Here is a 70,858-nt window from a genome sequence, read left to right as displayed (position 1 = left end):
ACTCCCTCTTACAATGTTAGGCTAGAGACTTACCTCGTTCCAAAGCTCATTTTCCGGTCATAAATTCACTCTAAAGCCTCGAGTTGGTGTCGAAAAATCCGAAGCTAGCCAAATATTATATAAATTAATCAATATACACTCAAAAGTTCATAATTTAGCTATTAGAGTAATTACCCAACCCAAATTAGAAGATTCCTAAAATTCACCCCCGGGTCTACGTGCCCGAATTCCGGAAATTTTTGAAGATAAATATTACCCATAGCCTCCCGAACCCAAATATATATTTTCTACTCAATTCCATAACTATTTTCGTGGTCAAATCTCATTTTTACCTAAACCCTAGTTTCTTCACAAAACTCCATTAATTTCACAATTTTTCCATGTTAAATCTACCTATGATTCGCGTATTTAGCTAAAGGATTGAAAGGGGTCCCTTACCTCTTGATGTTGATGAAATCCCCCACAAAATGCTCTCGAAATCGCCTAAGACCAAGTGGGAAATAAAGCTAAGTCCCGTAATAAAAAGCCCTTGCACCAGTCGCATATGTCACATTTGCGACATCTTGTTCGCAAATGCGATGGTCGCAAATGCGACAAACGCATCGCAAATGCAATGACTGGCCATCTCTACCAGGGTCACAAATGCGACCAAAAACTTCGCAAATGCGAAGATGAGCAGCTCACAAAAGCGGCAAAACTCTTCGCAAATGCGAACCCCCTAGTGTTTTTCCCAACCTCGCAAATGCAAATCCTTCCTCGCAAATGTGAACAAAACTTCGCATTTGCGAGACCTGTAGCACCAACCCAGAAAACCAAAAAAACTGAAGTTCTTTCACCACTCCGAACGCGCTCGAAACTCACTCGAGCCCCCGGGGCTCCATGCCAAACATTCACACAAGTCTAAGAATATCATACGAACTCGCTCACACGATTAAAACACTAAAATAACATCTAGAATCATGAATCGGATGCAAAAATGCATGAATTAAATCATGAAACTCAAGAACTTCTGAAAACACTTCCGCGCGTTCGATTCCTATCAAATCAACTCGGAATGACGCCAGAGGAGCCGGTGGCTATTCTTGCCCAGCAGGTCCGAAAGTTGAGGTATAAGAGTTATCCTTTCTATGAGAGTGCAGTGGATAGGTTAGCTGATCAAGGCAGCTATGTGGGAGTCCGAGTCCGATATGCAGAGTAGATAGCCATACCTTTTCACCAGTCCAGGTACTTTTCTATGTACGTTCGAGGACGAACGTTTCTTTTGGAGGTGGAGAATGTGACGACCCGATAGGTCATTTTGCATACTAGCCCTTATTTCCGAATTCCAAGACCTCCATTAGCTTCATTTGGTAATTCTTGGTTTTTGTGCATGGTCCATGTCACTTTTCGAAAAGTTTTTATATGAAAATTTGATAAAAATGGAAATTTTGACTTAAAATAAGGCTAGTTAACTGCCACTGGAATGAAATGTGCTGACTTGGTCAACCTGTCCACAATGACCCAAACTACGCCAAATTTTCTCTAAGTTCGTGGGAGCCCAACAACAAAATCCATAGTGATACGCTCCCACTTCCACTCAGGAATTTCTAACTTCTGAAGCAAACCACCAGGTCTCTGATGCTCGTACTTAACTTGCTGACAATTCAGACACCGAGCTACATATGCAACTATATCTTTTTTCATTCTCCTCCACCAATAATGTTGCCGCAAATCTTGATACATTTTGGCGATACCTGGATGAATAGAATACCTGGAACTGTGTGCTTCTTCAAGAATTAATTCACGAAGCCCATTCACATTAGGCACACAAATACGACCCTGCATTCGCAGAATTTCATCTTCCCTCACAGCAACCCGTTTGGCATCACCATGCCGCAACGTGTTCTTTAAGGACAAGTAAATGAGGATCATCATACCGCCTCTCTCTGATGCGCTCATATAAAGAAGACCGAGCGACTGTGCAAGCTAGAACTCGACTTGGTTCTGAAATATCTAACCTCATGAACTAATTAGCCAAAGTCTAAACATCTGCCGCTAATGGCCTCTCACAAACCGGAATATATGCAAGACTGCCCATACTCACAGCCTTTCTACTCAAAGCATTGGCCACCAAATTGGCCTTTCCAGGGTGATACAAAATGGTGATATCATAGTCTTTTAATAACTCCAACCATCTTCTCTGCCTCAAATTAAGATCCTTTTGTTTTAACAGATACTGAAGGCTACGATGATCAGTAAATACCTCACACGAGACACTGTAGAGGTAATGCCTCCAAATCTTCAGCGCATGAACAATAGCTTCCAATTCCAAGTCATGAACAAGATAACTCTTCTCGTGAACTTTCAACTGTTGCGATGCATATGCAATTACCTTGCCATCTTGCATTAATACTACACCAAGCCCAATGTGAGATGCGTCACAATATAGCGTATACGATCCTGAACCTGTGGTAATACCAACACTAGCGCCATAGTCAAAGCGGTCTTGAGCTTCTGAAAGCTCAACTCACACTCGTCTGACCATCTAAATGGGACACCTTTCCAAATCAAACTTAAAGAACTTGAAAACCTTCAATGCACCAACTTTCAACATTAAGCACCGAAACGCTCCCGGGTCGTCCGAAACCCGATCCGAACACACGCCCAAGTCCAAAATTATTATACGAACCTATTGGTCTCGTCAAATCCCGATTCTGAGGTCATTTACTCAAAACATTGATTCAAGTCAAACTTGGCCATTATAGGCCATTATTAAGGAACTAAGTGTTCCTTTTTCAACCCGAACCTTTCCAAACCCGAACCACCCATCCCCGCAAGCCATAAAATAGTAAAGGCACGTATGGGAAGTCTTAATTAAGGGAACAGGGATTTAAAAAGAAAAACGACGGGTTGGGTCATTACATTCTCCACCTCTTAAACAAATATCCATCCTCGAACGGGTCTAGAATCATACTTGGAGTGCCAAATAGGTGTGGATATCTTATCTGCATGTCTTCCTCGGTCTCCCAAGTCGCCTCCTCGACTAGTTGACCCCTCCACTGAACCTTCACCGCAAAAATCTTCTTAGACCTAAATTTGTGAACCTGCCTGTCAACAATGGTAACTGGCTCATCCTCGTAACCCAGGCTCTCATCTAGTTGAACCGTGATGTAGTCTAACACATGTGACCTTTCGGCATGATACTTCCGGAGCATAGACATGTGGAAAATCGGATGAACTGCCGATAGACTGGAAGGAAAAGCAAGCTCATAAGCAACCTACCTAACTCGCCTCAATACCTCAAATGGACCTATAAACCTTGGGCTCAACTTGACCTTCTTCCCGAACCTCATGATTCCCTTCATCAGCGAAACTTTCAGGAGAACCTTCTCACCACCATAAATGATAAATCACACGCCTTCTGATCTGCATAACGCTTCTATTTGGACCATGATGTGCGAAGTCGTTCCTGAATCAACTTCACCTTCTCCACGACATCCTTCAGTAAATCAGTGCCATATAACCTAGCCTCATCGGGCTCACATGATCTGATGGGTGAACGACATCGCCGACCATACAAAGCCTCAAATGGATTCATCTAAATGCCGGACAGATAATTGTTGTTATAAGAAAACTTGGCCAAAGGCAAGAATCGATCCCTACTGCCCTCCGAAGTCAATCACGCATGCTCTGAGCATATCCTTCAAGATCTGAACCGTCCACTCTGATTTTCCGTCGGTCTACGGATGAAAGGTTATGCTTAACTCTACTCGGGTACCCAACTCACTCTGTACTTCTCTCCAAAAGTGCGAAGTGAACTGAGGGCCTCTATCTGAAATGATGGAAATAGGCACACCATGCAACCAAACAATATCCTGAATGTAAATCTGGGCCAATCTCTTTGAAGAATATGTAGTCAAAATCGGAATAATGTGTGCCGACTTGGTCAATCTATCGACAATGAACCAAACTGCATCGAACTTCCTCAAAGTCCACGATAACCCAACTACGAAGTCCATAGTGATGCGCTCCCATTTCCACTCCGGTATAACCATCTGCTGAAGTAGGCCACATGGCCTCTGGTTCTCATACTTAACCTGCTAACAATTTAGGCACCTTGCTACATACTCAACTATGTCTTTCTTCATCCGCCGCCATCAATAATGTTGCCTCAGGTCACGATACATCTTCGTAGCACCTGGATTAATAGAATACCGAGAACTGTATGCCTTCTCTAGAATCTTCTCCCTCAATCCATCCAATAGGAATACATAGACGACCCTAGAGTCGCAGAACACCATCCTCACCAATAGTAACCTCCTTGACACCACCCTATAGTACTATCTCCCTAAGAACCAGCAAGTGTGGATCATCATACTGACGAGCCTTGATCCGCTCCAATAATAAAGACTGAGCAATGACACATGCAAGAACTCGGCTGGGCTCTGAAATATCCAACCTCACAAGTCTGTTAGCCAAGGACTGAATGTCCAAAGCCAATGGCCTCTCCTCTGCTGAAATGAATGCCAAACTCCACATACTCTCAGCCTTTCTGCTTAAGGTATCCGCAACCATATTCGCCTTGCTCTGATGATAAAGAATGGTAATATCATAGTCCATTAGTAACTCAAACCATCTACGCTGCCTCAAATTGAGATCCCTCTACTTGAACAAATGCTGTAAGCCGCAATGATCGGTGTAAACCTCACAAGACACCCCATAAAGATAATTCCTCCAGATCTTGAGAGCATGGGCTATCGCGGCCAGCTCCAAATCATGTACGAGGTAATTCTTCTCGTGGGGCTTCAGCTGACGTGAAACATATGCAATAATTTGCCCCTCCTACATCAATAAACAAACCAGGCCAATGTGTGAAGCATCGCAGTACACAGTATACATCTCTAAATCGGAAGGCAACACTAACATCGGTGTTGTAGTCAATGTGGTCTTGAGCTTCGATAAGTAGGGATTTTGATCGATTATTTGCTCTCTTTTAACTGCGATTTAGCTCAAAAATGCTTAAAGGCATTCCCGAAAACTAACAAAATGTGCTTACTTGCAGAAATATTGGGATATGAGCCAAAGAAGTCAAAATCAACTCATAAAGGAGTCAAAAGTGAACAAGAACCAAAACAGGGCAAAAAGGCCAGCAGTGCGGCCGCAGAGAGGAGATTCAAAGAATGGTATTTGGGCAAGCTAAAGGAGTGCGGACCTCACTAAAATTGTGCGGGCGTAGAATATCAAGTGCGGCCGCACTCACTATTATGCGGTCCGTAGGAGTGAAGAATCAGAGAGTTGGATTCAAGTTCAAAATCAAGGAGTGCGGAACACATCATTTTTATGCAATCCCACAATTAGAAGTGCGGCCGCACTCGTTTTTATGCGGACCGCAGAAGCCCCGAAGTGCCAAGCCCAAAATTCCAAGAATGCGGACCACACAATAATTGTGCGGCCGCAGAAGCTCAATGTGCGCACCGCACTAGAATTATGCGGCCGCACAACCTCCGCAGGTGCAATTTTGTCAGATATTTTTAGCTTAGTATAAATAGAACTTTTTGTCATTTTTAGGAAGAGTGACATTGGAGAAGAGCACCTAAGTCGTTTTCTTTGCAATTTTGATGATTTTTATACTAGATTAACATCTATACATTAGATTTTCTTTCCCTAATCAATTTATATGCATTCTATCTTAATTTCTTCTTCGATTTCTATACTTTTCATGAGTAGCTAAATCTTTAGCTAGGGTTGTGACCCAACCCTAATGTGGGTATTTGATGGGTGTTTAATTTAGGGCTTATTTTTTATTGGGTTAGTGATATTTAGCCTTGTTCATGATAGAACCCTAGAATCAATGATTGCAAACATTGATTCATGCCTATTTGACTTAGCCTCTACTTGATAAAGAGAGACTAAGTCTAGAAAAACTTGGCTAACAAGAAAATGGGATGAACTCAAGAAATCGATAGTCCCAATTAAAGGGTTAAACCTAGAGATAGTAATACCCGACTTGAGCTAATATCACTTATATTGTGCAAATACCCAATTGGACTTGAGAAAGCCAAATTTGGGCAAAATCACTCAAACTACCGAGAGGTATAGAGTGAGTACCCGGATGTGATTGCTACATCATGACCCCAACTAATCAAAATTGCCCTGGAGTTTACAACCCATTAGATAACCACCTAGGTAGAAGTCACGACCCTAGTCCCTTTCAATCATTTGAAAAACTCAAAATCAAAAATATTGCCCTTAGTTTTATACTTGCAAATAATAGAGTAAAGTAGAAGTAGAACACAAATCAAGTTTTTGAAAGTGTAATTGGAGCCAAAACTTGCAATTAACTTAGATATACACCTAATCCCATATTCTAACTCCTTGTGGATTCGATCTCGACCTTCGTTGGGTTTATTATTGCATCGACCGGCTCACTACTTAATTGTGGTGTGGGTTTGGCCGAGATTAATTTTTGGCGCCGTTGCCGGGGAGTTAAACGGATTTAGCTATATATCTAGGTATTTGTGTATTTTGCCTTTCTTTCCTTCCGAGTAACTAATTTTGTTTGTGAATTGCTTTTAGGTACAAAATGGCCCTTAAAAATGAGCCCCTCAGAAATTTACCATTGGGGGAGGAGGTAGATGATGATCAAGTGGATGAGGTTCATCCCGAGCCTCAAGTAAACAGGCGAGGCCGACCACTTCATGATAATGTCCCAAACCCTCCCACATCTCCACCAAGAGCAGCACACCAAGTGTTGCCGAATGAGGGCTATGCATGTGCAATAATCCCGCCCCGGATTAGGGCGGGCAACTTCCAAATAACGAATGTAATGCTTACACTACTTGAGCAGCGGGGTTTCTTCACCGGAGCTCCACACCAAAATGCCTACAAGCATCTCAAGGGTTTCGTCGATACTTGTTGGGGGAGAAAGCAAACAAATGTCTCCGAGGATGCACTGCGGTTAAGGATATTTACCTTTTCTCAATGTGGAAAGGCTTTGGACTGGTCAGAGAGATTGCCCAATCATTCCATCCACACTTGGGATGAGTTGGATGAGAAGTTCATTGCCAAATTCTTCTCTCCAGGGCACATAGCTATGCTAAGGGATGAAATTCTAGCTTTCAAACAAGAGCCCAATGAGCCATTGCACGAGATTTGGAAAAGATATCGTACCATGGTCAAATAATGCCCGAACAATGATATGACCGAGTCCATGATCCAACACACCTTCTACAGGGGGATCAACACAACGAATCAGTGTGTGGTAAATCAACTCGTTAGGGGTAACTTCATGAACACGCCTTATTTTGAAGCTTGTGAAATCTTGGATGAGATGGCGGACACCTCTTCGACGTGGCAAAGTAGAGAGAATGTTCCTCAGGGTGACCCAAATGTTATTCACCTCCACAAGGAGCTACATGATCATGGGCAAGCTATTGTAGAGTTGACGACCACCATGAACCAATTGGCCAAGGCTCAACTTCAACAGGTTCAAGGGCCAAAATAGGTGAATGCTATGGAAGGGGTGAACATGATGGTAAACAAGAGACGACAACGAGGTCAACAAGTACAAAACTATCCGGAACAATTTGAGCAAAGTAATAGTGGGTATAATCAAGATGAGTCATATGATGAGCAAGATGAAGAGGTTCAATATGTCAACAATTATCAAGGTCAAAGAAGTAATGCTCCAAATCAACAACAATGGAGATCACAAAAAACCAAGGAAATTGGAACAACCAAGGCCACCAAGGAAATTGGAGTGGTGGCAACAACAATAATCAAATCAATTGGGGTAATCAAGGTAATCAAGGCAATTGAGGAGGAAATAATCAAGGTAATTGGGGTGGTAACAATCAAAGCAATTGGGGAGGCAACAATAATCAAGGGGGTTGGAACAATAACAATCAAGGAAATCGGGGGTCAGTCTTTCAGAGGCCCCCGATGTATCAACAACCAAACAACCCGCCTCCATATCCATCGCAAGGTCCTAGTTCTTCCAATAGTGAAATGCGAAGAATTGAAAATATGTTTAAGCAAATGATGGAGAAAAACACCGACTCCGATGCCTAATTAACCTCCCACAATACTTCTATCCGCAACTTAGAGGTTCAACTTGGCCAAATTTCTCAAGCTTTAAATACTCGCCCAAAGGGGGTACTACCTAGCGATACAGTGGTGAACCCGAAAGATAGGAATACGGGGCATGCAATGGCCATGACAACAAGAAGTGGGAGAGGTGGAGTTACTAGTACCTCAATCCAAAGAAGACATGTGGGTGATGATGTGTTTGTGCAAGATGATAATAAGCCAAGCAATGATGTTCAAGCTAATGAAGAAGCGAGGATTGATATTGATGAAAATGTGGAGGAGACGCAAGAAGAAGTGAACCCTTCTAGGGAGCACGTGATTGATATGCCAGAGCCGGTAGTGCCAAAGGCTAAGGCACCAATGCCAAGGCCTCTTCCTCCATACCCTCAAATACTTGCAACACAATGAGAATCAATTCAATAAATTCATTGATATGATGAAAAGTTTATCCATAACTGTGCCGTTGGTTGAAGCCTTAGAACAAATGCCGGGATATGCCAAGTTCATGAAGGATTTGGTAACAAAGAAAAGATTAATGAACTGTGAAATGATCAAAATGACACATCAAGTGAGTACTATTGTGCACTCCGTGGATCCAAAGTTAGAAGACCCCGGTGCTTTCACAATCCCGTGCACTATTGGGAGTGCCGATTTCGCCAAAGCTTTATGTGACTTGGGGGCAAGCATTAACTTGATGCCCTATTCTATGTTCAAAATGTTGGGGATTGGTCAACCAAGACCCACATCCATGAGGTTGCAAATGGAGGATCAGAAAATGAAAAGACCATTGGGGATAATTGATGATGTGTTAGTTCGGGTCGACAAGTTCATCCTTCCCGCAGATTTTGTGATACTTGACTGTGAGGTTGACTATGAGGTGCCAATCATTTTGAGGAGATCTTTCCTTAATACAGGGAAGGCCTTAGTTGATGTGGAAGATGTCGAGCTCACCTTCAGGGTGGGCGATGAAAAAGTGGTGTTTCATGTTTGTAAATCAACGATGCAGCCAAATAGCAATGAAGTTTGTTCGTTCGTGGATCTTGTGACTGAAGTAATTATTGATGACACAAGTGCTGTGATAAATGTTGAAGATACCTTGGAAGCTCTGTTGTTGAATCGTGATGAGGATGAGAAAGAAGGCTTTATAGAATATGTCAATGCTTTGCAAGGAATGTGATCATATACTTATGAGCCCCGAAAACTTTCCTTGGATCTCAAAAACCGGAAGACTCCACCAATAATTCCCTCAATCGAGGAGACTCCCACTTTGGAGTTAAAGCCTTTGCCTTCACACCTCAGGTATGAGTTTTTAGGCCCTTGTTCCACTTTACCTGTTATTTTTTCCTCGTGCTTAACTGACGTGCATGTAGATTCCACCCTTGCGGTGCTCCAAAGGAGGAAGAAAACAATAGGTTGGACATTGGCGGATATTCGAGGTATAAGCCCCGCCTTTTGTATGTACAAAATCATGTTGGAGGAGGATTCCAAACCCTCTGTGGAACATCAAAGACGATTGAATGAGGCTATACAAGAGGTAGTAAAGAAAGAGATCATAAAGTGGTTGGATGTCGGGGTTGTTTACCCCATTTCCGATAGTTCGTGGACCTCGCCGGTGCAATGTGTCCCAAAGAAAGGGGGCATGACTGTGATAACAAATGACAAAAATGAATTGATCCCCACAAGAATTGTCATCGGGTGGAGAGTGTGCATGGATTATAGGAATCTCAACAAAGTTACTCGGAAAGACCATTTTCCGCTTCCATTTCTTGATCAAATGTTGGATAGGTTAGCCGGACGTGCTTATTATTGCTTCCTTGATGGATATTCTGGGTATAACCAGATTTTTATTGCTCCTGAAGACCAAGAGAAGACCACTTTCACTTGTCTCTATGGCACTTTCGCATTCTCGTGGATTCCATTCGGGTTATGCAATGCACCGATAATTTTTCAACGATGCATGATGGCCATCTTCACCGATATGGTGGAGGACTTTCTCGAGGTTTTCATGGATGCTTTTTCTGTCGTGGGGAATTCATTTGAAGAGTGCTTGGATAACTTGGATAAGGTATTGGCACGTTGTGAGGAAACTAACTTCGTGTTAAATTGGGAGAAGTGTCACTTTATGGTCGAGGAGGGCATTGTCCTCGGTAACAAGATTTCCAAGAATGGTATTGAGGTTGATAAAGCAAAAATTGAAGTGATATCCAAACTCCCCCTACTTCTGTGAAGGGAGTGAGGAGCTTTCTAGGTCATGCGGGGTTTTACTGCCGATTCATCAAGGACTTTTCTAAGGTGGTAAACCCCTTGTGCAAACTCTTGGAGAAAGATGCCAAGTTCCTTTTCAATGAAGATTATATGAAGGCATTTGAACTACTCAAGTATACCACTCCTATTATCACTGCGCCAAATTGGAGCTTACCATTTGAGCTTATGTGTGATGAAGCGATGTGGCGGTTGGAGCGGTATTGGGGCAACGAATTAACAAGATCTTTCATCCGGTCTACTATGCTAGCAAGACCATGAACGAGGCCCAAGTCAACTATATGGTGACCGAGAAAGAAATCCTAGCCATTGTCTTCGCTATGGAGAAGTCCCGCCCGTATCTAATCGGTACGAAGGTGATTGTTCACACCGACCATGCGACACTTCATTATTTGATTAGCAAAAAAGACTCTAAGGCAAGGTTGATGCGGTGGGTGCTTCTATTGCAAGAGTTTGATCTAGAGATTCAAGACCGCAAGGGTAGTGAGAATTAAGTGGCGGACCACTTGTCCCGATTAGAGGAGGAAGGGAGGCCACATGATGGCCTTGAGATCAATGATTCATTTCCTGACGAACAACTCCTTTCCTTTTCTACAACTGGGATGCCATGGTTTGCCGATGTGGCCAACTATCTTGTGAGTGGCATTGTTCCGAATGAGTTCTCTTCAAACCAAAGGAAGAAGCTCAAACGGGACTGCCTGGACTACTATTGGGATGAGCCATATCTCTTCAAAATTTGTACTGATGGTGTTATCCGAAGATGTGTACCCGAAAAAGAACAATTGGGTATTGTTGAAGCTTGCCACTCTTCGCCATATGGTGGTCACCATGGTGGAGCGAGAACTGCTACAAAGGTGCTAAGTTGTGGATTCTATTGTCCTACACTTTACAAGAACGCTAGCGATCTCGTTAAGCGTTGTGATGAATGCCAAAGGGCCGGTGGGATCTCCAAGAACAATGAGATGCCTCTCACCACCATCCTAGAGATTGATATTTTTGATGTTTAGGGCATTGATTTTATAGGTCCGTTTGTGAGCTCATGTGGGAACACATATATATTGGTAGTTGTGGATTACGTGTCCAAACGGGTTGAAGCTGTGGCTTTGCCCAACAATGAAGCTCGGAGTGTGGTAGCTTTCTTGAAGAAGAACATATTCATAAGGTTTGGTACTCCAAGGGCCATCATTAGTGATGGGGGATCACACTTTTGCAATAAAGCTTTTGATACTTTACTCTCCAAGTATGGTGTCACCCACAAAATGTCGACCCCTTATCATCCTCAAGCAAGCGGACAGGTTGAAGTCTCCAACCGGGAGATCAAGAGTATTCTGTGAAAGACTGTGAATGCCAACTGGACAAATTGGTCGAAGAAACTTGACAATGCTCTTTGGGCTTATAGAACAGCTTACAAAACACCACTTGGTATGTATCTGTATCGGTTAGTGTTCGGGAAAGCTTGTCACCTTCCGGTGGAACTTGAGCATAAGGCTATGTGGGCGTTGAAGAAGCTTAACCTTGAGTGGGATGTAGCTGCAAATCTTAGGGTGGAGCAATTGAATGAACTTGATGAGTTTCGGTTCCATGCATACTCCAGTTCGTCCTTGTATAGGGACAAGATGAAGTACCTCCAAGACAAGTATATCCAGAACAAAGAATTCAAAGAAGGTGATCTTGTGCTTTTGTTCAACTCTCGGTTGCGGATGTTTCTGGGAAAGCTGAAATCAAAGTGGAGCGGCCCATTTGAAGTTGTACATGTGACACCCTTTGGTGCTCTAGATTTGAAAAATAAGAATGATGAGGTGTTTAGAGTCAACGGGTACTGGGTTAAACATTATCTTGGCAAGGTTGATGATGGCCACGTTGTGGCATTGCTCCATTTCAAGTGATTGATGGTAACATGCATCATGTCGCGACGTTAAATCAGACACTTCTTGGGAGGCAACCCATGTGTCTTTTTCTTTTTCTTGTTTTTCTTCTTTAGATTAGATAGGCTTTATTTTGTACTAACTAGTTTTGAAGTGTATGCAGGAATGGGTGTGCATTGCAGGAACTGAGCATGAAAAAATTGGCTAAGTGTCACAAAAGTGCGGACCGCACTAGAATTATGTGGACCGCACTGCTACTCTGCGTCCGCACAATTTTGTGTGTGATCGCACAACTGGGAGATGAAAAATGCACGGTCTCTAAAGTTTGGCCTGACAAAAATTCTTAACAAAATACGGTCGCACCCATTTTTGTGCGGTCTGCACTAATTCTGCGGCCGCACTCATTGTTGTGTGGTCCGCAACAATTCTTCACAAGGGCAGGTAATGAGTGCGGACTACACTCAAAATTATGCGGCTGCACTCCAGGTAAAATTGTGGGCCCGACGGGTAAACATATAAATAGGGCCTCCCTCAGCTTTTTACACTTTACGCTCTTTTGAAATCTGAAGCTAAGCTAGCACAGTGCATATCCTCATTGTTTACAATCTCTCCTCATTTCATCAGTGTTGAATCTCACCTGCATCTTCATTATTGGTATGCTAATTTATTCTTTAGATTTTTCCTTAATTTTATTCTTCCGACTAGGGTTATTTCCATGCCTAAATATGTCAATAGTTAGTTGTTTGTGCTTAGAATCATATGGGTAGCCTTTTTAAACATTAATTGGGGTATGGGTAAGTGACTAATGATGTTTAATTGCAAAAAACTTGAGTAATTTGTGAATAAAATTCCATGAACTCTAAGTCAGTACCACCTGAATTAAAATTGTGCGGCTGCACTCACTTTTGTGCGATCTGCACCATAAGCTTCTGCGGCCGCACACATTTTTGTACGGTTCGCATTTCTCTGAACTAGGATATCAGTATGCATGATTGGTGCGACGACACTCAAAATTGAGCGGTCCACAGTGGACTTGTGCGGCTGCACTCATTTTTGTGCGGTCCGCACTAATGAAACATCAGAGACCCCAGTAGTCTGAACCTGGGGTTGTGCGACCGCACTCAAAATTGTGCGGTCCGCACTTTTGGTTATGCGGCCGCACTCAAAATTATGTGGTCTGCACTGGGCAGTTTGCGGCTGCACTCACTTTTGTGCGATCCACACTGCCCCTTATGAGACTGCTTTGCTGCAGTTGTTATGCATGCACCTGTGGTTTACAAATCTAACTGACTCTTATCCCCATGCATTGCAGACAATGGTTCACGTATATGGTAGAGGAGATACATCGCAAGGGAGGTCAGAACCTTCCCGAGGCCGAGGTCAAGGTAAAGGTAAAAGCAACCTACCTCTAGCACTTCAAAGGGTTATAAGTAAGAAAGCTACAGCCAACAGACCTCCCGAACCCTCGAAAACCAGTGAGTATGACCCATCTGGGGAAGCTTCTGAGGGTAAATCCGTGCAATCACAACCGGAAACCCAATCACAATAGTTTCCTGGTAGATTCCACCTAGTAGATGAGTCGTCTTCTTCTGCCAATTCCTCTGATGGTTCGGAAGAGGGTAGTCAAGCCTCTGAGCCCTCTTCCTCACATGCTCCAGCTGATCCAATTAATATGGATGATGATTATGTCCTAGATGATGAGAGAGTGGGGGATACTACAGTAGGAGGTTTGGAGAGATCAAAGAGACTAGAGTTATGGGAGGACAAATTCGTCAGTGTTGCTGCCTTTGCTAAATTTAGGGAATGGTGGCCGCAACGGTCACTCACTCTTGAGTGGCAATTTTGATGAAAGATCTAGACAAGCACAACTCCAATGTCCTCCGACAATTCAAGGAGCGAAAAGGTTGGAGATGGTTCACCCACAACGTTACGGATGCCAATGAGTATTTGGTCAAGGAATTCTATACCAATGTCGCTCATATCAAAAAGGGTACCAAGGTGACAAAAGTTCGAAATTTAAAAATCAAGTTTGATGCATGCACCTTGAACAAGTATGTGGGGTTTGAGGTAGTGGAAGCAGTCCAATACCTGGAGAAACTGGCTATGGGTGACGCAACTTTCCCATGGCTAGCTGAGATTCTGGATATTCGAGGGTCAGCACCTCCGTGGCTCACAGCAGGAGTTCCAATAGTCTGATCCACCCTAAACTTTGAAGCAAAAAGGTGGAAAACATTTGTATGTAGCCGCATTGATCCATGCCTCAACGAGAACAATCTTCCACTTCCCCGTGCAGTCTTGGTAGCCTCAATTATGGTTGGGTACCCAATTAATGTGGGTGCTATCATGTCCACAAACATCACTCTGGCTGTCCAAAAAGATGAAAGGTCCTACCCGTACCCGAACTTCTTCACAGAGTACTTCAAGGACCAAGGGGTGGAACCAAGGCATTATGACACCGAGGAGAAGGTCAAGAAGCCTTTCTCTTAGTACCAACTTCAGGGAGCTGACAACCCGAAATTCAAGGGTAAAGCTACTACCTCCACTGGCCAGTCTGAGGAGCCAGCGGTAGTGGATACTGATTCAGATGCCGAGCCATCCACCGCAACCGGTACTTCTACCGGGATAGTAGCCATGCCACCTTCATCTTCCGGACCACCTGCTTCTGCTAGACTATCAGTGCCATTATCAGTGCCGGCTTCATCTACATATCCTCAGATTGCGTTGTGAGTCTCCCAGACATTTGCGAGTCTCAACAACTGGATGCAGGCAAATACTACAAACCTGACTGATATATCCTGTGCTGTCGCAGCACAGTCCTCAGCCCCAGCAGAGCCACAGGTACCTCCGTCAGTGGAGGAAATATTGAAGAAGATTCTGGACAACCAGAAGACCATTACTGATACTCTGGCAATACATGGGAAGGTCATTAAAGATTTGGGCAAACAGGTCAAGAAGATGCGTAGATCCCAGGCATCAAAGAAGTCGGTAGAGAAGCTGATCAAAGAGGTTGAAAAGATTATATCTCCCGGAGATCTTCCATTGGACTTGCTTATGGAGCAGACAGTCCCAGCAGCACAGGCAGTAATAGCACAGTCTGAGGAGCCGGTTGCGACTGCACACACTGCTGAGGAGATGATACAGATGCTCAACAATGCAGTTGTCCCTCAGCCAGGAGATGATGACATATAGTTAGAGGAGACAGAAGGTGCTGATGATCCCATGCAGACTGAGACCACATAGGGAGTTCTTTTAACTCTCTACCCCTTCCATGTTCTTATTTTTGTTAAGCATTAGGGACAATGCTTATTTTTCATTTGGGGAGTGGTCTATTTTGATTAATTAACATTTGACATTTGGCATGTAATAACTCTGATACTATTTTTCTTTCATTCTTATTTTCCCTTTGGTATGTATATATTCTCCCCATTTGATGTAGATATTCATTTCCTTTATGTATATATTCATTTGACTTCGGTTTGTATATTCATTTATCTCGCTTCCCGTAGTTTACTTCATAGCTTCTTTAGTTTGCTCTTCCTTAGCAGTATAACTTCTTTTTAATTTGTTAGCTTCTTTTTACGTTTTGAGTGAACAATAAGGCTTTGGTTTTCTTAATGCCACGATTCTTTCCAAAGGTGTATTTTGTGTAAACCGGGTGGCTCTTCCCAACGATGGATGGCGTGACAACCTTCTTAAGGGATTGAGTCCATTTTCTTTTATGTTTTGAAAAAATATAGTAGCAATGAATGAAAGTGTCTTGAGCATGCTTCATTTGGTACCAACACATTTACCTCTGACCTTATGGTTAAAAACAAAGTTGTTGGCATAAAATGGCTCTAGTTGTGACCTTTAGACTCTTGTGTTGACTCAAACAGTCATCGAGTGGTTCAGTCGAGCCATTTGTGATTCTCAATCTTATCTAGGGTTGTTGTGGGCCCTCGACTCCGTTCTCTTTAGCAATCCAATAGTGTGAGAGGTGAGGTATTGAATTGCAAGTCCAAGTTCCCGTGCCAATAGTCTAGAACTTGCCCCGAGTGTTTTTCTAGGCGAAATTCTAAGTGTAGCTTGGCTTGAGAAATGATTGTAGGCTCTTTTTGATCCAATTTGAAATTGAAATCTTCCATAGCCTAACAATGTGATAACCCTAGTCAACCCCTTTGAGCCGAAGCCTTTTTATTTCAATAACCACGTTACAAACCTTTATCCGTTCTGTAGTGACCCTCTCTTGGCACCCGATATTTCCTTAGCATTCTTGAGAAACAATGGGCAAAAACATAAGTTTGGGGGAGAGACAGAGAGTTTGAAGTGATAAAAGGTACAAAGAAGAGAAAGAAATGAAGGCAAAGAACAAAAAGAAAAATGCCAAAAAGAAAGTGAATAAAATGATGAGTTGAAGGGAATTCAAAAGAAAGTAGGGATAAAAGGCTGAAGTAAATAGAAAAGGAGAAAAATGAATGCCATGACCAAGAAAGAGTGACGTTACGTCTCTTTAGTTCCCCCGAGGAAGAAGAAAATGACTCAAATAGTCGAGAAAGTATGAACCGAAAAGAGAAAATGGAGTGCTTAAGGAAAGATGAAACCATTCTATTCCAACAAGTCCTATCTTGGTCCAAAAGCCTTCATTACATCCCGCAAAAGCCCTACATGATTTCAAGTTGAGTGAGATTACATTAGTGGTGATTTATACGAGGGGCAAGCTTATGGTACTTAGAGCCAGACTTGTGGCATTCTTTTAAGAGAGATGATCGAACTTTTCACAATCCTTGTATCGAGTGTTGCATTCTAAAGTGAGATGTGCTAATGGAGAGTAGAGGAGGAGAAGTTTGGGATCCATAATGACCTACGTGAAAGAGCGAGCTTCCTTGATGAATAGAGTCAACTCTTTATGCTCTAGTGTCATATTAGAACTATTGTACTCAAAAAGTCAAACCATTGCGTTGCTGATAATTCATATGTGTTGTGGATAATTGTTTGTCCCAATTGATGTGTGATTAATTCACCTTAAGCCAGCTGAAATATCTTTTTTTATAGTGGAGGTGGGAATTGCCTTATTTCCTTGAGGACAAGCAAAAGGTTAAGTTTGGAGAAGTTGATAAGTAGGGATTTTGACCGATTATTTTCTCTCTTTTAACTGCGATTTAGCTCAAAAATGCTTAAAGGCATTCCCGAAAACTAACAAAATGTGCTTACTTGTAGGAATATTCAGATATGAGCCAAAGAAGTCAAAATCAACTCATAAAAGAGTCAAAAGTGAACAAGAACCAAAACAGGGCAAAAAGGCTAGCATTGCGGACCGCGCAATTCTACTGAGGCCGCAGAGAGGAGATTCAGAGAATGGTATTTGGGCAAGCTGAAGGAGTGCGGACCCCACCAAAATTGTGCGGCTGCAGAATATCAAGTGCGGTCGCAATCACTATTATGTGGTCCGCAGGAGTGAAGAATCAGAGAGTTGGATTCAAGTTCAAAATCAAGGAGTGCGGACCGCATCATTTTTATGCGGTCGAACAATTAGAAGTGCGGCCGCACTCATTTTTATGCGGACCACAGAAGCCTCGAAGTGCCAAGCCCAAAATTCCAAAAATGCGGACCGCACAATAACAGAAGCCCTGAAGTGCCAAGTCCAAAATTCCAAGAATGCGGACCACACAATAATTGTGCGGCCGCAGAAGCTCAATGTGTGGGCCGCGCCAGAATTATGCGGCCGCACAACCTCCGCAGGGGCAATTTTGTTAGATATTTTCAGCTTAGTATAAATAGAATGTTTTGTCATTTTTAGGGAGAGTGACATTGGGAAAGAGCACCTGAGCCATTTTCTTTGCTATTTTGAGGATTTTTGTACTAGATTAACATCTATACATTAGATTTTCTTTCCCTAATCAATTTATATGCATTCTATCTTAATTTCTTCTTTGATTTCTGTACTTTTTATGAGTAGCTAAATCTTTAGCTAGGGTTGTGACCCAACCCTAGTGTGGGTATTTGATGGGTGTTTAATTGAGGGCTTTTTTTTAATTGGGTTAGTGATATTTAGCCTTGTTCATGATAGAACCCTAGAATCAATGGTTGCAAACATTGATTCATGCCTATTTGACTTAGCCTCTACTTGAGAAAGAGAGACTAAGTCTAGAAAAACTTGGCTAACAAGAAATTGGGGTGAACTCAAGAAATTGATAGCCCCAATTAAAGGGTTAAACCTAGAGATATTAATACCCAACTTGAGCTAATATCACTTGTATTGTGCAAATACCCAATTGGACTTGAGAAAGCCAAACTGGGCAAAATTACTCAAACTACCGAGAGGTATAAAGTGAGTACCCGGATGTGATTGCTACATCACGACCCTAACTAATCAAATTTTCCCTGGAGTTTACAACCCATTAGATAACCACTTAGGTAGAAGTCACGACCCTACTCCCTTTTAATCATTTGAAAAACTTAAAACCAAAAATATTGTCCTTAGTTTTATACTTGCAAACAATAGAGTAAAGTAGAAGTAGAACACCAATCAAGTTTGTGAAAGTGTAATTGGAGCCAAAACTTGCAATTAACTTAGATATACACCTAATCTCATATTCTAACTCCTTGTGGATTCGATCCCGACCTTCATTGGGTTTATTATTGCATCGACCACCTCACTACTTAATTGTGGTGTGGGTTTGGACGAGTTCAAGCTTCTAAAAACTCGCCTCGCAATCATCGGACCATCGGAACGGAGCACCCTTCTGGGTCAATCTGCAATAGATGAGAAGCCATCAACAAACCGGCGATAATAACCTGCTAACCCCAAGAAACTCCTGATCTCGGTCACTGTGGTAGGATGAGGCCAACTCTGGACCACCTCAATCTTTCTGGGATCTACCTTAATACCCTCGCTTGATACAACATGCCCTAAGAATGCCATAGAATCTAACCAAAACTCGCACTTGGAGAACTTAGCATACAACTTCTGTTCTCGTAAGGTATGAAGCACAACTCTAAAATATTGCTCGTGCTCCTCCATGCTACGCGAGTAGATCAATATGTCATCAATGAAGACAATGAAAAACGAGTCAATATATGTCCTGAACACCCGATTCATCAAATCCATAAATGTTGTTGGGGTGTTGGTCAAGTCGAAGGACATCACTAGAAACTCATAATGGCTATATCTAGTCCGGAAAGCCATCTTCGGAACATCCGAATCACGAATCTTCAACTGATGATACCTCGATCTCAAGTCTATCTTAGAGAACACCTTGGCACCCTGCAACTAGTCAAACAAATCATCAATACACGGTAAGGGGTACTTGTTCTTAATGGTAACCTTGTTCAATTGGCGGTAATCAATGCAAATCCGCATAGTCCCATCCTTATTCTTCACGAACAACACTGGTGCACCCCAATGTGACACACTCGGTCTGACGAACCCCTTTGCTAGCAACTCCCCAAGCTATTCTTTTAACTCCTTCAACTCTTTCGGAGCCGTGCGGTATGGTGGAATAGAGATAGATTGGGTTCCTGGAGCCAAATCAATATAGAAGTAGATATCACGATCTGGTGGCATGCCTGGTAAGTCAAAAGGAAATACATCGGTGAACTACCGCACCACAGGCACTGAATCAATCGTCAAAGTCTCTACAGCAGTATCCTGAACATAAGCTAGATAAGCCAAACAACCCTTCTCGACTATGTGTCGAGCCTTCAGGAAAGAGATAACCTGACTAGATGCACTGATAGATGAACCCTTCCACTCCAATCTAAGCAACTCTGATATTGACAAGGTAACAATCTTGGCATGGCAATCAAGGAAGGCATGGTACAGAGACAACCAGTCCATGCCTAGGATGACCTCAAAGTCGGTCATGTAGAGCAACAGAAGATTCGATCTAGTCTCGTAAACACATTAAGTCACGATACAGGACCGGTAAATCCTATCCACAACAACAGAATCGCCCAGGCGTGGACACATATACAGGAGTACCTAAGGACTCGCAAGGAACACCCAGAAAATGAGCAAACAGAGATGAAACATATGAATATGTAGACCCTGGATCAAATAGAACAGAAGTATCCCTACCGCAGGCAGAAATAATACATGTGATCACGGCATCTGAGGTTACTGCATCTGGTTTGGCTGGAAATGCATAGAACCTAGCTGGAGCGCCACTTGACAGACCTCCACCTCTAGGACGGCCCCAACTCACCCGCCCTCCGCCTCTGGGCGGCTAGACGGCTGATGACCTTGATGTACTGGCTTGCCCCGAAACCTGGGGAAGAATCTTCTCATATGACCAAGATCCCCGCACTCAAAGTAACCTCTCGATGCGGAGGATGACTGACCCTGAGTCTCGCCCTGGGAACCTGAACACCCACTAGAAAAACCCTGAATAGCCGGTGGACGGTAGGAGCTATCTGGAATGGCACTGAAATAGGGCCGCACTGGAGCACCCCGAGAAGGTGGCGGTGCTGGATATGTGGGCCTACTAGACTGGCCCCTCACAAACTGACCTCTGCCCCCAGACGGAGCACCACTGAACCCTATAGAATATCGAGACCGCTTGTCCCTCGGCGCCTGCTCTCGACCCTGTTGACGAATACCCTCGATCCTCCGAGCTATCTCCACAACCTGCTCGTAATGAGTCCTTATCTCAATCTCTCGGGCCATAGTGACCTGGATACCATAGTACAAGCCCGCAATAAATCTACGCACTCTTTCTGCATCAGTGGGGAGTATCATAAGTACATGACGAGATAACTCAGAGAATCTCGCCTCATAATCGATCACGGACATCTGACCCTGCTGGAGCCGCTCGAACTGACCCCGTAACTTTTCCCTCTGAGAGGGTGGGATATATCTCTCCAGCAAGAGACGTGTGAACTGGTCCCAAGTCAAGGGAGGAGAACCTGCTAGTCTACTGAGAAGATAGGACTGCCACTATATACGGGCCCTGCCCTCTAGCTGAAAGGTGGTAAAGTCCACTCCGTGGGACTCCAATACCCTCATGTTGTGCAGTCTGTCCCTACAATGAACAATAAAGTCATGGGGTTCCTCATGTCGCTCACCTCCAAAGGAAGGAGGATGTAGTCTGGTCCATCTATCCAATAGCTTTTGCGGCTCGCCAGTCGCGGCTGGTCTGGGCTCTGGTATAACTGCTGCAACTGACTGAGCTCCGCCCACGGGTAGTGCACTCGAGGTCTATATACAGCAGCTGCATGCGTTGTAACCTGAGCAGTAGGGGTCTGTGCTCCCCTTCCTGCCTGAGATGTGGCTGGGTCTGCTGGAAATAAACCAGCCTGCGTCATAAAGTCCATAAATTGCAATATACGACCCATGACCTACTGGAATCTTGGTGCAGACATGAAATCCGTTGGGGCCGGCTCAGCTGCAGGTACCTTGCCCTACTCCTCAATAACAAGATCCTCCACTGGATCCACTGGTGGCACAACTGGAGCAACTCTAGGACACCCTCATCCTCTGGTAGGAGCTGGAACCCTCCCTCGGCCTATAGCAACTGGGGGAGTAGCTCCTCCATGGTCAGGTACATCGGAAGCGCGTTCTTACCATACATGAGAGAATAAGAGAAAGATACTTAGCACAACATCAACTACACGATAGGAGATGAAGAAAGAGAAGTTTCCTAACACCATATAGCCTCTCGAAGATAAGTACAGACGTCTCCGCACCGATTCGCAAGACTCTATTAGGCGGGCCCATGACTTGTGAGACCTACGTGAACCTAGTGCTCTGATACCAAGTTGTCACGATCCAAGTTTTCACTATAGGTCGTGATGGCACCCAACGTCGCCGCTAGGCAAGCCAATAGTGAACTAGTCATGTAGTTGTTCTTTTTAATAATTTCAAAGTAGTTGATTTTATTTATTAAGAGAATGATTAGTAGGGATTTATAGTAAAGTAAAGCATAAACTAATGAGAGAGAGTAAATACAGTGAATTAAATACTCAAAATCATAAAGTGTCTACTAGAATACTCCCAAAACCCGGTGTCACAAGTGTATGAGTAACTAATAAAATATATAAAATCTCTTATACTACTGCCTGGAATAAGATAGACAGAAAATAAATACAAAAGAGAGACTGCGGTGCTGCAGAACGGATGCAGAGAGAAACTCACCACTATGCCTCGGGGTAACGGGGGTATGCGCCTGAATGACTGCCAGATGTACCTGCCTCAGATCCTGCACGATTAGTGCAGAAGTGTAGCGTGAGTACATAAACAACATATACCCAGTAAGTATCAAGTCTAACCTCGAAGAAGTAGTGACGAGGGGTCGATATCAACACTTACTATGGCCAATAAATAAAGTACAGAAATTCTAAATAGGCATGAGATACATCAATAATAATAATAATAATAACACAATAACAAACAGTAAATAAGTAATTCTTTAACCAAAAATCAATTTAAAATCTCCAAGTAGCACTTACTAACTTCAACAAATACGGGCCATCAAGTAAACTATAATTTCTCAAGTCATGAAGGTAATATCAAGTGTAATCGGACTCCGAGCATTATCATGCACGATTTATGCCGAGGTCGTATGACCCGATCCAGAATAATATGTACACTATCGAGGATCGACCGACGCAAACTATAGATGCATCTATTATACTGTCGAGGCATTTGGCCCGCTCCATAAGAAGAGAGAATACTCTACGAACACTGATTTAACGGTTATCACAAGACTAATACACAAGGAGGCACAATTTCTATCAACTGTCAAGTAACCCGCCAAAACTCAAAGTAAGTGAAGTTCGATTTTTATGAATCCTTTTATCAAGTTTCAATATAATTTAAGTACTTGAATTAATAAGTAAGAGTACAAACAATACAAGTATTTCATGATAGGGTCCTAAAACTACCCGGACATAAGCATGATTTGTAGCTACGCACGGACTCTCGTCACTTCGAGCGTACATAGCACCCACAATTAGTAGCAAATAGTAATTTAAAATACCTATGGGGTAAACTTCCTCTTACAAGGTTAGGCAAAAGACTTACCTCGTTCCAAAACTCACTTTCCGATCACAAGTTCACTCTAAAGCCTCAAGTTGGTGCCGAACAATAAGAAGCTAGCCAAATATTATATAAATTAATCAATATACACTCAAAAGTTCATAATTTAGCTATTAGAGTAATTATCCAACACAAATTAGAAGATTCCTAAAATTCACCCTCGGGCCCGCGTGCCCGGATTCCAGAAATTTTTGAATATAAATATTACCCATAGCCTCCCGAATCCAAATATTTAATTTCTACTCAATTCCATAACTATTTTCGTGGTTAAATCTCATTTTTACCTAAACCTTAGTTTCTTCACAAAACCCCATTAATTTCACGATTTTTTCATGTTAAATCTACCTATGATTCATGTATTTAGCTAAAGGATTGATAGGGATCCCTTACCTCTTGATGTTGATGAAATCCTCCCACAAAATGCTTTCAAAATCGCCTAAGACCAAGGGGGAAATGAGGGAAATGAAGCTAAGTTCCGTAATAAAAAGCTCTTGCACCAGTCGCAGATGTCGCATTTGCGACATCTTGTTCGCAAATGCGATAAAAGCATCGCAAATGCGAAGATTGGCCATCTCTATCAAGCTCGTAAATGCGACCAAAAACTTCGCAAATGTGAAGATGGGCAGCTTGCAAAAGCGGCAGAAATCTTCGCAAATGCGAACCCCCTAGTGTTTTTCCCAACCTCGCAAATGCGAATAAAACTTCGCATTTGTGAGACCTGCAACATCAGCCCAGAAAACCAGAAAAACTGAATCTCTTTCACCACTCTGAATGAGCTTGAAACTAACCCGAGTCCCCGGGGCTCCACGCCAAACATTCACACAAGTCTAAAAACATTATACGAACTCGCTCGCGCAATCAAAACACCGAAATAACATCTAGAATCACGAATCTGATGCCAAAACGCATGAATTAAATCATGAAACTCAAGAATCATCACAAATATATCAAAGCAGAGTAGTTGTGCTAAATTTATTAGGAAAACAAAATTGATAATATGGGATGAATCACTTATGGCTAAGTGTAAAATGATCGAAATAATTGTCCGGAGTTCTAGAGATATATTGGATATTAATGAACCGTTTGGTGAAAAATTAATAGGTTGGGAGGTGATTTCTATCAAATACTATAGTAGTTCCAAAATTGACAAAAACAGAGACTGTAAAAGCTAACTTGCCAAAGTTATACTTCTGGCCTCAAACGAAAAAGATTCAACTGACAAGAAATATAAAGTAAAAATAGATCCAGTATTTAGTGTCTTCTTGCTTTATGTCGATAACGAAGAAGAGCATCCAATAAAAGATGATTTGGTTCTTCTTGAATACTTGGTTATCAATCTCAATGAACAGTAGTGCATTTAATACGAGAAATATTTTTATCATTAGATTAAAACGTAATTTGTGCAAATCGCATGATTGAACTAAAAAGATATCTTAGAAGAAATGAATATGTTGATCAACTAAACAAAAGGTTGATTGCAAAATTTTATAGTAAAAATAATTTTTTTTTTCCAGTTTTTGACTTAGCAGAAAATGATACCAATAATTACTACCAAGAAAAATACTTAAATACTTTAATACCAATGGTTTTCTACCATACATGTTTGTTGTCAAGTTTCTTATTTCTTACGTATGTTAGTGTCACCATATATATAATAGACTAAGTTAAAATTGATCTTCCATTGTATATTGGTTAATTTTGAAGAAAAATATATCTGTCATACTACTGAAAAACTTAAATACGCTGAATAACTTATGCAATAGCACACAGATGGTATATAGAAGTTTTGACAATAACGTCATACATGTAAAAATTATGATACTGGTTAACGTGCTTTTAAGTATAGTCTTATCCCTGAATTCAACTTTCGTCTTCCGAAACTAAGGAATATTCTTTAAAATTTGTGTGAAAATAATTTTTAGTATGTTTATGTTTTGCAAATATAATAAATAAAGCACAAGGACAAACATCCTAAATATTGGACTATATTTACCGCAATATGTTTTCTTGCACGAATAATTGTAGAGTATTTGATCAATATTGTCCCTTATCTTTGAGGGTAGGTCTATTTTGATTTCTCAAATATAACCCTGAGCATATTTAGTCCCTTAAGTATGCTAAAGTGGAGCATCCTATATATATATATATATATATATATATATATATATATATATATATTTCTTTTAATTTCTTTTAACATACAAAAAATATACCAACTTTATATACTTATTCCGCTACCAGATGTAAATAGTTTTTTGCATGAGTTTAAAATAATAATATAACCTGGTTATTCGTTTGCTTCAATAATTTGCCTAGAAGTGATCGTGGCAGCTCTATTTTTTTTAAATTTTAACTTTTCTTTTTGGAAAAATCAACCTAAATTTTTAAATGTATATATATACACAAAATAATTTACAAATTTTATATATTTTTTTGGCTATTATTTTAACAACGGTTATACAGTGTCATTTTCTCATTGAAAACTGGCACAGAATGGGATATATTCAAGATCAAAATTTTAGAAGGCATTATCTAAAAATGAGGAATTAAAGTGATAATTTGCGTTATCCAATAAAATGAGAGGAAATATTTTGCTTCAGAGCAGAAGATTTGCTTTATGAATCAGAGTTGGGTAACACTATTAGTTTTTGAATATATTGTGACAGTGAAACTAAAGGTGCTCCACTTTAGCATACTTAAGGGACTAAATATGCCCAGGGTTATATTTGAGGGACCAAAATAGACCTAACCTCAAAGATAAGAGATAATATTGGTCAAAACCACTGTCAGTGAGACTAAAGATGCTCCACTTTAGCATACTTAAGGGACTAAATATGCTCAGGGTTATATTTGAGGGACCAAAATAGACCTACCCTAAAAGATAAGGGACCATATTGATCAAAACCTCAACAATTGTATGTTGCACTTTCAAGAGAGATATCAAGATCAACAACTAGAGTCCTAGTTAAGGCGGAATAACCAACGCATTAAGAGGAAACATACACAAAAAAATATTGTCCACAAAGAAATATTCGTTAAGATACCGTCACATTAAATATTTTTAAACTATAATATATAATTATCTAACTAACATGACAAAATTGATTATTTGGGTAAGTTTTGATGATGTCATTTTATTTTAAATTCATGTATTATTCTAATGTAATAATTTTTTTCGATATTTTGATGCTTGTTGTATTATTATACATAAAATTTCTCTCATTAATTAAATTTTATTGTTCATTCATATAAATAAATGTTTAAATACAAATTTAGACATACTAGTTTTATTAAATTTCGCCAAAAAAGAAAAAGAAAAAGAATTTTAATAAAATAACTCTGGCTTTAATCATTCCAGTCGAAGCCTGTATCAGTCCCTCGCCGCTGCTGCCGCTGCCAATTGGGTTCTCCCCGGCGTTATTGCTCTTTTTCTCCGGCAAGTTCATCCTTTATTTAGGGTAAAGGTGAGTCCAACATGGTGAAATATCTCGTTCCACAGTCTCTCTCCAACTTTCATTCCAATTCTCGGTACCTCGATGTCAATTAGTTCATTATATTTCTTTCTATTTTTTCCCCTTTTTTCTCCAATTCTAGCTATAATGCTTTAGTTTTTTTTTTCTTTTTGCTTTTCTGGTTATTTTCGTTATGGAATAAGAAAATTTGGTAGTCTGTGCGATTGTGGTTGACTGTATTTTCGAGATGAAACCTATTAATGTTTAAAAAACCAGTCTTTTTTTAAAACTAAATAATACTCGTTGAATCTTCTGGGAAAAATATTGACCAGTAAAAGGAAACAAAGGATTTTTGCTTAGTTTAGCATTACTGATTGGGATACTGAAGGATGAGGGTGAATCGCGCTTAATCTGATTCCACAAATGAATGTGCGCTAACGGTCTAATTTTCGTACAATGATAAACTAACAGCATCTAAAACTAAAAGAGTCAGTAAATTGATCACTGCTGCTTTACTATTGTCTCACGCGATAAATAAGGAAGAATTTATGAGCTAATAAGATATACAGTACCTATCAAGCCACAGTGAATAGTTATTTGTTGAATAAAATCTAGAGTTTCAAGTTTAATATGTACTTCTAAAATAACAACACTAGAATCTGTTTTTTGTTGATTGTTATATAAAAAACTCTTTTTTTATTGATTTGGTGCTCATACATTTAGTTGCATTTACTATCTAATATATCTCAAACAACTTGGAATTCTCTAATTTTTAATATATTTTATATTCAATAAGTAATATAGAGGTACAAAGATAGTACGGTGCTTTACATGGATTCTTGCTTGCTTAAACTAAATGGTGAAAATTACTTGATACTTGAACATTTTATCTTCTTCGTCTTCTCTCTTTATTACTTTTTTACTCTTGACCAATTTTCTTTCTACATGTATCTTGAGTTGGATGGGCACCTTCATTTTGTGAGCTGGATTTGTTGAAGTGATCTGATCACGAGAGATGTTTTAATTTATTTATTTTCTTTATCCTGACAGGTGATTCCTGCTGCTTAGGGCTAGAACAAAGGACGCTAATTATGAGTTGTAAGATTGTGGTTAAGGGCAGCAAGAGACACAACGTTCACCTTCCTAGCTAGATTATGCTTCACTGTAGAGAAGGATCCTATGAGAAGTGTAAGATCTTAGCTTCTCCTATGACATCTTAGATGTTATGAAGAAAGAATCTAGGCTCATTGAAATGCAAAAGGTCTATTCGTCATGCCATTAATGAAGGAAAGGATCTGTTCCACGTGAAAATTTGGCTAGAGTTCTTGATACATGTATCTAATCGCTGCTGACCTTTTCCCATTCATCTTGCTATACTGGAAGGCTTCAGATGGAGGAAGGTTTGGGAACCAGTGAACAGCTTCCTGAGGATGAGGGAGGTGATAATGAGGTTGACAGTGAGGAAGCCTTTGATATTACGTGCAATGGCATTGAGAGCGATGGTCACCAAGTGCTAAATGTTGAGGCCAATGAGCTTGAAGCTACTACTGGGCAAATTCTTGAATTTGAAAGCGATGAAGCTGAGAAAAACTGTGAGCATGTGCTTGATTTTGAAAGCAGTGACCCAAGGGACAATAGTCACCAGTTGCTTGAGTTTCACAGCAATGGCCTTGGAGGTGGCGATACAACAATTATTGATGATCACACTGGTTCATCCCCGGGGAAGTCTTATCCTCCACCGGTTGTCGGCATGGAGTTTGAATCTTATGAAGATGCTTATAATTATTACAACTGCTATGCTAAGGAGCTTGGTTTTGCCATCAGGGTGAAGTCTTCATGGACGAAACGGAACAGCAAAGAGAAGCGTGGTGCTGTTCTCTGTTGCAATTGTGAGGGTTTCAAGACAATGAAAGAGGCAAATAGCCGAAGAAAAGAAACAAGGACAGGTTGCTTAGCAATGATAAGGTTGAGATTGGTGGAGCCCAGTAGATGGAGGGTGGATGAAGTTAAGCTTGAACATAACCATCTCTTTGATCCTGAAAGGGTGCAAAACTCCAAGTCACACAAAAAGATGGATGCAGGGGTTAAAAGGAAGTTAGAGCCAGCAGTTGATGTAGAAGTGCGAACAATTAAGTTGTATAGAACTCCTGCTGTTGAGAATCTAGGCTATGGAAGCTCAGATGAAAGAGCATTCAGCGGGCAGATTGATGGCTCCACACGTTTAAAACTCAAAGAAGGTGATACCCAAGTCATATACAACTTCTTTTGTCGGATGCAGCTTATGAGGCCCAATTTTTTCTACATTATGGATTTGAATGATGAAGGGTATCTAAAGAATGTGTTTTGGATTGATTCCAGATCGAGAGGGGCATATGCTTATTTTGGTGATGTGGTTGTGGTTGACACAACATGCTTGTCAAAAAAGTATGACATCCCGCTTCTAGCATTCTTTGGACTAAACCACCATAAGCAGACTCTTTTGTTGGGCTGTGGTTTGCTTGCTGATGAAAGTTTCGAGACATATGTTTGGTTACTGAGAGCATGGCTATCGTGTATGTCAGGACGCCCTCCACAATCTATCATCACAGATCGCTGCATGGCCTTGCAAAATGCAATATCTGAGGTTTTTCCTCGGGCTCAACATCGGCTTAATTTGTCTATTATTTTGGGCAGCATTTTCAATACCGTAGGGCAAGTGGGGGAATCTGAAGTATTCCGTGAGGTACTGTATAATACGGTGTATAACTCTCTTAAAGTTGATGAATTTGAAGTTGCATGGGAGGAGATGATCCATCAATTCGGATTTAGGGGCTATGGATGGCTTCAAAGTTTGTATGAGGATCGAGAACGATGGGCTCCTATTTATATGAAAGATACATTTTTTGCTGGAATATCTATTGATCAGCCTGGTGAGTTCATGAGCCCCTTCTTTGATGGATATGTACATAAACAAACAAATTTGAAAGAATTTTTTGATATATATGATTTTGTACTGCAAAAAATGCATCAGAAGGAAGTTCTTTGTGATTTTGAGTCTAGAGAATTTAGCCCCGTCTTGAGAACAAGGTGCAATTATGAGCTACAGCTATCTAAATTGTATACTAAAGAAATATTCTTGAAGTTCCAAGATGAGATGGCGTTGATGTCTAACTGTTCAGGTATAGCACAAATTCACGCCAATGGACCGATCATCACATATATTGTTAAAGAACGAGGGGCTCAGGGAGACACGGGGGATGCAAGAGATTTTGAAGTTACTTATGATAAAATGGGGGTGGAAGTCCGATGCATCTGCAGTTGTTTCAACTTTAAAGGTTATCTATGCCGACATGCTTTATCTGTGCTCAACTACAATAGTATAGAGGAGATCCCAAATCATTATATCTTGACCCGATGGAGAAAGGATTTTAAACGCTTGTATGCACCAGAACTTGGCTCGAGCAACATAGATATTAGTAACCCTGTTCAACGGTTTGACCATTTGCACAAACGGGCCATGCAAGTAGTTGACGAAGGGATGACTTCTCAAGATCATTATATGGTTGCTTGGCAGGCATTTAAGGAGTCCTTGAATAAGGTTCGTCTTGCGGCGGACAAACATGTATCATAAAACCAAATTGGGGCTTAATATTTTGTGTAGCTTCTGAACTTTTTTTGTATAAATTATAAACCGGCTTCCACACATTATTATGTACAGTTAAATACCTGCATTTAAGAGCTTTTTCAGGGTACCTTTTTTTTTTCTCCCCTAGATAGTACTCTGTTTGCCATTCACTATCTTGTACATTCTCTTCTGATGCAATTCTGCTTGTTTTGTATCAGCTTTTCTTGCAGGGGCCCTTTTGATGCCAAAATTTTCAAATTACGTCATAAAGCATTAGAATTATTATTCAGTCTTGTTCTGCTATTTAATTACCTTATATATAAAAGGAATAAGGGGGTATGTTCAGTTCTTTATGCTCATTTTTTGCTTTACATTTTTTACTGTATCTCAAAGAACATCACATTAATTTCTTGTGTCGGCACACATTGAGGGTGTGTTTGGTACGAAGTAAAATGTTTTCATGAAAAATGAGTGGTTTTAACACTTATTTTCCCTTGTTTGGTTGATGAGTGAAATTTTTTTTCCGAAAAATATTTTCTAGTGTTTGGTTAGAGAGCAAAAAATATTTTTTTATGCTACTCTCCTCACCTCCTTTACCCCAAGTACCCATGTTTCACTTCAGATCTCTCACAAAAATTCAAAAAATAACCTAAAATTATATTCATGTTCAAACACAATTCTAATTTTCAAATATTACTTTCCCTTGAAGTTTTTTTTTTTACACTTTTTTCAGAAATTTTATATGTCCAAACGCCCACTATGTACCTCAGAAGCTTTTCAGGTGGAAATGCTTTGGGTATAGCTCGTGGAAAAAATCAAAGCCAAACCATTTCGCTTTTAAAAAAAGTCCAATAAAATCAGACTAAACATTTTTTCGGAGATTAAGCTTGCGTTTGAATATAAATTTGGTTGAAACTTGAAAAAAGAGTTTTTGAAGTTGTGTTGAAAAGAAAATTTGGAAGGTAAATTTATGTTTGGATATTTATTTTATTTGAAAAAACTTGAAGTTTTATGAGTGGAAACAAATTTGTTACCCAAAATTTTGGCATCAAAACTGGCAGCTTTTGGGAACTTGATTTTTTTTTTTTTAATTTTTTGTCAAAAACTGATCATATTCCATGAACATACAGTATTTTTAAATTTTTTTTGAGAAAAAAATAGCCAAAATCTATGGCGGAACAACAACTAAAAAGTCTTAGGTAAGTTTTAAAAAAGTTACTAATACAATCTTATTCAATAGGCTTTAAACAAATAAGTTTATTCTTTGTCGGACATTGTAATCCATTTTTCGAAGATCTTTTCCTTTTCTAAGTGTTGAACATCAGTTGTAACGATTCATAAATAAACTACTCACTGGAATAATGTAGTTAGCAATATTCCTACGAGCTGTAGGAAGCTATGTCCTCGTTCAACAAGAGAAACATTATGTCCTCGTTCAACAAGGGAAACGTTATTAAATTTGCAAGTCGAAAATAAAATAATAGTTAAATGAGTTAAAACACCATCAATTGATTAACATACTACTTCAATATAAAACTTTTCACAAAATCATGTTTCGAAAATTTTCTACAAACGTAACCAGGAGTTATGCAACTTATCTTCATATCTCGATAATTTGTCTACTATTAGCGGGCAGCTAGCTAGCTTAAAACGCCGATCGCCGTTTCTTGCTGAAAGACAAGAGGAAGCTCAGCCGATCACCGGAGGCAACGTCCGAAAGTGGCTCAGGTGAGAATCTTTGTTTAAATTTCCATTTTAATTTGCTAAAAGTTTTGAACTTTGGTTTACCCAAGTAGCAATTCTTTAGTTTCTGCTTCTCCTTCTTGTCTTATCCCTCAGCTCACAGTGTTCAATGCTCAACCCTTTACCTCTAATTCCAAGAATTGATCTTTATTTTAGGCTGTACATACTCAATTGACCTAAGCCCATACTAATTTAGTGACTTTGATTGTTTGTTTTCATCTTTATCAGAACAGAACACAGGAAATGAAATTCTCGATTTATGCTCAGATTATATAGCTCCCCTTATGGACCCAAATGCAACCCCCCCCGGTGGGTGGGAGGGGGTGCGCTCTTAGTGAGCTATCCCCCTAACTTTTCATCTGTAGAAATGGCTGCTTTCAATTTGCCATTCAGAAATATAATAATATGTTCGAGTACTTACTTTAAACTTCCCTATGATTCTTCTCATGAGTAGCACTAGTGTGCTTGTGGTTTTTTGTGTCTTTATATATTTAGCTTATATTCATGGTTAATCTTGTGAAGATTCTGCTTTTTGTTGTTATTACTGGAATGTTCATTCTTCAAATTTGAGCTTTTTTTTTTCCGCTCAAGGATATTGATATTCTCCTTTATTTATTTTTAATAGTAAATCAATCCTTTTTCTATGTTATTTTTTTGCTGTTCGATCTTTCAGACTTTTGAAGAAATTTTGCTTCAGGTGTTTGCCTATGTATCAAAAAGTAGATACAAGGGAAAGTTTCCTACTGATACACTAAGAAGTAAATATACTGTTGAAATGGATCATTGTTAGCTGTATACTCTTCTTTACAACCTTATGGCTTTCTCATACTTCAGGCTAATATTGAAGTTGACATCTAGACCAGTGTAAGCAGAACCTTTTATATTGTAAAATACATCTCAAACTCTTGTTAGAAGAATTCCCAGAGAGAAACATTGTCTTATTTCCTGCATAAAAAGACACTCTGCAATATTATACAGTAACTATTTTCCCGATAGCCCTCGGCCTCTCATTAGTTCTGTAGTTGGGGAGAAATACGTCTGGAATATTTCCTTATTGACATCATTATATAAAAAAGTTATTTTGGCTTTATCTTCCGCTTTCTTCCTCCTCCACCCTCCTCTCCTGGGGTTGTCCCTGACCACCTTTGACGAATCCTCTTCTCATTGATATATTACAGAAATTGATGTTGATGCTTCTACAACATTCCAAATGGATGGTCTTTCACTCAATGCCGAGCCCATCTTCGATGATGAAACTGAGGAATTCAAGATTGATGGAGAGTGTGCGATGACGGAATATGTTGGTCAATCTGGTGTTATTGAAGGCAAAAATCCTGTTCTTCCGGCTGTTGGAATGGAGTTCGAGACATATGAGGATGTATATTACTTTTACAATTGTTATGCTAAAGTGCAAGGATTTGGGGTCAGAGTGAGTAATACATGGTATAGGAAGAGTAGGGAAAGGTATAGAGGAAAACTAAGCTGCAGCAGTGCAGGATTTAAAAAGAAAAGCGAAGCGAACCGGCCCAGACCCGAGACAAGAACTGGCTGTCCAGCAATGATAAAGTTCAGATTGATGGCGAACAAAAGATGGAGAATAATTGAAGTTGAACTTGAACACAACCACCTCCTTAGTCCATCAGCTGAAAAGTTCTATAAATCTCATAGAAACATCAGTTCGGGGAGTAAAAGGCCCTTGCAGATGGATGCTAATCAAGACGTTCAGAAAATTAGGTTATTCCGAACTGTCATTATTGATCCAGATGATGATCGAAAATTAAACATTGATGAAGGTGAATTCAGGAACACGATTGACCAGTCCAACAACCATTTGATTCTTAAATCTGGAGATGCTCAAGCTATTCACAGTTTCTTCATTGATCTACAGTTGGTAAACCCTGATTTCTTTTATGTAATGGACCTAAATGAGAAAGGATGCCTGCGGAATGTGTTTTGGGCGGAAGCAAGATTTAAGGCTGCGTATAATTATTTTGGTGATGTGGTCAGAATTGACACTGCTTGTTTGACCACCAAATACGAGGTTCCACTAGTGGTAATTGCCGGAGTTAACCATCATGGACAATCTGTCCCACTAGGCTGTGGTTTGGTTGCAGGAGAGACTGTAGAGTCATTTATATGGCTGCTAAGGGCATGGCTAACGTACATGGTTGGCCGCCCTCCGCAGACCATCATAATTGACCAATCTAGAGCTATGCAAACTGCTATTACTGATGTTCTCCCTCGGTCATCTCATTGTATTTCTTTGTCACATATCATGAAGAAAGTTCCAGAGGAATTGGGTGGGTTGCATGAATATGAAGTAATCAAGAAAGAATTTACTAAAGCAATTTACCAATCATCAAGAACAGATGAGTTTGAAGCAGCTTGGGAGGACATGATACTATGCCATGGAATTAGGGACCATAAATGGCTCCAGACACTCCATGAAGATCGTAAACACTGGGTCCCTGTCTATTTAAAGGATACATTTCTAGCGGGGATGTTTCCTATAACAGTCAGTGAGAAAGAGGCTTCTCCTTTTGATGAGTATTTGTCTAATCATACTCCCTTGAAAGAGTTCCTTGACGCGTATAACCAATGTCCGAAGGAAATCTATCAAAGAGAAGCATTGGCTGATACAAAATCAAGGAATTCCAGTTTTATGTTGAAATCAAGATTTTATTTTGAAATGCAGCTATCTAAAGTTTATACCAATCACATATTCGAAAAATTCCAAATCGAGATCGAGGGAATGTTTTCGTGTTTAAGCACAAGGCAAGTAAGTATTGATGGGTCAATTGTAACTTACATGGTTAAGGAACATGAAGTTGAGAATGTGAATGAAGCACGAGATTATGAGGTTACGTTGAATACAGTTGTTGCGGAAGTTCTTTGTGCTTGTGGTTTATTCAACCTGGAGGGTTTCCTGTGCAGGCACGCATTGTGTGTTCTAAGTCAGAACGGTTTTGAGGAGATCCCACCTCAGTACATTCTTTCACGTTGGAGAAAGGATATTCACCGTAGTTATGTTCTTGACTATGGTTGCAATTTGATTGACACCAAGAATTCGGTCCACAGGTATGATAATTTATACAAGTGTGCTGTGAAGTTGGTGGAAGAGGGGAGGAAATCGAATGAACGATACAAGTTCACTTTAGAAGCATTGGGTGAGATATTGAAGGAAGTTAGTTTGCAAGATCATAACACTCTTTAGCTTTTTAAGAAGAGCTGTGATATTTGTAAAATAGAACAATGTGCATCATTCTTCAGGATTATGCATGCTTTTTAATGTGCGAATGTAGGCATGCTCATGTTTATGGATGTATGCACACAAAATCTACACTATAATGTAAAGTAGATCTGTACTGATGATCTATCTTATTTTTGGTCACTATTTGCACAGTATGCTTAGAAAATGAAAATATATAGCAAGGAATTATGCTTTTTATATGTTGATCAAGTAATTTTTCTGAAAATGAGTAGTAAAACTGAATAAAAAGAACAGTCACAGTTGTATCTTGATTCTTTTCAACTTCTGCAACATGGTTATCCTTTGAACATGAGGTCGTTCTTGTGAGAAGTTAACACTTGTAAAATAAGCAAACACTTGTTTACGTGTCCCAGATATGAACATGAATTTATGGAGAAAGTGTAGAGAAAGATAAAACTATATTTATTGATTCAATTTACTTCATTGTTGTCTCCGTTTTTACACACTTCAAAAGGGCAAGAAGGATATTTTTATTTGGAGTGACCAATTGTCCCGCATCGATAGCAGCTAAGAAGTAGACAGCAGAGAGTTGCTATAAAAATGAAGGCCCGACTCCTTTGCAAAGCATACCTTTCTCGGCCTTTTGGCTAAGATCAAGTGTAGTATCTGTTCTTATCAGTTTAATATCTGATATGTGGGCTATTAGCTCACACGATATTAACTTAATTTTTTAAGGGGAAAGGTCTATTAGGGTAGCTTGCTATCTGGGCCTTTGAGTGTCGCTTTGGCGTTGCACTACAGCCATAGCCTGGCGCACCCCACCAAATTAAGTCCAATATTATTAAGTAAGCCCGAAAGTATGTGGCCCAGTTATATCAAAATTTAATTAAATAACTAATGTTTTGATTAAGCCCATGCGTAATTCTTTAGTCCCGCCTTTTTCAATGGATACTGCCACGTGTGTTTTTCTAAAGTTGTAAAAGCCAAGATCTTCCCAATATTCGTCTTTCTTGTTATTCAAAAGCAAACAACAGTCCTTTATTCTAACAGTAGTTGAAAGAATAACTTTAAACATCAAGCAGTGCCTACATAATAAATACAGCAAGAAAATTATACAACTAACGTATTATTCAATCTGCTATCAGTCAAATTGACCAAAGTATCTGCTTCCTAGAACTCAAAACTGTGCTCAACCATATAGACATGAAATGTCAAAAGCTCACAAGTTGGATCCTTTTCTAATAACAGAAGATTGCTAGTAAATCTTAAACTTTGTAAATCTGTACAATTATGCTTTTGATGTAATCAAATACTATTTACGGCCACCACCAAATATACCCATCATATCTTTGGAGGAACTCATATGCTTTATGAAGTTCTGTAAACCACCCGTTCCTCCGATTTTATTTAACCCCTTCATTAAAGATTTGTTCTTGCACGTATTTGCAAGTCGCTTGTATCCTTCCAGCAACTCCATTACCTCATGCACTCGACGGCCAGCACCCCTAGCTATCCGCATGATCCGAGATTGATTCATAAGCTTTGGATTGGAACTATCCAATTCTGCAATTATACTACAGTTTTTTTTAACATAAACCAACAACAATAACAAACTCAGTATAATCCTATAAAATGGGTCTGGGGAGGGTAGTGTGTATACAGACCTTACCCCTACCTTGAAGTTAGAGAGTCCGTTTCCGATAAGACCCCGGGCTGAAGGAATATATATATATAAAAGATCGTACTGAATTCTAAAACTAAATAAGGTTACATAAATTAGCTTAAAGAAAACCTCATTGAATTTTAGCTCACTTGCCTTCGTTGGTCATTGAGTCCATCAATGTCAGATATCCATTAAATTTTGCCCGGATTTCCTTTTCATTACCTTTTGGCACAAAATCTGCACCAAATAGCATTGAGAGACCCTATACCAAAGAAAAGAAATATCAACAATGGATAAAACAATGTCAATTCAAAAGGGAAAAAAGCATGCAGGAACAAATGCGGGTAAGAGGTTCACATAGGGTAAGTAGGTAGTTGTCACCAAGAGACAAGTGTTGGCAAAACTTCCAATTAAACTAAGACTCCGTTTGGAATCAAGTGCAGTTAAGAACTTTATCCATGAAAGGTTATTTACACAGATGATTTATCATGAACGGTAACCGCTCTCTCTTCCATTTTAAATGACATATATTACTATTCTTAAATAGAAGGGGAGTCTTAGAGCAATAGTGAAGTTATCTCAGTGGGACCTAGAGGTTAAGGGTTCGAGCCGTGGAAGCAGCCACTGATGCTTGCATTAGGGTAGACTATCTACATCACACCCCTTGGGATACGACCCTTCCCTAGACCCTACGTGAGCACGAGATGCCTTGTACACCGGGCTGCCTCTTTTTTTTTTTTTTTTATCTATTCTTTAATACTCTTAATTCTATAAGAATTTTGACCTAGTGTACATTATTTTGTTTTGAAAGAGTTGTGACCTTGAGTACATTAATTGCCTAGTTGAAGTTTACAACTTCTTGAAGAAGTTGAAATCAACCAATTCAAAGAAAGCCTAAAACAACCAGCAAATGCTCTTGAGCTTGCTCAAGTTCTTAGACATTTAATTATATAAATAAGTTTTGAGAACACGGAAAGAAAAAAAGAAAAGAAAAAGTGCAAACAAGCACAAGAGATTCACACTGCAAGATGTATGAATATAATTAAAATCATTTGGCACTTTTTGAACACTATTTTAAGTTGGCTCCTTTTAAATGAATTGCAGAAATAATGACTAAAAAGGACAGCCCGGTGCACTAAACTTCCGCTATGCGCAGGTCGGGGGAAGGGGCGGACCACAAGGGTCTATTGTACGTGTTGCTACCCAATTTTTTTCTCATATTTTTAAAATATATATATACTTTCAAAATAGTATATTTGCATTATCATTTAGTTTATAAACATATACAAGCATTTTTTCATAATTTTTCATAATTTTTAAAGGCTTTAAATCGATTTATTTTCGCATTTTTATACCCAGTAATTATCCTTCAAATTATTTTTATGATGATTTAATCATCTACACCAACATGATGTTTTAAATATTTTCAGTGTATTTTTTTTAATTACATTTTGCATTTCTAGGGCTAATTGCACATTTTTGCAATAATAGCCCATATTCATGTATAATTACATTATTTATGCGAAAATGACTCTTTATATTTTTATAATATTAAGTAATTATTTTTAATAATTTTAGTGCATAAATAATATTTTGTTATTTATTAGTTACTTTTATAATTTTTCTTTTAATTAAATATTGGGTATTTAAAAACTAGCCTAAAATCCTACCTATTTTCGGACCAATTATTGGCCTAAAACCTAATACACTAGCCCAAACAACCCCCAGCCCAAATCAATTAACCCAATCCCACAACCCGGTCTCAACCCGTTTTAACCACCTGACCTAGTTCCCCTCTAATCGTGGCCGTTGATCTCTGAGATCAACGGCCCACATTAAACCTTCCCTTTTAATTACCACCCTCATCCCTAAACCTAATCATTTTCCACCGTCCACCGCCCTCATATCCCACCTCCCTTCTCCCTCCTAAGAACCCTAGCCGCCGCCCCCCCTAAAATCTCTCATAATCCCACGCAATATGGGATTCTATGGCTACCCTTTGCCATATACGACCTCTCTTTGGTACTGGTTTTTCTTCTATACTGCTTGCCTAAACATGGCAAGCAGATCTCATAAGGATCGAACCAAAATCGGTTCAAATCCTTGACTTTTCTGATATTCTGTCTACATTCATCATCTTACTCTTTGTAAGTACGAATATTTGTGTATCTCTTATGGATTCTTACTTGCCCTAAAATTAGGGTTTTCAGATCTCTTTTAATCGAACCAAAATAGATTCGATTCTCTGATTTTAAGTATTATTATGTCCATATTCGTCCTATATTCTACTATGGCCTGTTTTTATTATATTTTTGTCAATATTTGTCTTACCCTAAAATTAGGGTTTTCAGATTTTCTTAAATCGGACCAAAATTAGTTTGACCCTCTTATTTTTAGTGCTATTTGGGTCTATATTCATCCTATGTTATTATTTTTGTGTATATTCTGGTAATATTTGTTTTCCTAAAAACTAGGGTTGCTTGACTTCTCCTTAATTGATTCTGAATCAATTTCGCATGTTATTCTTTCCTTTTCTTTTGAGGTTGATTGATTGTTTTCCTTACTTATGTGCTGATTTTTATCACTATATAAACCCATTCCCTTTCCCCTTTTTGGACAGACGAAAGTCACTAAAAAAAAACTCTCACTAAAAATTGAGGTTTCTACTCTGTATTTGTTTACTACTCTGTTCTGTTTGGCTCTTAGCCGGCTAAAAGCCAAGGCCACCTAATTTTTACTTTTCTGACCATCTCTTGGGTGTGAGCACTGCCCCGGGTTCTTGAAACCCTTGGGAACTTGACACATTTGAGACTCTGGGTCCTTACTGTTGTTCTTTTCTTGTTTATTGAACAATAACTGGTTAGTTTCTAAACCCTCGCAATGTTTATTCTCTTATGTTAGCATATTCTTTGAAACTACACGACTTAATGTATTTCCTTAACTCTTTTTATGTGTGATTCTGCCTATAATTGATAGCCTAATAATGTCTTTGCACCTAACTTAGTTAATTTAGACAGAATAAAGCATGTTTAGTTTGGTGTTGTTGATAATTCGAATGTTCTGCCTTGATTATATGGTTTAATCCATGTTCTTTGCCTAATTCAGAACTTCTAGTGATTAATTGATGTTATTAGCATACCTTAACTTGTTTAAGACCTTTACTCTAAAGTGTAGTATGCTCCTATGACTATGGTTGCCACTCTATGTGTTCTTGCCATGTCCAATTCTGCACCTCTAACAACCTGTTATCCTTTAAACTAATCCTCCTTGACTGATACCCTCTATGATATCTAATCCTGTTTGTATTATACTGTGTAGTCCTGAGTTTGGTATAATATGATCCTTTAAGTTCTACAATGGTTGCATTACTTGGTTTTACTAGTCTAATGCCCTTGCCTGTTGACTTTGCAATCCCAGGCTCTTTGTTTCTTATCATATGACACCCTGCCCAATGTGTTAGTTTGCTTCTTGAGTTCATTATGTGATTATCTTATAATGTTTGCAAATACTTTTCCAAACCTATTACTATTTTTCATTGATTGTTTCTTGTTATGAGTCTAATTCTGGGCCGGTTGAAAGTCAAGGCCCCCTAAATCTTCTCTATCAACCTCCCTAGTGTGAGAACCATTTGAGACCCTTGTGAACTCTGACACACTAAGGTCTAAGGTTCTTTGGGCCACTTTGTCCTAATTGTTCAACTCTGCCCCTCCTTTTTTACCTACTGAATAAACCAATTGGTTTGTGTAAATGGCTGTTGGTCAGCTCTGGCTACTGGGTTTTGGCTATTTTGTGTAAATGAAGATTGTTTTTCTGGATTTGATTGGCTATGACTTCTGGGCTGTGGTGAAGCCTGTTGGATATGTAATTGAAGGCCTGGCTGGGCTGGGTATACTTTGGGCCTATCTTAGGCCCACTATAGTTATTTTGTAACCCTGTAATTTATTTCATTCATTGGGTCTGTAATAATGTTGTAATAACAATTGGGGTGTTGGTAAAATTGAAAAAATGAGTTTATTCTAATATTTGCATGAACGGGTAGAAATCCTGCCTATAGGTATTTAATTTGCTCGAACATGTTCTGCTACTATGTGTGTTAGATAACCTACCTATATGACTTGAGTGTTTAATTCATTTAACATATTCTGCTTCTACATGTTTGTTAGATATAATGTCTATAGGAAATAAAGTGACCAATATTTCAATTTGCATTACGGCATATTCATTAGATACTATGACCCTAGGGTTATGTTAGCTTATGTTCTGCAAATTTGCATTTTAGAAATCATGCCTATAGGGTTTTAATTGGTTAATGTGCTGTTGTTATAATTGCTCACTTAGGAGACATGCCTATAGGAGCTAAAGTCAGTTTCAATCGCTAATTGTAGAAATCCTGCCTATAGGGTAATCCCGCTCGCTTTTAAGTGTTAATATTGAACTTTCAACACTGTTTCTATTAGAAAGCATGCTTATAAGATCAAACGGAGTAGTTCTCAATATCTTCCATGGTTATCACTGCTAACTACTGCGTAAATTACCTAGATAGCATGTCTATAGGTTTAATCGCTTATAATCTGTAATCAGCGGGCAATTGTGTAGTTGCTTAGAAGCTGTATCTAAAACGACACCTTGCATCTGAAACTGCCTGTACGTTTGAACCCCAAGGTCACATAGAAATCATGTCTATAGGGCCTAATGACTTTAATTTGCTTCAATCCTGAAATTGTCTAATGCTTAATGTAAAAATTTGTTCGCATGCATTTGTTGTCTAAGTGTGGAGGCTAACTTGAGCCTTTAATTGCTTTTACATGAAGTCCAACTTGTTTTGTATGTCGCCTAGTTTTATCATTTCTAAGCAGCCTAAGCTAAGTCTAGAAACCATTCAAAATAGAGGTCCAAACGCCTCGTGGGCCATAGGCATGGGACGGGTAGTGCACGAATAGGGCACGGTTTAGAATCAACTAGTGCGCTTTAGGTAAAAACTTAAAGATAGTAATCGGGTAGCAGGAGATGATAGTCTGTGTCCGCTGAATAATACGAGTAACACCCCACCTCGAGGGAGTTACGAAGTATTATTTATGTTGCACGGGGTGATCCTTTAGGCTAAAAAACTTAGGACCCCCATCTTGTCTTTAAACCAATTATCTGTGTTTACTCAAGGACTTTCTGATAATGATTGTTTTTCAAACTTCTTGTTTTTCTCTCTAACTATTTGACTAATTCATATAATTCAAGTTCGGCCGGGACCCCTAGTTGTGGACCTCGAAGAGTACCTAACACCTTCTCTTCGAGATAATTTGAGCCCTTACCCGATCTTTGGTGACGCAAACTGGTTAAAGCAGAGTTATTTGCAAATAGGTGCCCTAACGCACCTCAAACCCGTTAGGTGGCGACTCTCTCTTTTAACACCTTCCTTTAAAAGAGTTGTCACGTATCGAAACCCGATTTCGCGAGAAAGAGGGGCGCGACAGTACGCAGCCTTACCCTGCATTTCTGCTAGAGGCTGTTTTCACGGCTCGAATCCATGACCACCTGGTCACATGGCAACAACTTTACCAGTTACGCCAAGGTTCCCCTTCAATCCACGGCTGAAATAATGATTAATTTTCAGAAAGCAGAATGTTAAGAAATATGAAATCCAATGACCCGTTACAGAAAATATGAAGAAAGAGAGAAAAGATTTGCCAAACTTCCAGGAAGGGGGATCAAAGATTAAATAAGCGCTAAGCAAACCTGGCCAATAGGACCCATTTTAAGTATGCATTGAAATAGCTCATACAATATTCTCAAGGTAGGCTTTCCTTGGGACAGCATCTGAAGAAGCTCAGGCTGTTGATCCGTCAAGACCACTTCATTTAGCTTGTCCATGAAGCCAGATCAGTCGCCAATGCCTGATAGAAATTGATGTACAAGGAAAAAGGGCGTTAGCAACTTCAAGTGCCTCAAATGAGCAGGAAGGGATCACAAGAACAAATCAAATGACAATGGAGTGAAGGATGTATCGAAGCAAAGACGAGGAAAGCGAGAAGAGGTGCAAACCTAAAAGACGGCTCACAAATGATTTAACATCAAAAACTTCAAACTCGTCCATGTGTTCACCAGTTCCGACAAATGTAACGGGACTTTTTGTTGCAGCAACTCTGCACATCAGAAGAGAAACAGAATAAATACATCTTGTTTATTCCCAGAAAGAGAGACCGTAATATTTCATTCCATAAAAAAGTATTCGAGTCGTGATTATATTACTGTAAGAGACAAGGATCAATTTTAAATCTCACGACTTACACAGCTTCTTAATTTTTCTTGGGGTGGTTTGGCAAGAGGTATTAGAAAAAACAATGCAATCATTAGCTCTATGCATTACTTATACCTTATTTGGTACATTTTTTCAACCTAATACTTGTATTAGTTATACATCATACTTGGTATTATCCTATGTATAAGTAATGCATAGAAAACCATGGCATTAGTAATACCAAGGCTACTAATCCATGCATTAGGTTGGTTAAAGATAAAATTATCCTTAAAGTCCCTTAAAGCTTGAGAATATGGAGGGCATTTTTGTAAACAACTATTTTTCTTAAAAATTATGCAATGCATTATGATTTTAATACACCACACCAAACAGTAGATAAGAAATAATATTTACATAACTAATGCTTGCATTACTAACCCATGCATTACTAATACACCTTATTCCGCACTATTCTTATACACCCTACCAAACGACCCCTAATTGCATTACTTAATCAAGGCAAGCAGTTTAATTTTTTTTTTCCACACACAAATTGCAAAACTTGTTAGCCAGGAATTTCTTAGTGTTGTTAGAGAAATGATAATCATTTTCTGTGGGAAATCTTTAAAGATCTAGGGTATCCCTCCAGTCCAATTCGGATGCATTCTATTAACCCAAAAAACAACTACATTAACAACCTGCCCCATTTGAGCAGACATGGCCTGGAATTGTAAGGTTATAAAATAGCAATACATGTTTGGTAATATTTACTATCAGAAGGAAAACTTAGGTCTAAAACTATAGGATGAGAACTTACGCACTAAGCGCACCACCTCCTTTTGCATGTCCATCCATCTTAGTAACTATCACAGCTCCAACTGCAACACTTTGCTTAAATGCTAGAGCTTGATCAAAGGCGGCTTGACCAATACTACTATCCATAACAAATATCACAAGTTCTGGTTTCTGGCAAATGAAATTGTAAGATGAGCATTTCATTCAAGGTAACAATATACTGGAGGATATAATCATAATTGAAAGATAAGAAAATCAGCAAAATCAGCATTTTACATTCAAAAGAACAATTTACTAAAGAATTGTAGAACATACTATCGCTTCAGATACTTGTCGCATCTCTTCAAAAAGAGCGGCTTCTTGTCTGTGGCGACCACTAGTGTCAACTATTATTAGATCACACTTTTCTTTTTTAAATGTTTCTACTCCGTCGACTGCTACTTTCACAGAGTCTGACTCAGCATAGCTGTTGCAGAAAGCTTCATTCACTTAAAAAGATGGCTTCTTGCGTTGATTAAAACAATAAATGGAAGTTCAAATGACCTAAATTTAACAAGTAGAAGTTTGGATCTGGTCAGTAAAACATGCAACAACAGCTGATTACTTTTTTGTTTCTTTTGAACAAGAGCCGCTATAGCTAACTACTTAACCCATTCAAGAAACTAAATTAGGATTTACTTCTTTTCTTTTCCCATGATGTTGTAGTGGGGGGACGGGTTAAATACAGCAGGCAAAAAAGTTCCAAAAACTGTGAGAAATCATTGATTTCTCATTAGGAGAGAAGGAAGAGCTCTTGAGCAAAGTAACTCAAGGACATTCCATTTGAAGCAGGCAACCTATGTACATACAGACTTATCAGCAAAAATGACTTCTGCTGGAAAAAAAGAGCAAATTTTTTCTTTAATCTAAATATACGCAATGATCTACCAAATTAAAAGAAGCAATTTGATAAGCAGATCATCAACGGTGAATTATGTCTTTCTCTTGGTTCTAACATACAATTAGTGACTAAACCGTTTTGGCTTTCAACTTTAATCTCTTAAAAGTATTAGCAAAGTCCATATACTTTTCTCCATAAGTTAGAAGAAGTTGCTCAGACTTCAGCCTCTAATTTCCTTATCAAAATGTGCTTTAAATTTGTGATTCTTATGCACCTATGACATCATTTAGATCGTTTGGAGATTAAATTAATTAAATAAAAATGGAGAATCTCAGCTTCGTCTCAATGAAAGAAGGACCGGGAAACGTCATCAGGATCATCATCAGATTTTAGCTGCATCAAATATCTAAAAAAAAATTGAAAGAAGATGACACTTAATAGATTGGGAGGAGGACATGCCTTCCATAAAAAGGTATTTTAGCTTTTGTAGCATTCTGCTTCAATTGATCGAATGCTCCGGCTCTGAATGTGTCTGCACACACTAAAGCTGGGTTCCAACCCCTTTGCTTGTGGTAGTAAGCATATTTTGTACAAGCAGTTGTTTTTCCAGATCCTGTGGTAAAACAAAAGAAAATAAATTACTCCAATCTATCTTTACCCAGTGGAAAAGAAAAAGGGATGGGTTCTGCATTATGTATAATTACAAAATAAATCCCATTGCAACTCACCTTGCAAACCGACAAACATGACAACACTGGTTTTCCCCTTTTTTGGTGTAAAAGAAGGCCTCCCGGGATCCAATATCTTGCAGAGTTCATTAAATACAGCCTACATAGATGAACAAACCGCTTCAAGTTAAAGAGGAATGCGGTAAGGGTGGAATTGAAATAATTTACTTTTGATAACTATTTCGCGTGACAAATCAGGGAAATGCCAACTAGAGACATGGGTACAACAACAACAACAGCAGAGCCAGTTTATTGAGCTGTGTACGCAGACCTTACCCCTACCTAGTGAAGGTAGAGAGACTGTTTCAACTAGAGACTTGGGTATTACAAAAAAAAAGAAGGAAAGAAAGTATGAAAAGAGATCATGTGACATTCCCAAATAAGTTACTCTACACTAAAAGGAAGAACAACAGCCGTCTAGGTCCTCAATCTGTATAAAAATTGACATAAGACCACAAGTTTTTCCATCAAAATCAAACAAGGATGTAATATCACACGAAAGTTAATCTTAATTTTCATTCTACAGACCTTCATATATACATCACCGGAGGAAAGTCCATGATAAGATAACCACTCAAAAACTGACCAACTCAAGACATTCTTTTCAATCACATGAAAGCGGCAATGTGGACTTCCAAATTAGTTATTTTACACTAAAGAAAGAACCACAGCTGTGTAGGTCCTCAACCTGGATAAAACTTAACATAAGCCTACAAAGTTTCCCTTCAAAATCAAACAAGGATGTAATGTCACAATAAATTTCATCCTTAATTTCATTTTAGAGGACTTTCCTCCTATAACAAGAGCATTCTCTGTCTATATCCACTCATACATCACCAGAGAAAAATCCATGATAAGGTCACACTCAAAAACTTACCAATATTAGACATGTTAATCAGTTCATCTCTATGCTTTACTACCTCAATATCAATAGGCTAAAATGGATATCTACCAAATTCCAAAGTAAACAAAATGTAATATAATTAGCATGATCACACATATATGCAAAGTTCAATTTTGGTCTATTGAATAGTGCAAACCATTTTTTGGTATAACCATCTAGTATCTGTAACCCACTTGCTCGATTAATCCAGATTCACGCCGCATAGGGCCCATTAAAGGGGGAAACACTTCCTACCAAGAATTTTTCCCATTCCAGGCTTGAACCCCAGCCCTCTGGTCAAAGGTGAAGGGACCCATCCATCCCACCCCATCTCTTGGTGGTGCAAACCATCATTTCTGTGAGAAGGACATTATATTTGTTTATTTTGGTATCATTAAATTTTGTTAACCGTCTCATCTGAAATGTTAATGCTCTAATTTATTTTATGTTTGCAAATTGCAAGTAACCAAAAACTTGTACAATCTGCATGCTCCATTATCCGCATTAGAAATATGTGATATGCAAATCAAATAGAAATATGCAGACCTGTTGGATGATCTTGCGCTTGTTGTGGCCAGCGGGGAGATCACCAAAATTGTCGATGTTTTTGATATTTGTGGTCATATCACGAACTAGCTGAAATTGAACATCGGCTTGGAGAAGAGCACGGTTTATTTCATTGAGGCAATCGTTGAGGACCTTCTCATCAACAACTGTAGCATTGCGCATCTGCTGTAGAGCACGTGATATGCTCCCACGTAATTCAGCTAACACCATCTTGAACTTGATGAAGAAGAAAAAGATTGATCAATTTATTAGAACAGAGGATTTATAAGGAAGTTTCGTCGTGATCACGAATTGATTACGGTTACAGTAATGGTTTACTTTTTTTCGAATTTCCCCCCTCCTTTTTAGGAATCCAACTTAAAATTGAATTTCGGAATTTTTAAATTTGAAAAACTAAAAAAAAAATATCACAAATTTTTGACTCTAAGTGGGCGTTTGGACATAAGAATTACAAAATTTCAAAATAGGGGAAATTTTTTTTTCAAGTGAAAATAGTATTTGAAATTTAGAGTTGTGTTTGGACATGAATATAATTTTGGGTTGTTTTTGAAGTTTTGTGAGTGATTTGAGTGAAAATTTTGAAAAACAGCATTTTGGAGTTTTTCAAATTTTCGAAAATTTCAAAAATGCATCTTCAAGTAAAAATTAAAAATTTTATGAATAAACGCTGATTTCGGAAAAAAGTGAATTTGTTTTGGAAAAAAAGGAAAAACTTTCCTATGTCCAAACGGCCTCTAAATCACTCACAAAATTCAAATACAACTACAAGTTATATTTATGTTCAAACACAACTACATGTTGTATTTATGTTCAAACACAACTTCTTTAACTTGAAAAAAGCTTCACTTTTTCCCAGAATTTCACAATTCTTATATCCAAATGCTTACCTAGTATCTTCGCGACTACAATATTTTTCTTATGAGTTTAGTTAGATGCACAATGGTACTGTATAGGTCGAAATATGCCTCAGAATATTTAGGGCAAGGTAATATTGAGAAAAGAGTTAGTCGAGGTCGACCAGGAAACATCGAGACTCGTGGTAGAGGTGTCAACAATGGTCGAGGTCGAGCACCACAGAAAGAGCTGTAACGGCTAGTTTTTAGAATATGATATCAAAGAGAATATTCTAGTAGATATTCTCTGTACTTGTACTATTAGGGTTTGTTAGGGATACATCCCATATATATAGGAAAAAAGATAATAAATGAGGGCATGTGACATTCATTTTGATAAGAGCAGACTTAAAAGATTCCCTCTCTCTTGTAAGGATATGAACATCATCTTTTCATCAAGATTCTTGTTCATATTATTCCATACTTTTCCATCAGATCCGAGAATAATTCGAACATTCTAGGATTTGTCTGTCACTCATCATTTTCAGGAGGAACAATCATCTAGTTCATCCTTTATTGGGCGAATCACTTCTCCTATTTACTTAAATGTCATTTATTGTTATTTATTGCTAGTTATTTCTCCATTATTGCTCATACTTTTCGGAATATTTAATGCATGTTATCCATCCACCACCAGATCTATTTAATATTAGCCACATTTTCGGAACTCACATCTAGAAATATTATTAATAACTAAGTTTAACCCATCATTATATAAAAATAATTGTTTTAGTCGAAAATTACTTTTTTCGGTCAAATAATTTGGCGCCGTCTGTGGAGATTTTCTAGTTAAATTTTTAGTTTCTTCTAGATCTATAACTAACACGGATCACTAATGTAAAAAAAAAAAGCAAGAACAAGATCTCCTTTCTTTGTGTGAACGAATCCCATATGGCAGGTAACAGAGAAGAAATGACGAGAATAATGAGTGACCTCCCAACCAACCTCATGAACGTCATCAATGAGAGCTGTGAAACAACGGACGGAGACGCAACGCCCAATGCCTCCCCTAGATGAGATGGGTCACCTCCTCCTCACTGCAGCATCACAAAATCTCTTGGTAAAGGAGCCTCCACATCTGTGATGGAGGAGACGCCACCACCTGTAAAAAAGCTCCTTGAGGCATGGCTAACTGATACGCTAACCAACGTCCTCCATAAGCCCACTCGTGACATAATTACTGAAAATGTGAGGACTTGCGTTATACAACCAGCAGACGAGCAGCACAACCAAGCCCCCCTTCCCCCCCAACGACAGGTATCACTCACAATGTCACTAATAGTGTAGGTGACGACGCTCTTGCAGCCATTTTGAAAATGATGGAGGAAATGAAAAATGAGAACAAAGCACTCCGGGACCAAATGAGAGAATACCAATAAAGGGTTGATAAGATACCGAGCGCCCCTAAGCTCCTGTCAAAGAGAGATGTCGGTCGATTCGTCGAGCAGCTGTATAGTGATTGCGCCGCTCCACATGCCATATAGAAAACCTTTAAAATGCTACCCTACCTGAAAATATATAATGGCATGACCGACCCCGAAGACCATGTGACTCACTACATCACCGTCGTGAAAGGCAATGATCTCGCCAAGGAACGAATGTCCTCCATTTTGTTGAAAAATTCGGTGAGACCCTCACGGGAGGAGCGTTGACATAGTATTCACAACTACTTGCACACTCCATTGAAACTTTTGAAGAGATGGCAGAAAAGTTCGTAAAGGCCCATGCTGGGGCCAAGAAAGCCGAAGCAAGAGTGAACGACATATTTTCCATCAAACAGTCTCCGGGAGAGGGACCGAGGGAATTTCTCGCCCGTTTCAATCGAGTAAGGATGACCCTGCTGAATGTGTCGGAAGGGATGGCAGTCGCAGCCTTCCAGAACGGGTCGAGGGCGACTATGAAACTGTTAAGTCGACTCATGAAGTACCACTCAAGTACTTGGGATGAAATACACAACGCGTATTGTGCCGAGGTCCGAGCAGACGAGGACGACCTCAACGGACCAACTCATCGCCTGACCTCAGTACATGCCGAATCTAGAAAAGATCAAAGAAATGATATCAGAAGGGACCTCTCAGCTCCGCGACCCAACAGGGAACGACATCTACCATATGTCAGAACAACGATTACATCCTCCTCCCTCCACTAAGAGGGCCCTCCCAGACCAAGAACAAGGACTCACTGAAACGAAAGAGGTATGCCCCCTTTGTGTGTCACCTATAGAAATAGTCTACGCCTTGGAGAAGCTCGGACCAAAGGTGAAGTGGTCACCAAAGATGAGGTCAGACTAGAGTACCGAAAAATCGGACGCCCTTTGCGAGTTCCACCAAGAGCGAGGGCACAAAATCGAAGAATGCATCACCCTAAGATATGAGGTCGTAAATATGCTACGACAGGGACACCTTAAAGAATTGCTGAGCGATCGGGGAAGGGCCAACATTGCCAGAAGACGTGAAGAATATCAAGGACCGCCGAAACTGCCCTCGCCAACCCGCACCGTTCACATGATCATCGGCGACGGCGACGATTCTTCCATCAACAATGTGAAGTTCACCACAACCCACAAGCTCAAACGGTCAATCGCCCACCAACGGTATGATGAACTCGAAGAAAGTATCATCTTCGATAAGTCAGATACCAACGGTTTGGTTTTCCCTCAGTATGATGCCCTTGTTATCACTTTATGAATTTTAGATACCGATATGATACACATTATGGTAGACGATGGGAGCAGCACGTGAATTATCCACCCTAGAGTACTTGGACAAATGAAACTCAATGATAAGATAGTGTCGCATTGCATCACGGTAACTGGTTTTAACAATGCAGTTGAGCGAACTGGCAAAATCACACTCCTCGTCTTGGCCGGCGGCGTCACACTAGAAATCACGTTCCACATCATGGACCAAGACACAACGTACAATGCCATAATAAGGCGACCATGAATACAAACCATGAGAGCCATCCCTTCCAGCTTATACCAAGTCATCAAATTCCCAACTCCATGAGGAATATTCAGAATACAAGGAGAACAATGTACATACCGGGAATGCTACCGCATCTCCCTAGACTGCACGGTCACTCAACAAACGAAGGACAAAGAAAAAGAGGCATAACAATCAACTGGGTCAAGGTCGACATGTGACGATAGCGAGGACGTCATCAGAGACCCCGATATGGACAAAGCTGCGGAATCGGCCATAGAAGACCTCGACCCCGTTATATTAGACAGCAATGACCATAACAAGAAAGCTTACATCGGCTGAAAACTTCAGGAACCATGTAAAATTCCGTCAATTCTTTAACTATTAACACGGACTTGTTTGCTTTCAGTCATGTAGATATGCCAGGTATCCTGAAGGAAATCACCATGCACAAGCTGAACGTCGATCCATTTCACCCCTAGTAAGGCAGGTCAGGCGTAAGTTCAACTCCACGATCAATGACACAGTACGTGAAGAGGTGGAAAAGATATTGGAAAATGGCTCCGTCAGGGAGTCAAAATACCCCCAATTGGTCGCCAACGTGGTCATGGTAGAAAAGAATAATGGGAAATGGCGGATGTGCGTAGATTTCACAGATTTGAACAAAGCATGCCCCAAGGATTCATTCCCACTACCCCATATCGACCAACTCATCGACGCAACGGCCGGGCATGAACTGTTGAGCTTCTTGGATGCCTACTCGGGCTATAATCAAATCCTCATGGAAGAAGAGGATCAGGAGAAAACCACTTTCATCACCCATCAGGGGACGTACTGCTACAGGGTCATGCCCTTTGGGCTGAAAATCGCAGGGGCAACTTACCAAAGGTTAGTGACGAGGATGTTCAAAGAACAACTCGGCAAAAAGATGGAAGTCTATATAGATGACATGCTGGTCAAATCCAAAAGTAAAGAAGATCACTTCGACCACCTAAGAGAAACCTTCGACATACTCAGACGATACAGAATGAAACAAAATCCCGAAAAGTGCGCATTCGGCGTGGCCTCGGGAAATATTTTAGGTTTCCTGGTATCACAGCGAGGGATCGAGGTCAACCCCAACCAAATTAGAGCCATCGAAGGGATACCAAAACACCTAACCACTAAAAAACAAGTTCAGAGGTTGAATGGCCATATCGCCGCCCTTTCAAGAATCATTTCGCGATCATCGTATACGTGTCACAGATTCTTTGGCGTACTCAAGAAGGATAACAACCTCCAATGGACTTCTGAGTGCGTCCAAGCCCTAAAGAAATTAAAAGAATATTTGTCATCACCGCCATTGCTTTCAAAACTAGAGCAAGGGGAACGCCTCCTTGTCTACCTCGCTATATCTGAAGTAGTTGTGAGCGTAGTCCTAGTCCGAGAAAATAAAGGTACATAATATCCCATCTATTGTATTAGTAAAACACTAGTCGACGCCGAGACGAGATACCCTCACCTCGAAAAATTGGCCATGGCCTTAGTCGTAGCTTCACGAAAGATTAGACCATATGTCCAATGCCACCCCATCTCGGTCGTCATGACATTCCCCCTAAGAAGCATTTTGCATAAACCCGAGCTATCGGGCAGGTTGGCCAAATGGGCCATCGAACTGAGCGAGCACGATAACGACATGTCTAACGCGTCAGGGTCTGGACTAGGACTCATATGTGAAGTCCCAACTGGCGAAGTGATTCACCAGTCCATAAGGTGCCCGGACATGACTAACAACGAGGCCTAGTATGAGGCCGTAATTGCAGGGTTAAGGCTAGCACTCAAATACGGGGCGAAACGGGTAAGACTACGCTGCGATTCTCAACTCGTTGTCAACCAAGTCATAGGGACTTTCCAAATCAAGTAACAGAGGTTACAAAAATACCAAACCGAAATCTGTAAGCTATTGCCCAATTTCGATGAATGCCAGTTCGACCAGATCCCCCGAGCATAAAATGTCGAGGCGAACGACCTCACCAAATTAGCCACAGCCACCAAAAATATTGCGATCGGAGATAGAAGTGTAGTCCACCTTCCCAACTCATCGATAGACCAAATCGAGGTAAGAACCATAAACCTGACTTGGGACTGGCGCAACTTTATTGTTACATACTTGCAGGACGGCATACTCCTAGGTGATAAACAAAAGGCCAAGAAACTGAGAATGCAAGCGGCCAGGTACAACATCATCCACAACGACCTTTATAAGAGAACATACGGCGGCCCTCTAGCGAAATGCTTGGGCCCAAATGAGTAGCGGCATGTTCTTGAAGAGGTCCACGAAGGCCATTGCGGAGCTCATTTCGGCAATCGGGCTTTGGTCAGATGCCTCATACAGGCAGGGTATTACTGGCCCACCATGAAAACAAAGGCCGCGGACTTCGTGAAAACATACGAGCAATGCCAAAAGTATGCCCCAATGATTCACCATGCCATCCCGCGGGCAATGGATAAGCAAAGTCCTCTAACAAGTCAATACTGAACATCATGAAGAAAAAACTTGAAGACGCCAAAGGATTATGGACGAAAATATTACCAGAAGTACTCTGGGCCTACCAAACAACGCCAATGATGAGCACAGGAGAGACGCCTTACTCGTTAGTCTATGGGACTGATGCAGTAATACTGGTCGAATTCAGGGAGCCCAGCCTAAGATACTCCCACGAGAGCGGACCGAGGAATGATGAAAGCAGAAAGTAGGAGCTCGACAAAGTCGAAGAACGAAGAGACATGACCCACGTAAGGATGATCGCCCAAAAACAACAAGTAGAACGCTATTATAACAAAAAGGCAAAGGTCAGGCCACTCAAAGCCGGGGACTACATGATTAAAGCTAAAATACAAGCAAGCAAAGACCGACAGGAAGGCAAATTGGGAACAAATTGGGACGGCCCGTACAAGATCACGGCAACATCGAACAAAGGGTCATTCCAACTAGAAACAATGGAAGAAAAGCTACTACCAAACAACTGGAATATCACTCACCTCAAGTACTTCAACTTCTAAGAGATAAGGCATCCCCCAAGTCGTACTCATTTTTCCCTCACTTGAGTTTTGTCCCAATTGCATTTTCTCAAAGATGTTTTAACAAGGCGACGAAGGGGACACCTCAAGCTGAAGTACACAAAGGCGGAGGCACAAGACAACTAGTTCATTGCTCGACCTCTTAAACCTTCTCCAGGTCGACCAATGAAGGGACTAGATAGACTGGGACTGGGACTGGAACGCCAGCCAATACTCGAAAATTTGTAAATTTCTCCAAAGTGTATGAACAAAGCAACAATGCATGAAGTTTGTTTCTATTTCTCCAAATATACAACCAAGACAACAATGTTTAAAGTTCACGATGTCGACAAACTCCGTACCTGGATAAGTTATGTTCGACCTTGTTCGAACCAACACCTATCGGCCCTCGGCCATAGTCAAACATACGTTATGTTCGACCCTGTTCAAACTAACATCTACTGGCCCTCAACCATAGTTATATAGATGTTATGTTCGACCTCGTTCAAACCAACACCTATTGGCCCTCAGCCATAATTAAACACAAGTTGTGTTTGACCTTTTTCGGACCAATACCTACTGGCCCTCGGCCATAGTTAAAGGTAGGATATGTTCAACCTTGTTCGAACCAACACCTATCGGCCCTCGGCCATAGTCAAACATACGTTATGTTCGACCCTATTCGAACTAACATCTACTGGCCCTCGGCCATAATCAAACTTAGGTTTTGATAAGACCATATTCGAACCAAGTGATCACAGCTAGAAAATCAAGACAACCAAGCGACAGAATCAAAAAACATACAAGTATGAACCATAGGAAAAGAACCAAATGCAAATAACAAAGCTGACATTTCATACTTAGAATATTTTTACAAAGTCTCATGAAGACGCCACTAACTACACAAAAAAGTATACAAAAAGAGAAAAAAAAGAAGATTAATGGCCACCACCGTCATCACCCGCAGCATCCTCGCTGACTTGGCCCTCAACTACGTCGCCCTTTCGACCGTCAACACCCTCGCCATCACCGCCATCGCCGCCTTCGCCCTCAGGATATGCAGCATCATACTAGGTATTTTGCTTAATCTGATATACATCTTCATCCCACTCACCGGCCTCTGGCGTAGCAGGATCATACCCACAAGCAATTTGAGCTTCACGAGCCTTAACACGAGCATCTTCAAGGGTAGCAACAGGAACAGATCCCGCCACATGCAAATCTTGGAACACATCCAACTGAGCCTCAGCGTGAATTCATTCCTCGTACAGGTCCCGGGGAACATTTGGGAAATTTGAAGTATGAGAAGATGACGTTTGGGCAAGCATTTGAGTCTTCTCAGCTTCTAAGGTGGCCACCTGATCTTGAAGGAGGGAGTTGTCTCTCTCCAACTCCCCAATCCTCTCATCAAGCCGCTCCTTTTTAAGACTTGTCGTCTCCAAGTCGCTTTCTCGTTCAGAACGGAGAGTCCGCATCACTACCTCGAGGGCCTCCACCTTCCTCGAAGCCGCCGACTGAGTAGACTCCGCCCTCTCCAGCTCGTTCTGCTTATCAGTAATCTCGCCGTGAAGAACCTCCATCTGCAGATGACACTCTTCCAACTGTCTGCGCAGCTCGACCACCTGTGTCTGGAAATTGCCACATTGAGCCTCCATGGCCCTGCTAACCTCGAGCTCTTCCTCTTTATTTCTCAGCGTCTCCTCAAGGACGCTGCACTTCTCGATGACCCTCACCAGCTCGTCATCCTTCTCCTTCAGTTCATCCTGAAGGGCCTACAAATTGCCGCCCTTACCAAACCGCCTATGAATTTCTATGTACTTGCCACGGTACTCGCGGTATTTTCACCGCAACTTCATAAAAATAGCCTTACGCCTCGTCTCTCTTCGGGCGCTTTCGATTTCCAAGATCATGGTATGAAAGAGAAAGAAAAAGAAGGTAGACAAAATAAGAACGAAGCCTAAAATTTTGAACATAACAGACATAAACAAGAAGCATACTGCTCTTGGAGAGTTCGACCCTCCACGTCGGAGCAAAGGGGACCGAGGGAAGGAACCATATTTTCCGTATTCTTTAATAAATTTTGATCCATGGGGATTGCAATGGTTAGCGTGGACCACTCCAGTCTCACCTCGAGCTGGGTAAATCCCTCCTCCATCATCCTTATCTCAGCAGCATCGAGATCAGAACCCATCTCATAGCCATCTTCGACAACACCTTTTCCTCTCTCGTCGGCCGGCGAAGAAGCATCGTTAGCTAGCTGTGAAGTCGACGGCTCCTCTTGCCACAAAATATCAGAAGCCACAGTAGCCGACCCTTCGGCTCTTATCGCCGCAAAGGGAAAAGATACACCCTCAACGGCCTCCGCCGATATCAGAACCTCAGACGCCATCTCGGCGTCATCTTCAAGTATTTTGGTCACCATCTCGTGAATGACAAAATCATCAATCATGGAATCTACAGCCCGGGCAACCCTGTTACTAACATCCACCGACCTTCTCTTGCGAGGAACCAAATTCCCGTCACTCAGCGACAATTCCTCCTCCTCATCCATAAGACAGAACAAAGGAGAAGCCGAAAGCTCCACTGTCGAAATATTTTCAGGCAGAGAAGAAACTGATGCTGAGGCAGCGGTAGATGGGGCCGAAGATCAAGCATACCTAGCTGCGGTCGAGAAGGGAATATAAGTAGATGAACGAGTAGGCCTAGTCGCGATCGTAGGGGGGATAGACGCCGAAGAGGAGGCATCTTTCCTCTTACGGAATGCAGGAGGGGGAGCTCTCGGCCTTCTCGAAGATCTTCGGGTTAGAAAAGAAAGAATCGAAATAAAGTTATCACTATCATCCAAAACAAACTACAAGAAGTAGGCGACTAAGAGGCCAAAACAAAAAAAAACAGACAAAGTCACTGGTCAAGGAAGGAGCCGGCCGTCACTGTAGCAGTGAACAGTGCCAAACAGTACTGGAGCTTTAGGCTTCAATGGACACAATGGCCGGCGACCAGCCGGATTTTCCGGCTGGTCTGCCACCCCCCAGCGTTGCACAACAACATAAAACAACAAACGCCAACCCAACCCCTCTAGATTACTCTAAGATTTTGAAACCAAATTCTTTAAATCCTCCAGCGATGGCTACTGCTGCAGCTTCAATTCAACCCATTCCACTGCGATGAGCAATGTATTTGAATGGCCAACTAGTGGTTAAATTCACAGAGGTAGAAGTAGATAGAATGAACGTGATTGAAGGCCTCCAATATGCTATCGTTGGCAAACTTTCATATGGTTCTCCGGAGATTCACGAGCTTCGCCGAATAATTCCAACTCAATGTGGTATCAAAGGTGAGTGTAATATCGGATTCCTTAGAGATCGTCATGTGTTAATTAGATTTACTCTATGGCAATATTTCCTCGATTTAACATCGAAGAGTACGTACTACATCAAAGCCAAATATGGGTACGAATACCAATTGCATACTCTTATCTACGATGCAAAATTTAAGGCGGGTGAAGAAACTCCGATGGCGATGGCATGGATTTCTTTTTCGGGACTGCTGCCTACCTTTTTTGTAAAGGAAACTCTGTTTTCTTTAGCTACAGCTATAGGAAGGCCAGTGTGTTTTGAAGCGGCAACTACAAACAAAACTAGCCTGAGTTGCGCAAGAGTAAAAGTTCTTGTCGATTTGTTGGCCGAACTACCTAAAAAGGTGCGATTGGATATTGATGATGAAACTTCTGGTGGTGTTCGAACAGAATGGGTGAGAATTCAGTATGACACGCTACCAAAATATTGTAAGGAGTGTAAACTACAAGGACATGATGAAATTGAATGTTGGTGTTTGCACCCCGAGCTTATTGAGAATCAAAGCAGCAAGAAAAGGAATGATCTTGCTGAGTTGAACAACTGGAATTCTGCTGCTGATGAACAAGGAAAAACCAAAAATCACATTACCCCTTTAACGATTCTCATGAGTGGAAAAGTAGTCGGGAACGTAGGTGCACAGTGGAAGGAAGTTCGGGATAATCGGGGAACCAACAAAAATAACAAAACCCAGGTACAAGGGCAAACTGGAAATGCAATCGTGCCAGTGAATGCTGGTGTACAGTAGGCGCACAATAACTTTACACTGATGGAGGTCGAAGAAGATCAGACAAACAAGGTTCAAACAAGGAATAAATTTGCAGTATTAGAGGAGGAACAAAGTGATATAAACAAGAACAACCAACTGGTTTTGGTGGGGGAAAAACCAGTCTTTAGTTCTAAAGATGGTCCTACTCCTTCTGGGATTCAGTCCACAATTGACTGGGTTCATAGAAGGTTTGGGACTAGCAAAGAGGAGCTAAAATAACTCAATGTGACCACAAACCAACCTTGTCATGCGATTCCATCTCAAACTTTTAAAGATTCTGGGCAGATGGAGGATCTTGATGAGGTAAACTCTACAAAGGTCTTATGGAGCGATGCAGTTGAGGTTAAGAATGATCAGCTGGGCAAAACAAATACAATAGAAGACAAGGTGAAGAAGGACAACAATCCAAGCTCTCCTAGCGATAGGCTGGCGACGCCAGACCTAAAGCCAGGCTCACCGGGCGATAGGCTGGCGACGCCAGGCCTAAAGCCAGGCTCCCCAGACATTAGGGAGGCGATGCCAGGCCTAAAGCCAGGTTCACCTGATGAGGCAGCTACAGTAAACCCCAACCTTAGAGCCACTGGAGAGATTTTGGCCTATGTATATGGTGTTCCGGCGTATGTCCATGAGCTACAATTCAAGGAGTATGAACAGGCTGATAAGCGGGCAACTGTTCCAAGAGCATCCGGGGAAATAGAGGAAGTGCCTATGGAATCTGGCACTGATCAAACCATGCAACTACATCTTAATGTTCTAACTAAGACTCCTCTACAACATTTACATGATTTAGTTACACACAATGTGACACCAATTGATGAAGACTTATTGAGACAAAATCCAATGGAGGATGAAGGAGATGATGAATCAATTTCCGAAAACTTCAAACAAGTGGCTAGGGAAGGGGATTTATCACCCACAACTAGTGCTAAAGGAGGTAAAAAAAAACTAAGAAGAATCAGAGTAAAGATCCACCACAACCTTCAAGAATAATGCCCAGGAGGGCAGCTTCTCTATCTAGATGATGATCAAAACATTAATATGGAACATAAGGTCTATGAATACACAATAGGCCTTTCCTAGGGTGATCAATATGAATAAGGAGCATAATTTTTGTGTAGTTGCATCGATGGAGCCTTTTCAAAAGAAGGGACTCATTGATAGATATAAAAGGAGGTTGAATATGGAGACTGCTTATAAAAATATTAATGGAAAAATATGGTTGTTCTTCGATGCAGTGATAGAATGGGAATTAGTGGAGGATACTGAGCTACAGGTGACTGTGAGAGTGTTTTACCATGACCTGGGGCAGCACATGATGATGATATTTGTTTATGCAAAATGTTCAGCAATGGAGAGGTTGGATTTGTGGGATCACTTGTATTATTTAGCAAGTGATATGGAATTACCATGGTTGGTAGGAGGGGATTTCAATGTGATATTTCATGAAGATGAGAAAATAGGGGGACTTCCAGTACACCCTCCTGAATATGGGGATTTTGCATTTTGTGTAAACTCTTGTGGTTGTTTGAGCAAGGGTACAAAGGAAGTCCATTCATATGGTGGAATAGCATCTAATCAGAACTGAATCAGATCATGCACCATTGCTAATGACATGTGGGGTGCAGACAACCAATTTTGTCAAGCCTTTCAGATTCTTGAACTTTTGGACAAAGCATGCTACATTGATGGATGTGGTGAGGCAGAATTGGGAAGCTGATTTCATAGGTGATCCATTTTTGATGTTCAAGCAGAATATCAAGAGGGTGAAGGCAGCACTCTCAAAATGGAATAGGGAAACATTTGGTGATATCTTCAAGCAATTGGCTATTTTGGAGGACATTGTTAGGGTGAAGGAGATGTTGTTTGAAGAAGAGCCTACAACTGAGAATAGGATTGTGCTTCAAAAGGCTCAATCTGAATTGAAGAAATATTTGAATATTGAGGAGCAGTATTGGAAGCAAAAAGCTGGGATGACTTAATTTACTGAAGGAGATAGGAATACAAGTTTCTTTCACAACCATGTCAATGGCAAAAGAAAGAAATTACAACTGAAGAGGATCAAAAGTGGTAGTGGGGTATGGATTAAAGACGAGGAGCAATTGGCTACAGCTGCAGTGGACTTCTATAAAAAACAGTTCACAAATGAAGGTGATGCTTTTGAATTTCCCTTGCTTAATAATGTACCTTCAATGGTCACTATGGATCAGAATTTGGAACTTAGCAGATTGCCAACAATTGAAGAAGTAAGGGAAGCCGTTTTTGAGCTTAGTGGGGAGAGTGCTAGTGGCCCTGATGGATTCACTGGCTTGTTTTATCAAACATGCTGGGATGTTATTGGTGCTGATATACACAACATGGTGCTACACTTCTATGGAGGAGCTGCATTGCCTAAATCCATCACTCACACCAATCTAGTGTTGCTGCCCAAGAAACCTAGAGTTGAGACCTTCTCTGACTTAAGACCTATTAGTTTGAGCAACATCATTAACAAGGTTTTGTCTAGGGTGTTACATGACAGATTGGAGATTTTTTTGCCATCTCTAATAGCTCCTAATCAATCCGGATTTGGAAAGGGTAGGAGTATATTTGAGAACATCTTATTGACTCAAGAAATTGTCACTGACATAAGGTTAAGGGGAAAGCCAACTAATGTGGTGATCAAGCTTGATATGGCTAAGGCCTATGATATGGTCTCATGGAAGTACTTATTGCATGTGCTAAGGAAGATGGGATTTTCTGAACACTTCATCAACATGGTGTGGAACTCGATGTCAAATAACTGGTATTCAGTATTGGTGAATGGGCAGTCCTCAGGGTTCTTTAATTCGACAAGGGGTGTGAAACAAGGGGATCCCCTATCTCCAGCATTGTTCATTCTGTCAGCTGAGGTACTTTCCAGGTCTTTGAATAAGCTTTTTGAAGACAAGTCATTTGTGAGATTTGGAATGCCTAAGTGGTTTGATTATTTAAACCACTTGGCGTATGCTGATGATACGATAATATTTGCATCTGCTCATCCTCCCTCTTTGAGCAAGATTATGGCAGTGTGGGGGAACTATGAGAAGATATCAGGTCAGATGATCAACAAAGATAAGAGTTCATACTATATGTATTCAAAAGTTGCTAATGGATTGTTTCAGGCAGTTGGAGCTATTACAGGATTTGCAAGAGGTCAATTCCCCTTCACATATCTAGGGTGTCCTATTTTTTACACTAGAAGGAGGAAGGACTATTATGAGGATCTTATCAAGAAGGTGAAGGCTAAATTGCATTCGTGGAAAGGAAAACTGCTGTCATTTGGAGGAAAGGCAACACTCATCTCTAGTGTGTTGCAAAGTATGCCAGTTCACATGTTATCAGTCCTTGATCTACCAAACAACATCCTGGGGCATCTACATAAGACTTTTGCTAGGTTCTTTTGGAGCACAAAGGAAGAAGGGAGAAGCAGACACTGGGCTTCATGGCAAAATCTTTGCCTTCCTAAAGAGGAAGGGGGCTAGGTTTTAGGTCCTTAAATGATGTCTCAAGGGCACTGTTTGCTAAACTATGGTGGAGGTTTAGGACCACAAAATCTTTGTGGTCTAATTTCATGTGGAATAAGTATTGCAAGAAGGAGCCACCAACTGTGGTACATTTTAGGGGAAGGTCTCATGTTTGGAGACAAATGATGAATGCTCGGGAAGAAGTAGAACATGAGATCGTATGGGAATTGAAGAGTGGAACAACTAATATTTGGCATGAAAATTGTACTGGATTGGATGCACTTTATCATGTATTACCTGAAGACTTTCCAATCAATGAAGGTCTTGAGGAGGTGGCAGAACTGCGGCAAGGGGAAACATGTGATGATCAGCTGCTAGATCAAATTTTCAATGAGGAAATTGCAGAACATATAAGGCTAAATGTGCACTATGAAGGCAGTGAGGGATATTGGGATAAGCCATACTAGATGCCAACTCCTTTAGGCAAGTTCAGTGTTAGCAGTGCTTGGCAAATATTAAGGCATATGGCAGATTTTAATCAGGAATTCAAGTTAATGTGGATTAAAGGTTTGCCATTCAAGATATCCTTCTTCTTGTGGAGATTGTAGAGGCAGAAAATAGCCACCGATGACATGTGGATGAGGTAAGGGCAAATGGTGATGTCTAGGTGTTGGTGTTGTCAGCAGCCCCAAGAGGAATCCATTGAGCATATATTTGTCATAAGTCCTACTGTCTCTAAGGTATAGAACTTGTTCATGGGGGCTGCTGGAATTTCTGTGCAATTGATTCAATTGAAGCAGATTATAAGGCATTGGTGGTATGCTCAGTGTTGTCCGAAATTAAAGCCACTATTTCAAGCAGTACCAGCTATCATCACTTGGGAGCTGTGGAAGAGAAGAAATACAGGTAAACATGGTGGTTCAATGTCCATAAATAGGGTAATTCATGAGATAAATAGGATATTGCATAAACTGGCAAGGGTGAGGTATGCTTGGATCCCTAATATTCCATTGTTATGGCCAGACATGATTCAATACTTTGAAGGATATAGACCTATATTGATCACTACAAGAGTAACATGGCAGCTTCCTTGTCATGGTTGGTATAAATGTAATACTGATGGAGCTTCAAAGGGCAATCCTTGACCTAGCTCCCTAGGCTTTTGTGTGAGGGATGATGAAGGTGATGTGGTGTATGCTAGGGCAGTAGACTTGGGAGTGACAACTAATGTGGTGACTGAAGCTAAGGCTATTCTTCAAGGGTTGGAATATTGTGTGGAGCATGATTTTCACCCTCTTATACTGGAGACTGATTCATTGGTGATGAAGAAGGCAATAGAAGGGGAATGGGATCCTCCTTGGGTAATTGCACAGGATGTGAAGAAAATTATAGAGATGAAGGACAACTTCAATGTGATCTTTCAACATGTGTTCAGAGAAGGCAACTCAGTGGCGGATTTTATAGCTAACATTGTGTTCTCTTTTGTAGGTACATCTAAGTTTCATTCATTCTCTGAACTGCCTAGTGCAGGGAGGAGGTTGATCAATTTAGACAAATCTCAATCACCTAACCTTAGGATTAGGATAGCAAAGAGAAGAACCCTAGACTGATGGCTTCACAAGATTGGACTCTGCACAAACTGATATGTCCAAATGCTAAGGAAAATATTGAACCCATCATATGGTATTTTTGGAGATTGTTGAATCATTTCTCAGTGGTATTAACATGCTTTCAAGCTCAATCTGAGGATGGTTTAGTAATGTTTTGAATGATGTCTACATTAAAGGTTCTAGTAGGGAAGGATCTGAGCTTACAAGATCACAAAAAGGCACATTCTCAAAGGCTGGCCTTTGCCTTGCAAAGTCTGCTTAAAGCCAGATCATTCCTGGCTTTTGCCTTGTAAAGCCAGCCTAAAGCCAGCTCATGCCTGGCTTTTGCCTTGTAAATCCTGGCTAAAGCCAGCTCATGCCTGGCTTTTTCCTTATAAAGCCTGCCTAAAGCCAGCTCACGCCTGGCCTTTGGCCTGCAAAGCCTGCCTAAAGCTAGCTCAAGCCTGGATTTTGCCTTGCAAAGCCTGCCTAAAGCCAGCGCATTCCTGGCCTTTGCCTTGTAAAGCCTGCCTAAAGCCAGCTCAAGCGTGGCTTTTGCCTTGCAAAGCCTGCCTAAAGTCAGGCTCATCTTCAATACATTAATCTTGATGAGTGAGCACATGATTAATACTTGAACAAAATCAGTCCACTACATATGGAGATCATATAGTAGCGACACTTGGAGGACGATGCAGACTTCAACTTTGCGGTGGAGATGTTTGGAATTCATTTTAGCCTATGGACAATATACCCTGGTGCCTGGTGAGAGCTAAGTGCTGCTTGGTATTTGCCAATGACAATTGGATTCACATACACTAATAGGAGAAGGATGCATTCAACTTATCATGTTGTAATAGTTAGTTCATTAGATTTTAGCTTTTCTATCTTTTTTAATAGCTAGTAGCTTCATGCAACTTCTATTTTGGTTTGGACATCTTGTAAGCATTGGACCCATTTTGGGATTTTATTTATATATTAGCCATTAGGCAAAAAAAAAAGGAAGGAGCCGGCCCGAACTTCTTGAAAAAGCCAGGCCACTCGCGAATTCCCACGATGTGAGGCAGAACCTGGCCAACCCAATCAGAAATATCCCCAACCAAAGGAAGGGGCATAGTCTTGGATACACAAGAAGGGAACAAGAGTTCAGAACCTACGACTATGGGAACAAGAGTTCCGCAAATTTAGTAAGCATCCGGACGAGCTTGTAGATATATAGGGTGAGTTGAGCCGGGCAAACGCCATAGTAACGGCAAAATTCCTCCGCCAATGGGAGAAGGGGAAGAGCGCAGCCAACCTGGAAGGGGTATCCGTAGAATGCGTAATACCCGGGGCAGTGGATTTGTACCACATCCCGCCCTGTAGGGACCAAATTGATGCGAGCGGGAATGTTGAATTCAGCCCTGAGCTCTGCTAGATCGGCCTCTTTCATCGCTGACTCAGAGGCCTCGGGCTCGTCTTTAGGCGCCTTTGAGAAGTCAGACCTAACTTTCTCACAACGAGAAATTATTTCTTCTACCGTAGGAAAGTTCTCGTCTTCAATGGCAATAGAGATGCCATCAGCATGAGGCATAATCACCGCCAAGGGGACACAGGTATTTCCCTCACCGTAACTAGAGGACACATTAGCCATAGTTCAGACAAAAGAAAGGATATCCAATTAAAGAAGGGTTATAAGCAGCAAGAGTGACTGGAACCAGAAAAGAAGACACACAACAATGGAGTAAGGAGAAGGAGGCACAAGGATTCGATGTGAAAACCACGTAAAGAATGAATGAATGCCCTCACATCCCTATTTATAAGAATTTGGGCATCAAAACCAAGAAATTATGCCATCATTACTTAAAACTGGAATCGAAACGGTAGTCCCAACAGACAGAAGCACGGAAAATGATGCAAAGGATCGGGAAAAAGCGTCATGATGATGCATGATGTCATGACATCACTCTGCTGTAGAAACAACGTAACCCTAAAGCTTGTGGCTCACGAAAGGCCACGTCATCAGCTCATCTCAAACATTACTACCCGACCCACTCGTCCAATCTTCTCGACCATAACAAACAGATTTCGCTCATCAAGGTCGTCTGAGGCTGACCTCAATAAGTGGAGGGACTAACTGTATAGGTCAAAATCTACCTCATAATATTTAGGGCAAGGAAATATTGAGAAAAGAGTCAGTCGAGGTCGACCAGGAAACAACGAGATTCGTGGTCTAGGTGTCAACAATGGTCAAGGTCGAGCACCACAGAAAGAGCTGTAACGACTAGTTTTTAGAATATGATATCAAAGAGAATATTCTAGTGGACATTCTCTGCACTTGTACTATTAGGGCTTGTTAGGGATACGTCCTATATAAATAGGAAACAAGACAATGAATGAGGGAATGTGACATTCATTTTGATAAGAGCATACTTTTGATAAAAGATTCCCTCTCTTGTAAGGATATGAACATCACCTTTTCATCAAGATTCTTGTTCATATTATTCCATACTTTTCCATCAGATCCGAGAATAATTCGAACATTCTAGGATTTTTCTGTCACTCATCATTGTTAGGAGGAACAATCATCTAGTTCATCCTTTATTGGGTGAATCACTTCTCCTATTTACGTAAATGCCATTTATTGTTATTTATTGCTAGTTATTTCTCCATTATTGCTCATACTTTTCAGAATATTTAATGCATGTTATCCATCCACCACCAGATCTATTTAACATTAGTCACATTTTTGGAACTCATATCTAGAAATATTATTATTAACTAAGCTTAGCCCATCATTATATAAATACAACTGTTTTAGTCAAAAATTACTTTTTTCGGTCAAATAGGTACAAAAATTCATTAGTATAAAACAATTATGGTATTGTTGAAAAAACTAACCTTAGAAAAAAAATCAAAACATATCTTTCTTTTTTCTTAAACTCTATCAATCAAACATTTCACATTATTTGGGGATTAAAATATATTCAAATTAATAAAATATCTTTTTTACCCTATAACATGTATAAAGTAAATTATTTTTAGACAATAGTGTGTATAAAGTAAATCCTTTTATTACTGGGTTCTTGTCTTAGGAAACTGAACCCGTCCCATTCTCATCTAATTGGGCTTCATATATCGTGGCAAGTCAAAATTATTTTAAGGGAGTTTTTCGTTCCTATACACTATTTGAAACCTTATTGCGAAAAATGTCCCAGTTTTCGTATTTACTCGACCTAAACACGTTTTAGGTACAAAAAATATATATTTGTTTAAACTAGACTCCTTTCTACAGTAATCTTCCTTATTTAGATGCGGGACTTTGTGATCGCTTATATTTCAGTTAGAGATTTTACTGATTGCATCATAGCACCATAATCAAGGCAACATATTTGTAGAATCCTTCTATGACGCAGATTTTCTCTAGTTATCATCGCACCAAAATCAAGGCAACATATATGTAGTATCCTTCTATTATCTGGTTTTCTCTGGTTTCCTCTGGTTTTCCATAAACAAAGGTTTTGAAGAAAAATATTGCAAACAATTAGATATAATTGAATTGAATTTCATGACATGATGTTAAAATTAGCGATTATGCTTCAACTCAATGGTCGGTGGGATAGCGTTGGGAGATACAAAGATTTTGATGTTGAGAGAATTGTAGTCAATGACGATTCAAATTATAGTCAATTGATTTTCGCAATTGCAGAGCATCTAATGATCGATGCCAAAAAATCATCAAAATCAAATACACTGTCAACGAACATTGTCCTCCAATGAAAATTCGGAGCGATATGGGAGTTCGAGTATATATGGAGACGAAAAAGGAAAACAAAAACTTAGGAATGTATTCGCTGTGTATAATAGTGCGTGATTTCTATTTGGAATGCAGTATGTTGAATGCGAGCACAATTGCATGTTTGCTCTGTTTTCCAGTGCTGATGTTTTTTCAATTTCAAGTGTTCTACAGTTTTACTACAAATTATCTACAATAATACTACATAACAAATGTAGTTCAACTGTTATGTCTCTACAAGTATACTATCAAATACTGAACACATGAATATATAGAGGTATGAATTACTATACTTTTAATTGAGTGCTGGTTCTTCTGATAATCGTAATACTAACGTGGTACAATTGTCAAGAAATTGTAACACACTTGGAGAAGTATCAGGAAAGTGAATTTGATTGATATGCAAAATGTCACGACCCAAACTGATGGACTGCGACGGGCACCCGGTACCTTACTCAACCGAGTACCAACGTAACGTATCTTTCGTATTATACTATCCTAGATAACTGAGCCGGAGAGGCTGTCGTAAGATAAGTAGAATAAAACATTAGGAAATACTCAATATAGGGTGACCCAACTTGATATACCGACTTATACATATGACGTACTGGCCTATAAGGCCATACCAGTATCCGTATATATGACATCTGTCTACAAGCCTCTAAGAGTACATAAATATCATAAAGGTAGGGACAGAGCCCCGCCATACCAAATAATACATATTCAAATCATACTGACCAAATAGGCAACTCCGGAGTAAGTGGAGTGCATAAACACCTTCTGCTGAGCTGATAGCCTACTAGGAGAACTCTCAACCTGTCTCTCGGGGCCTGCGGCATGAAACGCAGCGTCCCCAGGCAAAAGGGACATCAGTACAAATAATGTACCGAGTATGTAAGGAATGAAAATCAGTAAATAATAGACATAAGAGAAACATGGAGTAAAAGACTCAACATGTAAGTCTGAATAGCTGTGTGAATCATTTAATATTATAATGGCATGCATATACGTATAACTGTCACACCATGCATAGGTATATGCGTTCATAACATCATCAAGCCTCTAAGGGCATCCCATCATATCATCTCGGCCACTGTGGACAAATCATCAACGTATACCAGCTGATCAGGTGGTGGTGCGTATATAACGTCGTAACCTTTTTCCATATCCCATATACATATAATATACGCATATATAATGCCATCTGGTCATGGGTCAATGTACATATATAAATGCATGAAATGTATAAGAAATACGTTAATAAGATTTCTCGAATATCATAAAATCAATATGCCTTTCGGACAAACTTTATCAAATACATATTTTTCTAAGACCCATGAATAGAGGATATAATAATAATTCACATAGGGAATCAAGAACATAGACACCCCTAGTATTTCTATGAATAGAGTCATTTATGAAAGTTACGTATTTTGCTTGTTTTGTTTGTATCATTTGGATCATGCCAAAAAGAAAGAAGGGATAGCCTTAACATAATTGGACCGATCCTCTTGACGATCCCTCTAACACATATCTTTTGTGAAAACACGTAACCACGGATCGAAATAGGGAAAACTCTGTATGATGTTCTTGAGAAAAATTATACCGTACTCTCTTAGAATTGCAAATCCTGTTGCTATTACATTACGTAGTCTCGTATGAATTTTGTTAAAGAAATTTTCCATAGCAGATCCGTATGATATCTTTCTCAAATGAATTTGATCAAAATCTTTCATGACCTTTGTTGAAGTGAATTACGTTGCCAAGATGCTTAAGGAATTTTTGCTTAAATTCTTGAACTCTTGCCTGAATTCTTGTTGAAGCAGAATGTTACTAATTTGCCTATTTTTAATATAAGCACTCACGTTGCTAATGAAGTTCACCTTGCTGAAGCCTTTCACATAGATGTAATACATCTTTAGATTGAATTTAGAGATGGATTTTAAGTCATGGTGGTGTGGGCCCCACCTTTCAAGACTTGGTGTAACATATCTTCTTTAAAATATGCCACCTTTTCACTTAATTCAAGAGTCATTATATGGCATAGTGGGCTGCCACGTTTGGGAGCTCAATCAAAATTATCTTGTAGACAAAGTGAATTAGAGAAGTATTAAATCCTTAGGTATGGACCCCACTTTGATTTTGCTTGAAGCTTTTTCTTAAGAGATGAACAATTGATAACGTTGATATTGTAAAGTTTATCCTTGCTGAAGCTTTCCATTATTACCTTGTAGACAAAGTGAATTAGAGGAGTATTAAATCCTTAGGTGTGGACCCCACTTTGATAAGATGACTAAGCCAAGAGCTCCTCCAAAATTTGCCACATTGTCTTGTGAGTTAAAGACTCATTATCATGGCCTCTTTGGCCAGCCACGTGGGGGGGATGGTGTTTAAATTTATCAAGTTTATCCAAAATAATTCATCCCTTTCCTTAATTTGTTTTTTAATCTCTCACTAATTCAATAATTAACTAATTGTCCACATAATTAAGAATTATCTCAAATTACTTAAAATATTGCTCATTTTTAGCACATCTTATACACCTCACTATCATGGTCATGTGGTACCTTGTATGACAACAACATCAACCTAGTAGTAATCCTACTAGTGGGGTCTGGGGAGGGTAGAGTATACGTAGACCTTACCCCTACCCGGGGGTAGAGAGGTTGTTTCCGGGAGACCCTCGGCTCAGAGACAAAAGATCTGTAACAACACAGAAACCAGTCCATAATTACCGGGTATTATAGCTTAGTCCGTATTTTGTCCCAAAATGTCAAATTTTTACGAAATTCATTTTCTTTGATTTGTTTTCCCTCTAACCTTCATGAATTTACTCATCACTTGTTTGAAATAGCATAATACTTATAATCCCAAAATAAACTCATTCCCGAACTTACGTCGATTAACTTACGACTAAACTTTAACGTACGAAAATACGGGATGTAACATTTCATTTTCGAGCTTCTATCAATTTATTTATGGCGTACTTTCACGTACGAAAATATAGGGTGTAACATCATTCCCTCCTTAGGAACATTCGTCCTCGAATTTTGACTGATGCACTTATCATTGTCGTAACCCATAGCTCTTGCGAATACTTTAATACTCTTCTTGCCATTTAGGCAACTGTTCTTTGAATAAATCCAAAGGCCAGAGCATTCCCCCCTTTAGGCCTCTTTCTCACACCACGGTCTGTGGTCGGAATTCTTCCAATCTCGTAACTCTTGCTACCTTTTGTCATGCAGCCTGTACGACTTTTTCCTTGTGTGTGCGCCTATGCGACTTTTCTCTCTTTTTTCCTCCAATTTTTAGTCAATCTCTAGGCCTCACTTGTAAGCATATGCAGAGCTTGATAAGATGTCTCTCTGGGCATCTATAGGTATACTGAAGTTCTTTGCTCGATACTTTGTTGAACTTAAGAATATTGCTATATCTTATTTCATAGACCCGGTTATCCATTCGTATGACTTTACTACATCTAGGTAGGTCATACTATACCATAACTCTTACTTCGATTTATCGTTACTAAGGTCTGTTACCGAACTCTAGTTACTTTCATTGCTTATCCCATATATATAAATCTAAGTCCTTTAATGCTTCCTCATTACTGTTCATCTTAAGAATGACGGCCTAATCTCATTTCATACTTTGTGACTTTTGTCCATCCATTGTTGATTCACCTCAATATTGATCTACAATATACCACTGATAACTTGAAACTTCTTATGTAATACCTTGCCACTAGGGCTTACGTTGCATCGTGGAATACTTGAAGTAATTAGACTGATCCACCTAGGGGCGATACTATACTTCCATAACCGTATTTCATAGAATCCCAATATGATTCACCTTACGTGGATATTTTAATCCTGTACAAATCATTACTCAATCGAAGGCCCAAACGCCATCCTTCATCTATCACAATTACACCCTCATTCTACTACCAGGGCAGTATTCCATTTCTTCTAAATGCTACTAGTCTTAGACTCCTTTGAGTTCACTCAGGCTATACTGAGCTTTCTATGACTTAGAGAAACTATAAGCTCTTTTGTTTTCATGGGCTTAATCCCG

At 40.1% G+C, this 70,858-nt stretch overlaps 4 protein-coding genes, 1 non-coding gene and 1 pseudogene across 6 annotated transcripts; 4 read left to right on the top strand and 2 right to left on the bottom strand.

Moving 5' to 3' along the window:
• Positions 1-8,551: 8,551 nt before the first annotated feature.
• LOC138894792 (uncharacterized) lies at positions 8,552-9,244 on the top strand. Its single transcript, XM_070179522.1, has one exon. It carries the CDS (start codon positions 8,552-8,554, stop codon positions 9,242-9,244), a length of 693 nt encoding a protein of 230 aa, XP_070035623.1.
• A 17,293-nt stretch (positions 9,245-26,537) lies between these two features.
• On the top strand, positions 26,538-30,391 carry LOC104120922 (protein FAR1-RELATED SEQUENCE 8). 2 transcript variants are annotated; one of them, XM_009632789.4, is made up of 3 exons: positions 26,538-26,672; positions 27,711-29,569; positions 29,819-30,391. In XM_009632789.4, the coding sequence occupies exons 2-3, from the start codon at positions 28,051-28,053 to the stop codon at positions 30,268-30,270; spliced, it is 1,971 nt and encodes a 656-aa protein (XP_009631084.1). In that variant the 5' UTR covers positions 26,538-26,672; positions 27,711-28,050; the 3' UTR covers positions 30,271-30,391. The 2 variants fall into 2 exon arrangements, with proteins under 2 accessions (XP_009631084.1, XP_009631083.1); XM_009632788.4 differs by having other exon boundaries at positions 27,711-30,391.
• Positions 30,392-31,699: 1,308 nt separating this feature from the next.
• LOC104120923 (protein FAR1-RELATED SEQUENCE 6-like) lies at positions 31,700-35,398 on the top strand. Its single transcript, XM_009632790.4, has 2 exons — positions 31,700-31,992; positions 33,186-35,398. Exon 2 carries the CDS (start codon positions 33,218-33,220, stop codon positions 35,219-35,221), a length of 2,004 nt encoding a protein of 667 aa, XP_009631085.1. The 5' UTR covers positions 31,700-31,992; positions 33,186-33,217; the 3' UTR covers positions 35,222-35,398.
• A 446-nt stretch (positions 35,399-35,844) lies between these two features.
• LOC117273565 (U2 spliceosomal RNA) lies at positions 35,845-36,040 on the top strand. Its single transcript, XR_004503568.1, has one exon. It is a non-coding gene; the product is annotated as a U2 spliceosomal RNA (small nuclear RNA).
• A 244-nt stretch (positions 36,041-36,284) lies between these two features.
• Positions 36,285-47,300, bottom strand: LOC104120924 (signal recognition particle subunit SRP54 2-like; annotated as a pseudogene).
• Positions 47,301-54,703: 7,403 nt separating this feature from the next.
• LOC138894791 (uncharacterized) lies at positions 54,704-56,373 on the bottom strand. The gene is made up of 4 exons (XM_070179521.1): positions 55,951-56,373; positions 55,106-55,594; positions 54,920-55,060; positions 54,704-54,721 (listed from the first exon to the last, which is right to left on the bottom strand). Exons 1-4 carry the CDS (start codon positions 56,371-56,373, stop codon positions 54,704-54,706), a joined length of 1,071 nt encoding a protein of 356 aa, XP_070035622.1.
• Between the last annotated feature and the right edge of the window lie 14,485 nt (positions 56,374-70,858).

This window comes from Nicotiana tomentosiformis, chromosome 6, assembly GCF_000390325.3.
Source record: "Nicotiana tomentosiformis chromosome 6, ASM39032v3, whole genome shotgun sequence".
In the NCBI taxonomy this organism is placed as follows: domain Eukaryota; kingdom Viridiplantae; phylum Streptophyta; class Magnoliopsida; order Solanales; family Solanaceae; genus Nicotiana; species Nicotiana tomentosiformis.
The sequence above is the reverse complement of the archived record's forward strand: the minus strand, read 5'-3'. Positions and strand labels throughout refer to the sequence as shown.

Coding starts and splice junctions, on each gene's coding strand:
- LOC138894792 (XM_070179522.1), top strand. CDS start 8,552: ATGCCGGGATATGCCAAGTTCATGAAGGATTTGGTAACAAAGAAAAGA.
- LOC104120922 (XM_009632788.4), top strand. CDS start 28,051: ATGGAGGAAGGTTTGGGAACCAGTGAACAGCTTCCTGAGGATGAGGGA.
- LOC104120923 (XM_009632790.4), top strand. CDS start 33,218: ATGGATGGTCTTTCACTCAATGCCGAGCCCATCTTCGATGATGAAACT.
- LOC138894791 (XM_070179521.1), bottom strand. CDS start 56,373: ATGGATGAGGAGGAGGAATTGTCGCTGAGTGACGGGAATTTGGTTCCT. Junction 55,595..55,950: donor AGGGATTTACCCAGCTCGAG/GTGAGACTGGAG, acceptor GGCAATTTGTAG/GCCCTTCAGGATGAACTGAA. Junction 55,061..55,105: donor ATACTTCAAATTTCCCAAAT/GTTCCCCGGGAC, acceptor GCTGAGGCTCAG/TTGGATGTGTTCCAAGATTT.